The following is a 63,413-nucleotide window of genomic DNA, read 5'->3' as shown; positions in this document are numbered from 1 at the left end:
GACTTTTTTCTGATAGTAAATGATTTTCTTAAGTTTCATTAGGTACACAGCTATTGCCAAATCCTCTAATTGCATGATCCTCTCAAGTCTCATTGAAAACGAAGGCTTGACTTCAACTATTTTAGTTGATGAAATACAAACATCCTGAAGTAGAACTTAGAGTAAATATTTGATTGTTTGAGAAGGCATATTTTAGTCAAATACAAGTGGCATACTGTTAGCAGTACCTAGAAATTATCTCTAAAATTTCTGTTCTGATAATTTTATTGACAGTCTAAATCACAATGGAGTTGAGGTTAGAATTTCTTCAGTTCTTAATGGCTTAGTTTTTAAATTCTACCTTTAAGAGTTTTGGTCAATATTCCATATCTGACTACTGGAATGAAAACTGCATCACTTTATGAACACAGGTGCCTCAACTTGAATTATTCTCTTGAAAGACCAATGTAAGTTCTTTTATCTCTTTTGTTTGGTTTTTAGTCACATTAACTTACCAAACTTCTTATATATGTTTGTCATATGACAATAGAAGTTTCGAAGAATTTAAAATACTCCATTATATATTTCTTTGTGAGCAATGAATAAATAATTGATGATTGAATTGACTTTCCAAATATTACTTAGGGAGAATTTGAAGTAAAGTAATAAGAACTTGTTGCTAGGTGCAGAAAAGGATTTTTGCAACCTACTTTGGTGATGTCACTATGCTGAACTAGACAAGTGGATCTCAGGAAGAACTGGTAGCTGCCAGTTGGTAAAGATTTGGCTATGGGACATCTTGGTAAGGGCAATCTTTGTAAGTATAACTGCCTGCATTGTGTCTCACCAAGTTTTGGTAAAGGGCCAAATGAGGGTGTAGCAGGGGAGTTGGCAAAGATGAATTGTACATTTGCTTCTTATATTGCATAAAAATGTAATCTGGTAACCATCCCTTTTATCTTGCTAGGCTTCTGACCATTAGAACCGAGATGATAAAAACTAATTGGCAAATCAAGCAAATATAGGTAGTAGAAGCAATTACCTTTAAAAATCCCATCTATATAATTGGTCAATATCACCACAGATTTCTCAAAATCAGAGGAAGCAAGTCAGTGAGGTGACATTCACTCTTCAGTGTGCAGCCGTGTTTCACTGCTGAACTACAGTGAATTTCAAAGAATATACATATTTATATCATCTATTTGTGAGAGAAACAGGATCATCTTTTATCACCGTAAACCAGTTTGCTGCTTAAATGGAAAACTTAAAAATACCACACTAAATTTGGGAAAGTAAATATATTTTAATTTTCTGAAATACCATTCATAGTGCTTTATTAACAATGCTTTTCTGGGCATAAATATTATTTCAAATCACTAATGCTGTTGCCCTGGTTATTAATCTTACTTTTTGAGTATAAAGAAAAGAGTAAACAATGCTAAACAAAACAAACAAGCAGCAGGACTAGTAGAAATAAAAAACTGAACTATAAAATGAGGATTTTCTTTTGTTAGTTGAATCCTGTCATAGCCAGCTGCCATGGAACAGAGGAATGGGATTGACTTTGATTCTGCAACAAGGGATGAAAAAAATGACGGGCCATACTCTCCAGGCTTCTCCACATTTATACACCTATATGAAGAGAACAGTTAAAAAGGTTACTTTTTTCTATGTGATTAAATCTATTTGCATATGTGTTTGGTTTTCTAAAACAATCTATAACAAAAATTATGGTAATGTAATCTACTTTTCATCTTTTAATAATAGCTTTGGTCATTAATCCAGTTAGTTTTCATCATTTTGCCTAAACCTGTTTAAGTAGAAAATTAAATTTTTACTAAATTTTTTAAATCTGTATTTGAAAAATCACATGTTTTACAAGAATTGTTCTTTTAGTGCATTATAAGTTTATTAAACAAACAACTCTTCAAAATGCACACTATTTTTATTTTGTATCATTTCTATACTTGCTGAAAGCATATCTATATATAACACTCATTTTCAAATATGAAATAATACATTGTGTGATAATTTAATGAAAAATTCCCTCTTTTCCTATTTCAATTATGCTCCACATAGTCATATTTTGGTTAATGATGGATTGCATATATGATGGTGATCCCATAACGTTATAATGGACATGAAAAATTCCTATCACCCAGTGGCACTGTGGCTGTCATAATATCATAGCACAAAGCACTCTGTGTGGTGATGCTGGTGTAAATAAACACAATACACTGCTAGTCGTATAAAAGCATAGTACATATGATTATTATAATACACAATATTTGATAATGATAATAAACTACTCTGATACTGGTTTATGTATTTACTATATTTTTCTTCATTTGGCACATAATTGTACTTCTTTATTGGATACCATGTGATATTTTAATACATACATACATAGTGCAATGTTTCCATCAGGCTAAGCATATCTATCTCTTCAAACATTAACATTTCTTTGTGTTCAAAATGTTAAAAATCCTTTCTTCTAGCTCTTGTTGAAATATACAGTTCATTATCATTATCTATCATCATTATAGTATGCAACAGAGTTCCAAAAATCCTTTCTGTTATCTCACTATTAAGAATGATTCAAAAAGTTTCTGCAAAAATGGAATTAAGGAGTGGGCATTTAATCTAATAGCAACCCACAAGAGAGTATTGGGTTTGATTCTCATTTCCATCTTTTAACTCCAGCTTCTTGCCAATGTGGACTCTAAGAAAGGGTGATGGCTCAGATAACCGGGTTCCTGCCACCCACATTTGAAAACTGGATTGCATTTTCTGCTCCTGGCTTCAGACTGGCCTAAATATGGCCTTGTGGACATTTGGGGAATGAACCAGCCATTGGTAGCGCTCTCTAAATATATCTATTTCTTTCTCTCTGTGTTTCTCTTTCCCTGTCTCTCTATCTCTCAAATAATACATATGTATATTTAAAAATTTGAATGAAAAGTTAGATTTATTTTGATGGAGAATATTTTGAAATCCATGCATAGTTTTGTCATATATACATTTTTATGAACATTTTGAAGATCTTTCATATGAGTGGATTCAAAATTGTTTTACACTGAAATGAACTTAGCTTTTAATTCCATTTTCCATGAACTTTTTGACGTACCTGCATAGCTTAGTACCTGTGAGTCAACATTTCTCTATCCTTTCCTTCCATCTACTTGCTCTTCCTTCTGGTAACCACAATTCCACTTTCAATTTCTATGAGATCAACTTTTTAAGTTTCCATATATGAGTCAGATAATGTGGTATTTGTCTTTATTTGTCTGACTTACTTCACTTAACATAATGTCCCCCAGTTCCCTCTGTCTGGTTCCAAATGACAAGACTTCAGCTTTCTTTTTTTTTTTTTTTTATTATTGAATAATATCCCATTGTGGATATATGCCTTATTTTCTTTATCCACTCACCAGTTGATGAATAGTTAGGTTGGTTCCAATTTTTGGCTATTGTGACTACAGCTACAATAAATATAGAGTTGTGGATGTGTCTTGAATATATAAAATGTTTCTTTTAAAATATTTGGTTACATTATGTTAGCAGCAACTTCATCCTTCCTATGTTTACTGCTTCTCTTGATTGCATTGGTTACATTTGTGTTTGGTTTAATCTCATGTTTTGTTCTTCATGGCTCTAGGAACCATGATATCATATAGCTTGGATGTGTAGTAGGCTCAACCATCCAGGTCTGTGTAAGTATACTCTATGGTGTTTATATAATAATGAAATAACCTAACGGTAGGGGCCAGCGCCGTGGCTCACTTGGTTAATCCTCCGCCTGCGGTGCCTGCATCCCATATGGGTGCTGGGTTCTAGTCCCAGCTGTTCCTCTTCCAGTCCAGCTCTCTGCTGTGACCCGGGAAGGCAGTGGAGAATGGCCCAAGTGCTTGGGCCCCTGCACCTGCATGGGGGACCGGGAGGAAGCACCTGGCTTCTGGCTTCGGATAGGCGAGGTGCCGGCTGTAGCGGCCATTTCGGGGGTGAACCAATGGAAAAGGAAGACCTTTCTCTCTGTCTCGCTCTCTCTCACACTGTCTTGCTTTACCTGTCAATTAAATAATAAAAAAAGAGAAATCACCTAATGGGTTATATTTCAGAACATATCCCTGCGATTAAGTGACTGTATATTCATTTTTTACATTCATGATAAAAATGGGCATCAGTTAAAGTGGGTTATAGAAAAAGCATTTTTATCTGTCTGTGATGCCTTCAAGATCTGATACTGCAGCAGATTTCAATGCCTCATTACATTACTTGTCTTGGTTGGAAGTGGTCGTCTTCCATCTTTGAATACCTCCCAAACCAACCAGGCTGATTTCTCATTGCTCTATGCTTCAAGCTTCCTTATGGTAAAACAAATCTTGTTGTTCCTATAATATTCCAAGCTCGCCTGCTTCTCAGCGACTTTACTCACATATGCCTCTCTGTCCAAAAAACATTTCCAGTTATCTCTACTTCTCTCTTTCTATCCAATTCTGCACTTTTGATATACACTTTGAGTACCCATCCATACAAAGTATCTTATTATTTCAATTGGTGGGGTCTCTTACAACATTAATCTTCTTCTTCCAAGTGCTGGGCATTTGTCAAATTATGTTAACTGAATTAGTCGCTTTATCAGGACAAGGATAAAAGTTTTTCTCTTCCCTCTTATCACCTTGCAAGGTCTAGCTTATAGGAAACTTCCATCTTCCGTCAATATTTGTGAGTAGAAGCAAATTGTGATGATTTTTGTTCCTTTTCTATGTGGACAAGAAACTCTGAGGTCTGATTCACAAATGAATGAACTTAATGAAATCAAAGCTAAGATGCTTTGGTAAACTACTGAAGACAAGATTGAAAAAGGAAAATGGAATGTGTGAGAGCAAGACAGAGTAGTGCAAAGGATTTGAGATGTGAGGAGAAAAACAATGCTTTCTCTTCATTTTTTCTGAACAATTAAATTGATTTTCCATATTATAAATTCTTCTTAACACATGAAACATTTCCTTCATTCTATTTCATGGAGAACAATGCCCATTACATGTGAAAAAATAATGCATATCTTAATGCACCAATTGAGGAAGAAATTCATAGAACAAGATATGTTTTCAGATAATGTAGGCCAGTAGCTTAAAATCCAAAAATATCACAAGGTATAAAGTGTAAGAAACTCAATCTTCCTGACTGCTGCCATGCCCTTTGAAAATGGCTGATCTCTCAATTTCACACCTGTTCTGCATGTCAACTTTTAAGGGGAGCAAACAGAACAACTAGGAAAAAATAGTCAGCCTTTGCCTAAGTAATATATAAGGCAGTATGTATGCATATACATGCAGTCTTCAAAAATTTCATGGAAGATTTACATTACCTTTTAATTCCATTTGCCATGAAATTCTTGAGAGATACGGAGACAGAGATGGAGGAAGGGAGGGAGGGAGGGTGGGAGGGAAGGAGGGAGGGAGGGAGGGAGGAAGGAAGGAAGGAAAGAAGGAAGGAAGGAAGGATAGGAAGGAGAAAGGGAAGAAGGAAAGAGAGAGAGAGAGAGTGAGAGGAGGTGGATGAGGTGGAGGAGGAGGAGAGAGGGAGGGTGGGAGGGAGGGAGAAAACAAACAAGCTGCTCTCCACTGGTTCACTCCCCAGACGCCTAAGTTGACCAGGCTGGACCCAAACCAAAACCAGAAGCCAAGAATGCAGGGCATGTTTACCATGATATCAGTGAGAGGCACATAGCTTGATCTATGACTGTCACTTACCATGGTCTGCGTTAGCAAGAAGCTGGAGTAAGGAGCCACAGGTTGATAAGGAACACAAGCACCCTGGTAGGGACAACAAGCATCTTCAGCACCAGGTCAAAAGCCTGCTCCTGCATTAAAAAAAATTTTTAAGCCTCCTTGTATGATTCTAGCATCCAGTAAATGGCAGTAATAGTAGTGAATATTGCCTACTAATACTATGTGTAGTGGTGTATGCAATAGGTGAAGGTTTATCTTTTTCATGAAGAGACCCATTTTATCAGATTTTGATATGAAATGAAATTGAGACAGACAAGGATATTTCTGAGCAGAGTCCAAAGGAAATCAGTATATGGCCTAGAAATGTAGTAACATATCATATACCAGCTCAAGACTATCAAGAATTAGTCTCTGGGGCCGGCGCCGTGGCTCACTAGGCTAATCCTCCGCCTAGCGGCGCCGGCACACCGGGTTCTAGTCCCGGTCGGGGCACCGGATTCTGTCCCGGTTGCCCCTCTTCCAGGCCAGCTCTCTGCTGTGGCCAGGGAGTGCAGTGGAGGATGGCCCAGGTGCTTGGGCCCTGCACCCCATGGGAGACCAGGAAAAGCACCTGGCTCCTGGCTCCTGCCATCGGATCAGCGCGGTGCGCCGGCCGCAGCGCGCCGGCCGCGGCGGCCATTGGAGGGTGAACCAACGGCAAAAGGAAGACCTTTCTCTCTGTCTCTCTCTCTCACTGTCCACTCTGCCTGTCAAAAAAAAAAAAAAAAAAAAAAAAAGAATTAGTCTCTGAAGACTGCAACAAAAGCCAGAAACATGTCTATTGTATTATAGAATTCATTAATATCATGAATTGGTTGACTTGGTTCTGAATGGAAACATTTAACATTTTCTGAAGACACACTCTATAAAACATACTATCAAACAGTAGAGAAATGATGCTTAAAATCATTATAACAGGTTAGAAATTCTCTTGGTAAACACTTAAATAAACCATAATCTACTTTTAGCAATTTTATGTAGGAAGCTTTTATGTTAGAATTTATACAACATTTTCTAGCAAGGAGCATTTATGAAAATATCACATTTAATTTATTTTATGCCTACACTAAAATATTATATTTTGTTTTTATATAGCAAGTGACTTCTCAATTAGTTATATCCTTAGAAAGCCCAAATGTCTTTTTTTCGTTATATATATAAATTTTTCCTGTTTCTTAAATGGAACTATTTTGGGTCTTACGTAAAGAAGTGAACAAAGATTAAAGAAAAGATCATTTATGTCTTATGTTAACAGATACAAGTGGAAACATTTTTTAACACATTTGTGCTCCTTATAAGTTGAAAAGGAAAATAAGAAGTAAAGATCAGAGATAAAAAATGTCTCCATTTTCTTTCATGGTCTAATATGTTTGCCAGCCCTAGAGATTACAATTTAAATTCATTGGTTCCTCATATGTGAATTCTGTGTTTTATCTAATCCTGTTCCCAGGCTTCAATTATTATTTAAGTTCAACAGTTCATTTGTTATTATGTGAACAAGCAAGGCATCAAGTTATAATGTGACTTTTTGAGCATAATCTCTCTCTCTACATATATAGTGATAAATACAAGTGAGTGTCATATATATATACATATATATGGTGATAAATATATATAGTGGTAAATACATATATATATAGTGATATAAATATATAGTGATATATACATGAGAGAGTCAATCTTTAATAACAACAAAACCATAGTCAGTTCTTGAGTGTTTGTAATGAATTGGGCATTGTTTTTAGATCTTTGAGTGAATTATATTTATTTCTAACAACTTCATAAGGGAAGCATCATTACTCTATTATTTTATAAACAGAAGCAGATGCACAAAGAGATTAATTTTTCCAAGGTCACACAGCTGATACGTGGCAAGATCTAGTTTCAGACTCTAGCAATCTTTCTCCATATTTGATTCTCCAACTATTGTACTATGTTGCTCCTCAATCCAGATACACTGAGCTATCTTATGAATTGCATAGTTCCATGTCAGCATGCCATGGTGCACTATTCATAATAAAGTGCATTACACATAACACACCATATCTCTTGCACAGATAATCCTCTCTTTATTAATTCTCCTAAAGTGGAAAGTTCCTAAAAATATATTCTATGCATTTTAATTCATTTCTATTCAAATAATTTCAATTCAAAAAACACTCATTGGATTCCTTCCAGGCCAGAGGCAATGTATTAGGCTTACCTAGCCTGAGACTTGCAGAAGAGATAGAAACAGAAATCAATGTTCCAATATCTTGAGACCAATTCAGTAATAGACGTAATATTTAGGAAGACCAACAAAGGACTATTTGGTCCTGTAACTGCTATGCTTCTTACATTTCAGAGATGTGCCATCTTTCTATCATTATCATTCTGTAGACCAAGAAAATAACAACAAAACCCTCCACGTGTTCCACTACAAACTAATTTTATATACAGAGTAAATAGGATGAAGCTATATCTTAATGTGATAAGCATAGTATTTATTTATGTCTCATGTTCTCTTTATGTTCAAAAGTAATTTGATTTGGATGCCAAATTATAAGATCAGTATAAATATCCAAGAAAACAAGGTAGCCAATAGATATCAACCATGTAATACATAAATCAAAGGGGCATCTTTCAATTCAAATGCTATCTGTGGCTTATAACCAAATTCTTATTTTAGGCTTCAACCTAGCCTTGTCCACACAAAACACAGAGGAGCAATGTTTTAATACTACTCTTTCTATGTCTTATTTTTATTCTCTCAAAAAACATTACTGAGGTCTGTTTTATGCATTTGTAAAGCTGTACTTCTCATGGATGTATGGAGCTGGTGGTATTATATAAAGTTGAGCATCATTATTTTTAATTGTTAATCTCAAAGATAATTTGATAATTGTCAAACTGTGTCATTCACAGCTCCTGGGTTAGAAATTAAAAAAAAAAACTCTCAAAGTAGTTTAAGAAAAAAGAAAAAGAACATATAATAAAGAAATAAGACAAGTCTAGAGCTATAAGTGTAAATAGGCATCTTAGTATAAGTTATGAATCAGGACATGAAAAGAAATGGGGTCTCTCCTAGTTTTCATTGGCTTTCATCATTTTTTTTTTCTGTTTTCTACATCCTTATCATTTTTCTGTTCTTGTCTTTTCACTTACTTTTCAAGATATAGATGGTGCCTAAAATAGTATTTCCCAACAGTGGTCTTACAATTTGCTGATACAGGTTCCAAAGCTTACTGGTTAGTTTTCTGAGTCTCAGTCTGGCAAATGGAAGCATTGGCTTTGCTACTTTCTTTCACAAGATGAGAGATAGTACTGGCTGTAAAAGGAGTGTTCCCATGTAATCAAAGTTTTGATGGGAGGAGTATATTTGTTACACATGTTTATATGTGTAATATGCATTTCTTCCTCTAATTTTTCCATCTGTAGATCTACACTGCTTAATTTCTGTAGATCTATATTAGGTCTTGATATCAAGTAGAGCAAGTTCCTCTAATTTGTTCTTCAAAATTCAATAATCTTGGCCCTTTGCTCTTCTACATGACTTGTAGTTTCAGCTTGTCACGTCGCATGATTCTATTAAATTTTTTACTGAATTCGTACATTAATTTCAGGATCATTTCTAAAAAATATGTCTTTTCATCTATGAAGATAGTACATTTCTTGCTTTATTAATTTCTTTTGTTCCTTAAATCATGATTTATAATTTCCTTTGCAAACACATTGCATACTTAATACTAAATTTATTCCTAGGTATATTACAAAATTTTTTTGCTATTATCTATGAATAATTTCTTATTCTATTTTTTGGTAAATTACAAATATTCGTTGTAGTTTTCTTGATATTTATGTGTCATTTAATCAGCTACATTTTTATTAGTCCTCAGTTATTAATTCTATATATTGGTACATATGCCAATAATGTATAAGAACATTATTGATTTTTATTTGTTATTTTATATACCTTGTCAAACTGTTTGCTTTATTTTTAACCCTCTTGTTTCCGCTTTATTTCCTCGTCTTCTTGGGTAAATATATAACATTAATTTTTAATATTTTTTTCTAAAAAGTCCAAATAATGCTATGAAATGCACCTAACATATCTCAAAAATATAGAACATATACATTACCAAATGCCTTTAAATGTTTCACTTCTATCTCCTAATTCTCATTGTAATTTAATATGGGAGTTAACAGAATTTCCAAAGTTTTTACTTTTTTATTGTTGATGTTAAATTTGATTATTTTCATAGATTATTACTTATTGACACTTATTTGAAATATGATGGCAATGACAGTATATTGTCAGTTTGGTTATTATTCATATTGATATACATATTCACTTTTGGTTATAGATTTCTGTATATAATTGTTACATCAAGCTTCTTAAATATATTTTGCAAAACATACTCTAAATAATATTTGGCCCACTTTAACTATCCTTAATTAACATTTAATATTATGGAGGTAACCATTTCTTCTTGCAGTTGTGCCAGCTTTACATTAAATATTTCAAGTCTTTGTTCTTAGTTGCACATAAGCTCTTGGTTGTTACAATTTCTTGGTGATTTTCCCTTCTATTATTGCCCATAATGTCTTATCAGTCTTTTGCCTTAAATTCTAACCATCTGATATTATATTGCTGCCCTAGTTTTCACTTGGTTAGTATTCAGAGGTCATTGTTTCCTCGTTACTTTTCATGGCTCTTGCCAACAATTTATGGCTTTATACATATATTTTTTTTAAAGATTTATTTATTTACTTGAAAGCCAGAGTTACACAGAGAGAGAAGGAGAGGCAGAGAGAGGTCTTCCATCCGCTGGTTCACTCCCCAGATGGCCACAACAGCTGGAGCTGTGCTGATCCGAAGCCAGGAGCCAGGGGTTTCTTCCAGGTCTCCCACGTGGGTGCAGGGGCCCAAGGACCTAGGCCATCTTCTACTGTTTTCCCAAGTCATAGTAGAGAGCAGGATGGGAAGTGGAGCAGTGGGGCTCTAACTGGCACCCATATGTGATGCTGGCACTGCAGGCAGTGGCTTTACCTGCTACGCCACAGCGTTGGTCCCGGCTATAATTTTAAGAATCTAATTGTAATCTGTCTTTTTTTTTTTTTTTTGACATGCAGAGTGGACAGTGAGAGAGAGAGATACAGAGAGAAAGGTCTTCCTTTGCCGTTGGTTCACCCTCCAATGGCCGCCGCAGCTGGAGCGCTGTGGCCAGCGCACCATGCTGATCCGAAGGCAGGAACAGGTGCTTATCCTGGTCTCCCATGTGGGTGCAGGCCCCAAGTACTTGGGCCATCCTCCACTGCACTTTCGGGCCATAGCAGAGAGCTGGCCTGGAAGAGGGGCAACCGGGACAGAATCCGGCGCCCCGACCAGGACTAGAACCAGGTGTGCCTGCGCCACAAGGCGGAGGATTAGCCTATTGAGCCGCGGCGCCGGCCAGTCTCTTTAATAGGTGAGTTTGAGTCATCTAAACTATTTTGAAGAGCTGAAATGTTAGGAATTATTTTACCATATTATTTTGAGTTTTCTACCTGTCATCTTTGCACATTATTTTTCTTTCTTTATTAGTACTTTTGAGAGTGAAAATGTTTTCAAAATTTTCCTTTTCTCTGCTGCTTTAGAAGCTATCTCTCTCTCTCTCTCTCTCTATATATATATATATATATATAATATATATAGTTTTAATTATTTTAGGAATCACTTGATTTTAAAATATCTATTTAATTTTTTTAAAATTTATGTTTCTGATCTATCAAAAAGTAAACTGAAACCATAATATGTTTTAATTCTCTCATAATTTCACCAAATGCAGTTACTGTGTTTAAAATCCATCATTAAATCTGCAGATGTTTCATCCAGTTTGGTTGTTCACTCTTGTTTCTTTTATCTCACACTGTTGTCTGTGTGGGTTCTTCCTTTTCTTCTAGAAGTGCACTCATTGTCATTCTTTCAGTGAGAGTTTTTGCGTGAAAATTTTCTTAATCTTTGTAAATAATACATTCTCTTGTTTTTCTTCTGGTTATGAGATTTGATGTGGATCCTTGCAGTTATTTTTCTTTACTGCTTTGAAGATATTCCATCTTCTGGCATCTGGGGAGGTAGTCTGTGTTTCTTTTTGGTAGCTTTTAAATTTTTTTCTCTTTAACCAGATAAGCATAGTAGAATCAAGATATTCGTTAAAATTTCTCCTTATCCAAATTACATAAAATGCACTTAAAATGATAAAATAATATGAGCAACTACAATAATAAAAATATTGGGAAAGACATTGCAATAACAAATGTTTGGAAGCTCTAACGCTTATGGATTAATGGTAAATTTCTTAAAAGACCAAAGAAGTTTGAATTTTATTCTAGCATTAGAAGAAACTCACAATCAATTCACTTGAACTGCACAATACCAGAAATGTAGAGACGTTAAAGTCACTACTCCCTCTGAAAAATGGCAATACAGTTACAGCTGAAAACACAAGAAATGGTTGAAAAGTTATAAGATGCATTTGAAATCCAGATTCCCTTGCCATTTCTATACAGATAGTTCTGTATCCAAACTCTGGTAGAATCAGAGGTTTATTTTCTGAGTAAATAGGTCATCTAATCTCAAAAGGGGGAAAAAGGCACCACGGACAGGGACACATACAGTGACAGGAGGACTGTAATATGAAGATAGATGACTGAAATAACTTGAATCGGGGTGAATATTTGGCATTTGAAGATGCTTCTTGGACTCCTGCATCCCATATTGGAGTGGGTTCTAATCTAGGCTTCAGCTTCCAGTTCCAGCTTCCCGTTGATAGACACATGGAGATGCAGCAGGTAAGTTTCTGCCACCTACAGGGGAGACCCAGATTAAATTCCTGGTTCTGGTTTTGGTCTGCCCCAGCCCTGGCTGTTGTGGGCATCTTGGAAGCAAACCACAGGATGGGAGATATTTGTTTCTCTCTCTCCCTTTCCTTCAAATAAGTTAAAATTAGACAAAAGAAATGACTCAATTAGACCATCCTACTGAGACACATCCATCAGCAAGTCTTCCTGCAACTTTTTAAAATATCTATATATCTATACTTATATTTATTTATTTTTTAAAAATTTCTTTATTTATTTGAAAGGCAGAGTCATAGAGAAGCAGGGCGGGGTGGAAAGAGAAAGAGAGAGAGAGAGAGAGAAAGAGAGAGAGAGAGAGAGAGAATGAGAGGGAGAGAACCTCCCATATACTGGCTGGTCTACCACCCAAATGCCCTCACCAGTGTTATATTGAGCCTAGACAAATTCAATGCTCCTGACTCCAGCTTTCTGCTAATGTAGACTCTGGGAGGTAGCAGTGCTGGCTCACGTGATGTGGTTCATGTCACCCTTATGAGAGACCTGGATTGAGTTTCTGGCTCCTAGATTAAGTCCCCAGAGAAGCCTGGAAGCATTACAGTCATTTCTCTATGCTTCTCCAATAAATAAAAATTTTAACAACAACATTCTAAATGGACTGAGTTGATATTTCACTGTGATTCTCATTGCATTTGCTTGCTTATTAGTGATGTTGAGCATTTTTAAAGATATTTGTATTTATTGCCGGTGCCGTGGCTCATTAGGCTAATCCTCCGCCTTGTGGCGCAGGCACACCTGGTTCTAGTCCCAGTCGGGGCACCGGATTCTGTCCCGGTTGCCCCTCTTCCAGGCCAGCTCTCTGCTATGGCCAGGGAGTGCAGTGGAGGATGGCCCAAGTGCTTGGGCCCTGCACCCCATGGGAGACCAGGATAAGCACCTGGTTCCTGCCTTTGGATCAGCGTGATGCGCTGGCTGCAGCGCTCCGGCCACGGCGGCCATTGGAAGGTGAACCAACGGCAGAAAGGAAGACCTTTCTCTCTGTCTCTCTCTCTCTCTCACTGTCCACTCTGCATGTCAAAAAAATATATTTGTATTTATTTATTTGAAAGATAAAGTTACAGAAAGTGAAAGAGAGAGACAGGGAAAAAGGTTTCCATCTGCTGATTCACTTTCCAAATGGCTGAAGCAGCCAGAGTTGCACCAAACCAAAGCCAGGAGCCAAGAGCTTTCTCCAGGTCTCTCACGCAAGTGCAGGGACCCAAGTGTCTGAGCCATCTTCCACTGCTTTCCTAGGCCACAGCAGAGAGCTGGATCGGAAGCGGAGCAGCATGGACTAGAGCCTGTGTGCATATGGAATGCCAGCGCCACAGGTGGAGGATTAACCTACTGAGCCACAGTGCCTAGCCTTGTTGAGCATTTTTTCATTTACCTGTAGGCTGTTTGTATGTCTTCCTTCCAGAAATGTCTGTGTGGATCTACTAGATTTTTAATATGATTATTTTTTCCTATTGAGTTGCTTGTGCTCCTTATATATTCTGCTTAGTAACCCACTGTCAACTGGGTAACTTGCATTTATTTTCTTCCATTCTGTCAGTTATCTCTCTTCACTGTGTTAATTATTCTTTTGCTCTACAGAAGCTCTTTAGTTTCATGAAATTCCATTCATCTATTTTTACTTGTTTCCTATACTTTTGGCATCTGATAAAAAAAAATCTTTGCACATTTGCGTATTCCCATGTCCTTAAGTACTTCCTCTCTGTTCTTTTTTCTAGAATTTCTAAGTTTTAGGTCTTACATCTAGGTCTTTTATTGATCTAGAGTTTATTTTGTACATTGTAAAAGATAGGGGTCTAGTTTCATTGTTTTCTATGTGGTTATCCCATGTTTATTGTGGCACTATTCACAACAGTTACAAAAAGGAAAGAGCATAAATGTTCATTCAATGATGAGTAGATAAAGAAAATGTGATCCTTATATACAATGGAATACTATTCAGACATAAAATGGATCAGTGTTGTTAGTTGTAACAAAATAGATGCAACTGGGGATTATTATGTTAAATTTCATAAATCAAGCACAGAAACCAAGTTCTGCATGATCTCACTCAAATGTGGAGTTTAAAAAAGTTGATTTCATAGGAGTTAAGACCATAATGATAGTTATCAGAAGCAGAAGGGAAGGATGTGGGTAGGAGGGCTGTTTAATGGATACTAAGTTACAGTTAGATAGGAAATCTGAGGTTTGTTTACACAGTAGGATGGCTAGAAATAATCATAATATACTATATGTTTTTCTAATAAATTAGAAGAAAGGACTGTAAATATTTTCACACTAAGAAAGGTTAAATGTTTGAGGACACAAATATATTTATACTGATCTAACATTGCTCATTGTTTACACATATTGAAATATTGCATAATGTCTCATATATATGTATAATTTTGATGTCAGAAAAAAATGAAAGACTACACAGTGAACAAAATGATTAAGTAATAATAATAGTTAGAATGGAAAATTAGAAAGTGTTGAAAAAGGAAATTGAGCTTTTCAGAAAGTAAACTGAAATGGCAAAAATTAAAATAAGTAAATAATAGGAATTATATAAACATCAATTTAAAAGGTCTAATGTCTGAGTACTTTAACAAAGATATACACACACGAAATTAAATGAAGTGGATATAAGTGAGGAAGATGCTCCATGATTGAAGGACTGAGTTTCTAGATTTCACAGATCCATGACAATTCCGTGAAAGGGTGAAAACTGACACACAAAACACCCCAACATTCCAAAATTACAGAATTCTAGAAACAAGGAGAATCTCCATAAAGTCCTCAGAGAGAAAAAAAAAATGTGTATATATACCCAATGTGTTCGTTTCTGATTTAAGCTCTTGGGATATGGAATGTATATTTCTCCCAAAATCTTAGACAATTCTTAGCTACAGTTTTTTAAGACGCTAACTCATTATTATTTTCTATCTTCTGGAATCCCTGTCAAGCTTTTGTTGATGTGTTTCAGCATCTCCCCCATATGTCTAAATTGTTCTCTTTACTGCATTCGTAATCAGTTTCTTCAATTACCTTTCCTATTCACTAATTCTTTCTTATCTAGAGTAGACATTTTTCAAATTTCCATGATCATGATTTTTATTAGTTCTTTTCATATCTAATCACTTTTTTCTTAAACATAACTCCTTGTCACTTAAACATGTTATTGTTTATTAATTTATCTTAAATATATTTAAAATATTTATTGTAATGTTTCATAAAAATGATTTAATGTAGAGAGAAGTCATGTTTCAATTTTGATTTAGTTACATTTACTTCTTTGCTATTTCATTTTTTCATATGTTTTAGAATTTCTTTTGTAACTTATTTGTCTTCTTCTATGATTTTGTTTCTCCCTGTTTCGACCTTGCCTTATGATAGTATTCATCTGACTTCTTTATTCTCACATCCAGAACTAGACTACATTACATAATTTGGGGTTTCTGTACCATGGGACTAAGAGAAATGTTGCAGATTTTGTGAACTGTAAAGTTAGTTGGTTGTTCGTGTACTTTTCTTACTAGAGAGCTTCTTTCTGCATTCAATCTAGTCTTATTGTTAAAGCTGTATTCTAGATTTTAATCAGTGTTTTTATCTTGAGAAGGGAAGCCCCACTCCAATTCTTGGCTTTAAATCATATCTTGAGTCACATTATAAAATGTTGTTTTAGTTATCATAGCACTGTACATGTTATGCCCTTAGAAATGACAGAGCTGAGAGTTAGTAGGGGAGAAAAAAAATCAGCCCTGCAATATTGGCTAAAATGAGTGTTACAGTAACAGGGGAGATGCCACATGTATTAGCCATCTTTGTTTCAATGTTATGTATTTAAGATTATCCAATAGCCACTTTAGTCAAAAGAAAGATTTAGTTTATAGCGTCCAATTGATCAATGCCAAAATTTTTTTAAAAATTATCTATTTATTTGAAAGGCAGAGGAAGAGAGAGAGAGAGAGGTCTTACATCCACTAGTTCACTCCCCAGATGTCTGCAACAGCTGGAGCTGCGCTGATCTGAAGCCAGGAACCAGGAGATTCTTCTGGGTCTCCCACATGGGTGCATGGGCCCAAGGATCTGGGCCATCCTTTGCTGCTTTCCCAGGCCATTAGCAGAGAGCTGGATCAGAAGTGAAGCAGCCGGATTTGAACCAGTGCCCATATGGGATGCCGGACTGCAGGTGGTGGCTTTATCTGCTACGCCACAGTGCCAGCCCAATGCCAAATTTAACAAGAGAAAGTGATATTGATTAAGTATGTTGCCTTTTATTCTTTTTGATGGGCAATAGGGGTATCTTAAAATTAATAATAATTTAGAATTTAGATCAAAGATGCTGTGTTAAATTGCCACCTTAAATATTTATGATGTATTGGAAAGATGTACTACCACATATTGTATTATAAAATCCAAAATATGTAGGCCTCTTATTTCAAATAAGAGGAAAAAAAAAACATGCGTGGAGCAAGATTACAGCTAAGTTAGGAGCTTCAGAGATCCCATGGACCCAACATCTGCAGAATATACACTCTTCTCACCAGTATGTGGAACATTCTCATAATATATCATATGGTGGGTCACAAAACAGCCTTCATACACTTTTAAAAATCAAAATCATGTGGAGTGTCTTTTCTGAGCCCAATGTGATAGAAGTAGGTATCAAATAAGAACAATTGTTGAAACCATATAAGCACATTGAAATCAAATAATTTACTCCTGAACAATCAGTGGATCAAGGAAGAGATGAAAGAAGTTGAACATTTATTAAACAAATGAAATGGAAAGGCAACACACAAAAACCCATGGAATACAAGAATAGCAATACTAAGAGGGGAGATTACAACAATCAATGCCTACATCAAAATAGCAAGTCTCAAACAGCCCATTCCTGCACCTCAGGGAACCTAAAACACAAGAACAGACCAAACTCCAAATTAGTAGAAGAGAAATAAAAACAAATTAAACTGACTGAAAAATGTAAAAGGTCTATGGAATTAAGAGCTGTTTTTTGACAGTTAAGAAATATGGATAAATCCTTAGCCAAACTAAGGGGGAAAAGAAGGAAGGCTCACATAAATAAAATAAAAATATTACAACCAATACCATCCAAATACGAAGAATTGTTAGAGATCATTATGAACATTTATACATCAACACACTTCATTACCTAGAAGAAATGGAAAATGTCTGGACACATACACCATAGAAAGATTGAATCATAAAGAAATAAAACACCTGAACAGACCAATAACAAATAATGAGACTGAATCTGTAATAATTCTCTTGTAAAAGGAAAGTCCAAAACTAGATGACCTCACTACTGAATTCTACCAATATTTTAAGAGAAATTAATACCAACTCCTTTTAAATTATTCCAAAAATTCAAAGAGAAGGTAATTCTTCCAAACTCATTCTTTGTGGCCAGCATTACTCTGATTTCAAAACCAGGCAAGGACATAACAAATAAAGAAAGCTACAGGATAATATCTTTGATGATCAAAGAGGCAAAAATTTCAACAAATGCTAGGAAACAAAATCCAACAAAAGATTTTTCACCATGATCAAGTGGGATTCATCTCAGGGTTGCAAGGGTAGCTCAGGACTTACAGAACAATAAATATGATATAACACATGAGCATGGTGAAGGACAAAAACCATCTGACCAACTCAATAGAAGCAAAACAGGCATTTGGTGAAAGTGAAGAGCCCTTCATGAGAAAACCTCTGAACAAGTTAGGTATAGAAGGAATATACTTCAAAATAACAATGGGATACAAAAGAAGCCAATGTCAACATCATACTGAATGGGAAAAAGCTGAAGACTTTCTAGGATGTGGAACAAGACAAGGATGCTCACTTTCACCACTTTTAGTCAGTATATCCCTAACCAGAGGAATTAAGTAAAAGAAAGAAACAATGGGTTTCCAAACTGAAAAGGAGGAAGTGAACTTGTCATTGTTTGAAAATGGTATGATCTTATAGATAGACAATCCCCAAGACCTTACCAAAAAAAAAAAAAAAAATTAGCACTAAAAAATGAATTTGGCGAAGTTATGTACTACAAATTAACATTCAAAAGCCAGTATTATTGTTATACATGAATAGTAAACTTTTTAGAAGAGAAATCAAAAAAGCAATCCATTTCCAAAAAACTACCTATGAATAAATTTGACCAATGATTTAAAAGATCATTAAAATGAAAACTAAAATATTGATGAAATAATAATGAAGGGTGCACAATGTTTGAGGAGTTATTTACCATAAGAACATTATATAATGTACACATAAAATCACATGCTACCTCATAAATATGTTTATTTTTATGTATCAATTAAAAATAAAAGAAAAGGAAATGATTCATTATTTAAGTTTCCTATACATTTAAAAAAACACTTCTTTCATTGTAATCCAAGGAGTCCCTGGGACTTGCACCTACATGTGCAAATAATTTATTAAATAAAAGTTCCTTTGCTACGAAATCCAAGTACATGCATTTGAAGTAGTTGATATTATTGTTGTTTTTCATATACCTCATACTGTACAAGGAAAATGGATGGCACCCTATACAATTTCATTGAGAAATTTAAAAGGAAACTCAGTTTTTAGATTTCTGGGATTTTTCTTTCTAAAATTAATTAACAAACTAATCCTTTTATTTATGAAAAGCACACACACAAATACACACATGAGTAGAGAGAAATTTCCCATTCACTGGTTATTTCCCCATGCCCTACAAAAGCTGGGGCTGAGTTAGTTTGAAAACAGGAGCCTAGAGCTCAATCCAGCACTCCCATTTGGGTGCCAGGGACCCAAGGACCCTTCTCGGATGCATCAGGAGGAACCTGGATCAGAAGCTGAGTCAGCAATTGAACCCAGGCACTCTAATGTGAGATGTAGCCATCTCATGTATTATTTTAGCTGATATGCCAAATATCTGTTCCATGGACTTTTTATTTTTCCATTTATGTTTTCTTGAAAGACAATTTTTATACTGCATCCTCATCTCTTTGCATCCTCATTTTTGACACTGTAAGTATCTTACAGTTACCTAGAGATGGTCTCAGACACTTTAAATTAAAAAAAAAAGTACTATACTTACCTGGCAGGGGAGACTGAAATGAACACTGTGAGAAACAGTGACTTGATCGGCCCTTGCCCTGACTGTTGATGAACAACTTAATATGTTATCCCTCTTAGTATTTTTTTGTTTGTTTGTTCTACTTAATACTTTTGGTTGAATACTGTAATAAATACACAGTTATTCTTAAGTGTTGAAACTTAACTGAAAAGTGATCCCTGTTAAATATAAGAGTGGGAATAAGAGAGGGAAGAGATGTGCAGTTTGGGACATACTCAAGCTGACTTGCCCTAAACGGTAGAGTTAGAAACATACCAGGGGATTCCAATTCAATCCCATCAAGGTGGCATGTACAAATGCCATCTCACTAGTCCAAGTGATCAATTTCAGTTCACAGTTGATCATAATGATAGGACTAAGAGCCAAAGGTATCACATAAACAAGACTAGTGTCTGCAAATACTAGCTGATAGAATAAAAAAGGGAGAGAACGCTCCAACATGGGAAGCAAGATACACAGCAGACTCATAGAATGGCAGATGTCCTAAACAGCACTCTGGCCTCAGAATCAGCCCTTAAGGCATGCGGATCTGGCTGAAAAGCCCATGAGAGTATTTCAGGCATGGAAAGCCACAACACTCTGGCAGAAAAAAAAAAAAAAAAAAAAAAAAAAAAAAACTAAATGAAAGATCTCTGGGAGTGAGATCCAGTGGAAAGAACAGGTCATCAGAGAAGGAGGTACCTTTCTCTGAAGGGAGGAAAGAACTTCCACTCTGACTATGACCTTGTCTAAATATGATCAGAGTCGGTGAACTCAAAAGGCTTCCATAGCCTTGGCAACTCATGACAAGAGCCTAGGGTGTTTACTGATGCCATAAACAAGAGTGTCAAATTGTTAAGTCAACAACAGGAGTCACTGTGCACTTACTCCTCATGTAGGATCTCTGTCCTTAATGTGCTGTGCATTGTGATTTAATGCTATAACTAGTACTCAAACAGTATTTTTCACTTTGTGTTTCTATGTGGGTGTAAACTGTTGAAATCTTTACTTAATATATACTAAACTGATCTTCTGTATATAAAGAGAATTGAAAATGAATCTTTATGTGAATAGGAGAGGGAGCGGGAAAGGGGAGGGTTGCAGGTGGGAGGGAAGTTATGGGGGGGGGGAAGCCATTGTAATCCATAAGCTGTACTTTGGAAATTTATATTCATTAAATAAAAGTTTAAAAAAAGTACTTAAGGGCTAGTGTTATGGCATAGCAGGTTAATACTCTGCCTATGATGCTGGTATCCTATTTGGGTGCCAGTTTGAGGCCAGACTGCTCCATTTAAGATCAAGCGCCCTGCTAATGTGCCTGGGAAAGCAGTGGAAGATAGCTCAAATGCTTGGGCTCTGGCAACCATGTGGGAGACTCAGATGAAGCTCCAAGTTCCTGGCCTCAGCCTGGCTCAGCCCCAGTTGTTGTGGCCATTTGAGAGGAGTGAACCAGTAGATAGCAGATGTTTCTCTCTCTCTGTAACTCTTCCTTTAAAAAAAAATTTCACAAAATCTTGGGACTAAATCAAAGCAGATTAGTGCTTGCTATTATATCACTAAATTATTAAATCACTCAAATATAAACTAATGTTTACTATTATATAGAATATTCTGACTAGAGAAAAGGGATGGAAAATTACTTCAGTGTTTTTTTTTTTTTTTAAATGAGATAACAATTACTATTTAAATTACTATCATGTTTCAGTTTCAAAAGGCATGACCCCCCCAAAATAAATATAAAAATGAAACAAACGAAAAACGACATGACCCAAACTCAGCAACATGATTATTCCTCATTGCTACCTCTCCCCAGGTTATTTGTGTCACTGTGCAGAGCCACATCCTGGAATCCTGCTCACCTAACAAGCTATCAAGTCCTGTCAATTGTTGTAAAACCCTTTTGATCTTATTCAGGCAAAATGCCTGGTGTATGTTTACTTTTCATTATAGGAAAATAAATCTTTTGGATTACCTCTTAAAAAGCATGCTTTAATATAACCTAGAAAATTGAGTATGGTTCCTCAGATACCAAAACAATTCCTACATGGGAAAAGACTGAATTAAATTGGGATTTTAGCAGCACATTAGGTAAACACTTCATCTTTCATATGTTAACACTACCTGAGGACCCTCAGAGATTTTTTTCTTCCAATTTATAAATTTGAATTTACTATAGGTATGAACACGTATAGAGTTTTTGTTTTGTATAGTCCTATTTGGGACATTCAAAATATTCTGATTTACTAGAATATTTTTTACATGTTTAGGCAAGTCAGTGAGAAAATCAAATCCAAAACATAAAAACTTAGATGATCTCTTGTGGGATCTTATGGAAAAAACCTTCATAATACTATAGTGACCGCATACTTCATGGCTTATGGTAGCTAACTATATCCTGTAGCTAACGTAAGTTAATATTAGCTGCATTGAAAGGTTAAATGTGTACATTCACTGTGAAATAATAATCCTGTTGGCATTAGAAATTAATTCACACAGGGCCAGTGCTATGACGCAGCAGGTTAAAGCCTGGCCTGCAGCAGGTTAAAGCGCTGGCATCCCATATGGGTGCTGGTTCTAGTCCCAGCTGCTACTCTTCCAATTCAGCTCCCTGCTATGGCCTGGGAAAGCAATGGAAGATGCCCCAAATCCTTGGGCCCCTGCACCCACATAGGAGACCTGGAAGAAGCTCCTGGCTCAAGGCTTCAGCTCCGGCCTGCAGCCATCTGGGGAGTGAACCAGCAGATGGGAGACCTCTCTCTCTGTCTCTACCTCTCTCAATGAAACTCTATCTTTAGAATAAATAAAATAAATCTTAAAAAAAAAGAAATGATTTCACAGAGGAGTTGACTTATAGGAAAGTCCTTAAAGCTAGAATAGGAGGTGGGAAAGTAAGATGTGACTCACCAAAGAGGACTGAATTAATTAACTCAACAAACACTTAGAACAAAATAGTAAACAGAGCTAACTTTTACCCTGCTCTGCCCTGTGCTGGGCAATACTCAAGGAATTTAACACGAATGATTTACATTAATCTGTTTAAAAAGGTATGAGTTAGATACTACTAATACTTTGATTTAATTGATGGAGTCCTGTGAGTCTTGGTTATTAAGTGGTAGAATCAGGATTCAGTCCAAAGCAGGGACTACAAAGTCCATACTGCTAAAAACAAGGGCCATGGGGCCAATAGTTTGACTTCGAATCCAGACTTCATATACAATACTTAGGTCAGTGCCTGACACAGTCAATGTTTAGTAGACATTAACTATTAAAATTATGTTGATTATTATTAATGATACACTAATATTCCATAGTCACTTCTCAATGGTTATATGCAAGCTTTTCAAAGTATTGCTGATATCACAAACATGGTAGGTAGGAAGTCTCAGTCCTCAATGAAGTTTTCATTCTTATAGAAGAATTAGATGTACATTCTAGAGGTGCAATGGGTTAAGCATGGAGAGATGAACTCCAATTGGGGGATACGAATCCCAGGCCCCATGTTGCAGCACAGTGGGTTAAGTCACCACCTGGGATGCTGGGATCCCATATCAGTGCTGGTTCAAGTCCAGGCTGCTCCTGTTATGATCCAGCTCTCTGATGATGCACCTGGGAAAGCAGCAGAAGACGGCCCAAGTACTGGACTTCTGCCATCCTTGTACTAGATCGGGATGGAGTTCCATGGCTCCTGGCTTTGCATGGCTCAGTTCAGGCTGTTGTGACCATTTTGGGAGTGAACTAGCAGATGGGAGATCTGTCTCTCCCTCTCTCTGTAACTCTGCTTTACAAATAAACAAATACAGGGTCTGCACTGTGGCATAGCGGGTAAAGTTGCTGCCTGCACTGCAGGCAGCCCATATGGGTGCTGGTTCTAGTCCTGGCTGCTCCACTTCTGATCCAGCTCTCTGCTATGGCCTGGGAAAGCAGTAGAAGATGGCCCAAGTCCTTGGGCCCCTGCACCCACGTGGGAGACCTGGAAGAAGCTCCTGAATCCTGGCTGCGGATCAGCGCAGCTCTAGCCGTTGCAGCCATCTGGGGAATGAACCAGCAGATGGGAGATCTCTCTCTTTCTGCCTCTCTGTGACTCTGCCTTTCAAATAAATAAATCTTTAAAAAAAAAAACAATAAATACAACTTTTGAAAGAAATAAAAATAAAAGAGAACAATGAAGACCCTGGGGGTGTTTTTTGAGTAGAACATAGGAGAAGATATCTTGCAGTTGTAGAGATAAAGGGTATTGCATTATGGGATGACAAAACATTCAGCCTCATAGTTAGGAGAATAGCTTGGCTTGTGTTTAGTCTGCATAGGTATTGGTGGAAGGCAGTGGGAGGAAAGGCAAGGAAGCAGTCTAAAATCCAGATCTCAAGGAGCCTCACAGAGGCCTTTAAAAAAAGTCAGTGACAGATTAAAGGCTTCTTTGGAAGATCAGTTTGATCACAGAGCATGGGACAGAGGAAGGGGGAAAGCAGGAGGGTCACTAGAGGCACGAAGATCTGCCAGTCTTGCTGCCATCATTTGGTTCCACCTTCACAATTAAACAGCATACTATGTGTGCCTGGACACAAGGCTTGATGTTTTGATCGTGTTTCTTCCAAAAAAGAAAAATGAACCGATGGATATATGATCATCAGCTTATAGAAATCATGAACTCTAAGTTAAGTGAAAGGCCATATTTGTTTTTGTGGATAAATAAATCAGCATATAACATATCTCAATCAATATTTACCTATTTGATTAACTAAGAACAATATGAAGTTCTATGCTTTGATTAAAGTCCTGTTTCAGTGGGTTGAAAAGTTTTCCAGATCCAACTTTTAGAAAAAATTTGACATAATGATCATAATTTATTTTATTGTTACAAGTAAGTGAAAATGATACTGATTTTTCTTGTGTGTATTTTTATATATTACTTCCAAAGCCAGAACACATACCACCAAAAACACTGAAAGAGGGTATAAATTTTTTCTCAAAATAATTATTCAAATCCAAAATACAAGACAAATTTTATAAAGATTATCTTTCAAATTAAGAAGGGCCTAAATATACTTTTCAGATTAAAAGGAAAGCTGATCCCAGGTCAAAGGACTTCTATTTGAAAACTTCTTGGGGCTTTCTCATCACATCTCCACACTGCTCTTTGGACTACAGTAAAACATATTTCTTCATAATGGAGCATGAATGTCCCCTAGATGCTACAGCAAACAAAGCTCTGTAGATATGAGAAGACAGTAGGAGTAAATTTTAAATTGAATTATGGTTTTCCTGTCGAGAGTTTCTTTAAAAGCCACTTTTCAGTTGTAGTTGACATTCACCATTTTAGTACACATACATTGATTTTTTTTAAGATTTATTTTATTTGAAAGACAGAGTAACAGAGAGAGGTAGAGACAGAGAGAGAGGTCTTCCATCCACTAGTTCATTCCCCAGATGGCTGCAATGGCTGGAGCTGCACAGATCTGAAGCCAGGAGCCAGGATCTTCTTCCGGGTCTCCCACTTGGGTGCAGGGGCCCAAGGACTTGGGCCATCTTCTGCTGTTTTCCCAGGCCATAGCAGAGAGCTGGATCAGAAGAGTAGCAGCTGGGACTGGAACTAGCACCCATATGGGATGCCAGCGCTTCAGGCCAGGGCTTTAACCCACTACGCCACAGCGCCGGCCCCCACATACATTGATTTTTTTTTTTTTTTCAGAATTAATTCAGGTGCATTGAAACTTCAAGATAGTGTTTGCTTTCATTGTTAAATAGAAACAGGTTATAAAGAAACTCCCAGAAGATTAAAAATTAGCTCTGAGAAATCTCTTTTACATTTTTCGAAAACTTAATATAAGTCCAGCCCTAATATTTATATTGTTGCACAATGATCTCATGGACTTGGGATGGTCTCACTGCCTATTCAGGCTTTTATTGGAAAATTGTCAATTCTGAAAAATAATTTCTCTGAGTTGATTTCCTTATCAATTTAAATTTTAGTTGAAAATTATCAAACGTACACTCTTCTTTTGATCATGCTTGTTTTATTTCCCCAGAAAAAACAAACACAGCAGCAATAAATTCTTGATGCTGTTCTCTGACTAACACAAGGCAGAATCATTTGCAGATGTACCACCCTCCTGAATCAAGAGTGCATGGAGACAGTCTATCTGAAATGTGACTTCCTGACTGATAACACTTCTGTCCTAGAAAAGGAAGTGGATTTGGACTTCGTCCAAGTTTTATATCACTTCTATATTTTAACACTTGCTATAAGAGAGAAGAATCAGAGTTAACAAAAAGTCAAATTGGGCCACTTTCACCAATTAGAATGCTTATTTAAAAATTGATATTTGCTATATAGGTAAATATCAAACATACAAAAATTAGTTATATGAAAACAAAAATTGAATTTGTATTGGATTATAAAATACTAAGATGTATTGTCCCCATATTGTCTAAGTAATTTACAGAAATGGTCTCTTACAACTTCTGTTATATTAACAACCTGAATGAAATAAAGGCTACTGCTTAGAACTGACTAGCCTATCTAATAAAATGTGTAGAGTTAGTTTCATTAGGTAGGTTTACATAATGCATTTTTATTGTGACAATCATATTGCTTATGACATTCAAGAATACATCTGCTTAAAAATTTTTAATGAATTACTCATTTTTTTTCTTGGTTCATTGTCATCTGACTGAACTCCACAGTTAGATCCAATAAGAAGTTAAAAATGAAGTTTCTGTCAACTATTTTCCACTAGCAAACATAGTGACTCACCTTCCAAATAAAAGCATATCAACATGAAAGTTTCCCAAGGGTATATTCTAGGTCATAATCTTTATGTTAATGAATTCCTTACTGAATAGTAAATCTCAGGAATATATTACCTTATTCTTATAATACATTACCTGCCAGCAGGTAATTACCCATCAAAACCTAAACAGAGAGGAAGATTGCCCTGTGACACCAGTGACCCCTGCAGGTAAAAGATAAAGAAAAAAATACATTCCAATTAGACAAAAGATGCATATTAGAGTGAAGCTAAATAATAACAAGGCATTAACATTTATCAGTAAATCCTGAAGAGATTTGTTATTATTACTACTAATTACCATTACAAATTTTGTAATCTGAAGAATAAGTCAAAGCATATGTTTTGGGATTTTACTAGATATTATTGAACACATTTACATTTTGCATATCAGCTTTGCCTTCTAGAGTATGCCATGCAGATGGAGTTTTTAAAAAGCCTTGTTGGAGTTGTTTGATTAAGGAGTTAGAAGAGATAGTAAAGGGCCATCTGGTTTATCAGCACGCCTAAATTATACCACAGGGTGAAGGGAATGCTTAGGAAAGGTTATTAAATGGATACATATACTTCAGTCCTCAATAGCATGTGTTGAATGATCATTTATTAATGTGCATGGAGCGTTTACTTCATCTCTTAGGTCCTGAATAGGTTTTAAAAATAACCAAGTACTATGGGACTGAAAAAAAACCCACAATGTATCACATTAATGATTTAAACAAATGAGGTTCTGATGCTCTGATGGTAGTCCAACAATTTCACACATGTAGGTGAATCATTTTTGATGCTTACATCAACCCCAAAATTTTCCATTTATGCAAGTTATTATTAACTTTTGTAGATATACATTTATTCCTGAATCCTTACTTTTTTTAAGATAGGAAAGCTATCTCTTAAAGATTTATACTTAGAGTTTACTGTTAAATTTATCTGCATAGTTTATATTCCCAATACTCTCATGTAAAATGTCAACACAAGCAAGAGAATGATGATTTTTTATTATTTTACAATCTAATGATGGAAAAGTTCAGCATACAAATATTGTCATTAAAAGTTGTCAGTTAAGTATAAAATTCCTAAAATCTTAATGTTGCCTTGAAAATAACATAACAACAAATGCAAACAAAACAAATGCATAATGTCCAATATCGTGGTATTTCTTTGATTTCTGTCATCCAGTGCTAACTGGACTATAAAAACAAATAGTATTAAAATGGACCAAGGCTTCACTGTGGAATAATGTATTACATGTGTTTTTTTTTTATCAGAAACATAAAATTAATACTTAATATGTACCAGGCAATGATGCAGATGCTGTGTGTATCAACAAAACTGATAACAAGGAAATAAAATAATTAGGAGTGTTAAATTATCTTAGGGAAAGAAAAACAGAGCAGGAGCTTAAAGAATAACAAGGATGGGGAATCTACTTTTAAAGGTGTGATCAAGCAAGGCCTCTCTCTTGGTTAGCTTGGGCGCTATGACAAATACCATAGACTGGGTGGCTTATAAAATAAGTATTTATTTGTCACAGTTCTCCAGGCTGGAAGTCCATGTTCAAAATGCCAGCATGGTCATATTCTTGGTGAAGATTTTATTCCTGGTTTACATAAAGCTGCCTTTTATTCTACATCCTCATGTTTTTAGAGAAGGAAAGGTAGGATAGAGGGCCAAAGCCAGTTCTCTGGTCTGTTCTTATGGGCAGGGGAGAGGGAGGGAACTCCACCCACAGGAAGACAGGGACGTTTAGTCCACAACAGCGTCCATGAAGCGGTGTTCTGGAGCAGATGTACAAATAGCCAGAAGGAGCAAGTCATGGAAGAGCTGAGAATGCAATGCAAGGAGAGTGTGACAAGGGAAAGGTTGGCTCCTGGCCTGTAAGCACGGCAGGGTGGCAGAGTGGTGCCGTGGCTTGTGGTGGGCAGCAGGACAGGTGGACTGACTTCAGACCAGGCAGCACCTCACGGCCCATGAGAGGGTGTTTGAATCTCGTTTATCATGCAATGGGCTTCAGGAGGAAACCAACTGGTCCTTCCCTGGCTTCTACACAGTAATTGATCACAGATGGAGTGGATTAGGATGAGGAGCTAAGAGAGGAGGACATTGTATTAGATACAAGCTCAATCATACCAGTAGAACAAAGTTAATTATTTCTGCAAGCTTTTATAAATGGAACAAATCTAAGACTGTTTAACAAATGGCCACATTAATGCTAGGATAAAAGGTTTGCATGGATTGAACTGAATCATATCAAATATTGATTATACCAGGTAACAGAATACATTGTCATATTAAAATAGATGCAAAGTCCTGAGTCTATGCTCTGCAAATAAGTGAGATGGTAATAAACTTATATCCCTTTTAACTAGGCAGAAATTTTTAAAATCAGTCTTCAAAAGGAGTAGTGGAGACACAAATTTCACAAATGGTAAATTAAGGGTGATTTTTAAACGCCTGTATAATAGCCAGAAGCCCTGTATAAACAGTAATTAGTCAATATTCACATATTTCCAAAAGTCTCAGTCAAGTCAATGAGGAAAAATTGGCCAAGACAATTATTTGGCTTAAGGGAGAATGCAAAAGGTGGGTTTTCTGCATTTAACGCTTTTTTTCTTTCCTTTTTAAATTTTTTTGATAGGCAGAGTGGACAGTGAGAGAGAGAGAGAGAGAGAGAGAGACAGAGAAAGGTCTTCCTTTGCCGTTGGTTCACCCTCCAATGGCCGCCGTGGCCAGCACACTGTGGCCGGTGCACCACGCTGATCCGATGGCAGGAGCCAGGTGCTTCTCCTGGTCTCCCATGGGGTGCAGGGCCCAAGCACCTGGGCCATCCTCTACTGCACTCCCTGGCCACAGCAGAGAGATGGCCTGGAAGAGGGGCAACCAGGACAGAATCCGGCGCCCCGACCGGGACTAGAACCCGGTGTGCCGGCGCTGCAAGGCAGAGGATTAGCCTAGTGAGCCGCGGCGCCGGCACATTTAACACTTTTTAAAAAAAGATTTATTTATTTATTTTGAAAGAGTTACAGAGAGAGAGGGACAGAGACAGAGAGAGAGAGAGAGAGAGGGAGGGAGAAACAGAGACAGAGAGAGAGAGAGAGAGAGAGAGATCTTACATCCTCTGGTTCACTCCCCAGATGGCTGCAACAGCCAGCGCTGGGCCAGGCTGAAGCCAGGAGCAAGGAGATTCTTCCGGGTCTCCCATGTGGGTGACAAGTGCCCAGACACTTGGGCCATCTTCTACTTTTTCCAGGCCATTAGCAGGAAACTGGATCAGAAGTAGAGCAGCTGCACCTCGAAAGGGGGCCCATAGAGGATACTCCTATTGCTTGCAGCAGCTTAACCCACTGTGCCACAACTGGCCCTGCCTTTAACACTATCAGTTGTAGGCCTCGTGTAACTGTAATTATTTGTTCACTTCTGTGTAAACCGGATGGAATAGTGCTCAACATCACAGAATTTTTCAGTGATGGGTGAAAAGTTTTTTGTCCCAGGCCTGGCACATAGTAGGCATCTTGTTTATAACCTGAATTGCTGGACTATTTAAGATAATTTGAATCATAGGTACAATTAAAGGTTTGAGAAAGCTATGCTTATTCATTCATGGCTAGTTGGTAAAACAGACTAACTAGTGTTGGGTAAGTTTTGGAAATTCTGTGAAGTTGAGATTTGGTAAGCTCTGTTATTTAAACATAGTACAACTTAAAGAGTACAAAAAAGTGAGAATGTGGTAACCTGATGGAGAAGAGAGTCACTTGAATCCCAACATAACTTCTTTAAAGCACTCTTGCTGGGATACACTTCTCACCCTCTTACATGTAAGCATATACTTCAGAACATATCAGTTCTAACATACCAGGACAAACATCTATAAATTCCATAGGTGAACTGTGTTCTTCAAAAAGATATGCAGAATTTCTCACTCTGGTTCCTCAGAATGTGAATTCATTTGGAAATAGATTAGTTGCAGAAGTAATTCATTAAGATGAGGTCATAGTGCCACAGTAAAATGAACCCTTAATACAATATAACTGGCGTCCTTTTGAAAAGAGGAGAGCATAAAGACAAGGACCTCTGGGAAAAGACAGACATGTGACAACAGACAGACCGCCCTGCTGTGTGTGCGCAAAACAAGAAATGCCAAGAACCTCTGGCAAATGCCAGCAACTACAGGTGGCAAAGATGGAGCCTCCCCTCCAGGTCTCAGAAGGGGGATGATTCTGCTGAAATCTCAACTTCACTGTTCTAGCTCACAGAACGCTAAGACAACACATTTCTGCTGTGGTAAGCCACTCAGTTTGTGGTTCTTTGTTACTATAGCTTTGGAAACTAACACAAGAGGATTAGCTACACAGAGATCTAGTTGTCTGCAGTTTCTAATCCACATGTTTTCACACTCCATCCAAACAAGACAAGATAGAAACCACATGGAATGAAGACAAGAATATCAGTAGCCTGTCATCCTTAACCTTAATTTTGATCTGGTCAACAGCAGGCCTTAACAAAAACAAAACAGAAAAGCAAACGAAGACCCCCCCTCCTACTTTTAATTGCTTCTTCAGAGTCTGAAGTGACAAATGCTTATGACTGCCAGACCTCCAGAGCCCGCACAGTTGTGTAGAAAGAAGGTCTGTTCCATTGACTTCATGCATCTTTAACAAAGGTGCCATCAGTGTTCCAACACCAGAAATCTCTCTTATTGGTCATGATTTATGAGACTCCAAGAAACACAACCTATTTTTTCAGACCCAGGTACATGAAATTGAGCTTACAGTGCTGCAAGTTATGAAACCTTGTTTTAACACTGTAAACTGCACACAGCTTTGTGAGTATATCCATATGCATGATATTAAAATAGCTTATGTATGCCTAAAATGCTAGATGATAAAAATAGCATCCAGCTAAAAACTGGATTTTTTAGATGATACACTTCCCTTCTGTGACCATTATAGTCTCCTGTGTCCTGTCCTCCCTCCACAGTCTTATTTTCCATCAGTCTTAATCCATTTTCACAAACAAATTAAGGCAGAGAGCCAGATGAGGTGTGCAATTTTACTCTCTCTCTTTCACTTCCCTACGCCTCTGTCAGAATCAATAAATACTCTTTCAAAGGAGGGAAGCTAAGCAACTCATTAATCCTCCTGCTCACTGCTTCCAAAATATGGGTGGCTTGTTAGGTGCCATGTGAAATCCATTGTGCCAAGTGCAGCTCTCAAGTGCTTAAAGGCATAGGGATATAGAGCATGGGGTGAGGGGCTTGACCCGTGATAACCACGCTGGGGAGTGGGTGTTCTGTGATCCATTCACCCCCACATTTTCCAAATATCTTTTCTTCCTACAGAATATATGTTGTCTTGGTTTCCAGAGACTCATCCCAGCCTGTGTCTCTTCATTGTTTAAATCTGTCCTTGAAGATAAACAATACCCTGAAAATTTCCAGTTTCACGCAGCACTTTTCAAAGTACACAAAAACAAAGTTCTTCAAACTTCAAGAGGGAATAGTGACTGTTTAGAGTGAACTCTGAAGGGGGATGCTACAGCAATTCAGATGAGGAGCGTGGATGCCAACACTGTAGAAATTCACATGCAGTGTCAGGGGCTAAGAGTACCAGCCAGAGAATAGATCTACATGCCTGAATTTCTTGCTCACCTTGACCTTAAAGTGAGAAGCACAATGTCTTGGATTTACTCCTCTAATTCTTTTGTTGCCTCAATTTTGGAGGATTTTGTTGTTATTTCTCATGGATTTTCTAATTTTAAGAAAAGTGATGTGAAAAAATAACATCAACCTGAACTTGGTAACCTCTATATTATTTTATTTTATTTTTTAGCTTGACTAGGCTAAAAGCCATTATAGCTTCTGTTTATTATTTCAAAACACCATTAATACTTGCTATGTGATTCATTTCCATGTAAATTTTTCTTTTAGAGAGATTTGATTTAGAGCAGTATATGCATTAGGGAAAAAATTGCATAATTATTTACTCAAAAAACAAGAGAGAGGAGGGTTGAAGAGAACATACCCCATGAGACTTAAGACTGACAGATTAGCAGCAGAAAACCTTTTGTCTGGAAAGTAAGAAAATGATCCTGAGAACTAAGCACAATATACCTCTCAACTCATCAAAACTAAAGAAGCTTTAGATGTGCAAAATGTCCAATTCCCTTTTCTCATACACAACTATCTTGAAAATCTGACTTGGAAAATAACCAAATTGAAAAGAGAACTTGTATTAATCAGTGAATGTGATGTTTTTGTAGTTAAAAAAATCAAACCATTTAATTTTTCAGAAGACTTTACTGCTTCATAATTTCAAACATTTATTCTAATATATTAATTTATTGATGAAATATAACAAAATGATTATCATAAAGTATAGGGGAACAGAATTTTAGAGATAAGGAAAATATAGCTCCATTTTGTTTTCTAAGTTTTTAAAAATTATTTTATTATTTGTTTATTTATTTGAAAGGCACAGTTACAGAGACAGAGAGATCTTCCATCTGCTGGTTCACTCACCAAACAGCTGCAATGGCCAGGGTAATGGCCAGGACAAAGCCAGGCACCAGGACTTTCATCTGGGTCTCCTGCATGGGTGCCAAGGGCCCAAGCACTTGAGCCTTCTTCCACCGCTCTCCCAGGCTATTAGCAGGGAGCTTGATCAGAAATGGAGCATCAGGGACATGAACTGGTGCTCATATGAGATCTCAGAGATGCGGGCAGTGACTTAACCTGCTGTTCTACAACACCAGCCCTTGTTTTATTTACTTAGTTACTAGGAAGGTAGAGTGATGGAGACAGAAGGAAAGACAAAAAGAAAGGAGGGGAAGAGAAGGAGAGAGGGAGAGTGAGGGGGAAGGGAGAGAGTGAGACAGAAAGGAAGAGAGGGAGGGAGAAGGGGAGAAAGAGGGAGAGACTTTTCTATCTGCTGGTTCCCTTACAAAATGCCAGCAAGGATTAGGGCTGAGTTGGGCTGAAGCCAAAATGTGTCTCTTAACTTTAATGGAGAAGACCAGCAATAGGGTAGAAGAGAAGGATGATTCTGGTGAATGATAGAGCATTCAGGGCAGCACTATAGCATCCGAATTGTGTAAGAAGCTTATGTGGCTTCTGCATGAATATCAAGTGGAGAAGTGTGTCTGCTAAGGGCACCCAACAGAGCAGAGATTCTAACAGTGTGATTGATAGTCCAGGCAGCTGTTCTACCACAGCAAGATAAGAGTCACTGCCTAAATTTCAAGAGGTAGGGAATCTGCTTAACATGAGGTAAGGTGCCTGTAATTAGAGACAAAGCCACAGACACACCCCTAGCTAACAATGAGAAATTTCCACGTAGGTTAGTGGTTTCTCCCGTGTTTAAAACGAACTGTTTTCCAGGGCTTCAGAGGTCTGGCAGCATCTGGAGCTTGATAACTTCTTAAACCCCATCTCTCTCGTATTACCACTTTCCTCTCAGCTCCCTGCATTCAGCCACTTTGTCCCTGCCTTAGCCCTTTGCACTTGATGTTCCCTCCGACAGGAATGCCCAGCCCTAGATCACCTGGTGTCTTCCTCGTGTCATTCACAGTCCAGCTCAGATGTCATCTCCACGGAAAGGTCTCCCAGTTGAAAACAGACACTCCCTGTGTCCACCGGCCCCTCTTCCCAAGCTCTCTGTCATTTCACTCTGTAAGTCTTCCCAGCAGTCATCACTTTCTGAAATTATCTTGTTTGTTTATGTCTTGTTGCCTGACTTTTCCCCAACACTATAAATGCCTAAGAGTAGCAACTTTGACTTGTGTACTTTGTGTCCTCAATTCCTAAACCTATGCCTGGCTTATAGTTGGTGTCCAAGAAACACATTTTGTTATTTTAAGAATATTTATTTATTTTCATCTACTTGAAAGGAATGGCAAGAAAGAGAAACGTAGTGGGAGAGATCTTCCGTCTACTGGTTCATTACCCAGATGCCCACAAAAGCCAGAGCAGGTCCAGGCTGAAATCAGGGCATCCTGGAACTACATGAAGGTCTTCTGCATGGGTAGCAGGGACCCAGGCACCTGAGTCATTACCTGCTGTCCCCCGGGGGCATTAGAAAGAAGCTGGATCAGAAGGAAGGGATCCAGGAGTCACAGCAGCACTTTGATATGAGATGCTGTTAGAGTCTGAAAAAGCCCACCGCCCGAGGAACGACTCCAAGAGACTTTTCTCTCATGCAACCAGCAAAGGGTTAAAGATTTATTGATTATCCAGCATGCTGGGGCTGTCTGATCATACATGAACAGAGCAGCCCCGAATAACCAAAGGTTAGGGTTTATAAAGGCAAAAACCGCAAAACCGGGAAGGGGGGAATACATGGTTGCTATGCACGGTTGCTATACACAGTTGCTAAAATCAAAAGAGAGTACATAAAATCAAAAGAGAGTATATGGTTACTGGGGTCAACATAACCTAAAACCTAAGTGAAATTAATATTTATCATAATCTTGACAATACCAGTTACAATATTACAATTAGCAATTAGGACTTGACATTAATGCAAGACACAGACAAATCACATCTTTATTATTAGCCCAGGTAACCCAGGTGCAACCTTTCTACTTTTAAGCTTGAGCAATCATGCTAGGGGGTTTTTGTGCTCTGCCAAGGGTGATGTAGTGCACTGCTATTGTCCGACTATTTGAGATCATGGTTGCAAACCAGAGTCTCACGGTGGGGGGGTGCTTTCCCAGAATGGAGTCTCAAGTGCTCCAAAATGGAGTCTCTACTGTCAAGGTGCTACTTCACTCTGTCTTATTTTTACAGCTGTACCAGGAAGGTTTAAACCTGTAAGCTTAAGCTTAACTTTTTACACCTGCACATATACAATTTTAACTCTTCAATGCAAGAATCCCAAACGTCAGCTTAATGTCCTGAACCACAACACCCAACCCAATAAGTGTATTTTGAATAAGGAACTGAATAATGAGCTGATGAGATGCTGGAGTAGGGATTAAAACAGAATCTCAGCCTGCTGGTCAGATATAGTGGGAGGAGTAAGGGTAGGGGAAAGCTATGATGTGGTAGGCAGCATGTCCAAAAGTGGAAAAAAAAAAACAACAAGTTTTTCAGTGGGAGATGTGGAAAAATTAGTTTTACAGAGTCTCAGTGTCCTTGGCTGTGAAATGGAGTTATTGTATATGGCCAGTTTAATGAGTCAACCAAGTGAAATGACAACTAAATAATTGTGTGCATAAAAATTAAGGGACAGAGAAGATGGTCAATAAGTTGGAGCCATTGTTTTCATCAGCATTGGACCAAATGAATTTTTGAATTGTTTGCCTGCTGACATTGTGAATGAGAAAGCTTAAGAACTCCCTGTTGAATAATCTTCTCTTCCTAACTGTATATATTTTTTACAATTTATTGTAGGTTTATGGTGTTAGCAGGGACTTTATTTTGCATATTAAGCAAAATATTCATATAGGCTTGATTTTCAGATAAAACTAAATAATAAATTGGACCACGAAGTATGAATACTCAGTGACGAGAGTAGTGCACATGAGTAGAAGAGACACAGAGATTGGTCATAAAATATGATTAACCTGGTTGGAATAAAAGGCCTTAGTATCCCACAAGTGGTGAACTCATTAGTGGGTTAAAGGGGTTCCACATGAGTGAAGAAGTCGGGTGTAATGGTTGCTCATTACATACTCTATTTACTCCTAGGATTCTTCAGTGAAGCTTGTTTTTTCAATTAAGTTTAAGCAAGAAGAGAAAAAAAAAGCTTGATATAAGAATATACCTACTATATTTAAAAACATTATTATGGGAACTTGGCCTGTATTATTCAAAAGAAACTTAACTCAGTGATTGAGTTTGGTATGCCTTCCATGAATGACCAAGCTGCTTAATGTTGCTTTACAATGGAGGCTTTTATGAAGCAGAACCTTTTGATAGGCTATTTCTCTGAAAATCATGCTGGCCTGTTTCCGCTTTCCTTTTTAATATTACTATTACTGCTTTTGTAGCCCCAATTTTTCCTCCACATCTGTGACTTTGGATAGTGTCATTAACCATATTGAGCTTCAGTTTTTACATTTGATATGGTAAGAAGGACACTAATGTCGCCTATCTTGTAACTCAAACTAAGAGAGTACTTGGGATTCTGGAAGCACCCTAAAGTACCACACATTTGCAATGTGCTGTAACCCAGTGCTCAGTGCAGTGTCTTTGGATCATGGACGCTCACTAAATAATAGCCAAAGGAACAGAAGCTTTGTATAACTGGCCAAGTTTTTTATACAGAGAAGGGGAGGGGGTTGTAATGTGACTTCTCTGTCATATATATCTCTATCTTTTACAAAAATGCTTTTTTATATTGTCTTGGATGCAAATATAGTTTTAAGATGCATTGTGTTGGTGAACATAGGTGGTGGAAATGTACTGCTTGATGGCAGAGGCTGTGTTCATAGTGACAATTGTAGGGCTCAGTCAATCGACTCAAACCAGACTCTTCCTGGGATGGGTTTCTCAGCCCCTGAGGTGTAACCGGCTCCTCCAAGGAGCCAGCACCATCTCCAAAGCTCACACCAGAAAAAACAAACAAACAAACAAACACACCACAACTGGCACAATAAACTAGAAACTGGAAAAGGAAGAGAATGGCTACCAGGCTGATATGTCACAGAAGAGGCAGAGGAACCAGTTTTTTCCTCCCAGTCAATGAATGAGGGGTGGGGCAGGGTGTCTGCAAGGCGCCATGAGCTGTGGTCCTGGGCAGGACTCTTGACACCTTTATGACCACAGGATGCAAACTATGCAAACAGATGACTTCAGTGTCTCCCAACCTTTTACAACCTCAATTCCTCTTTAAGAAAGCAAGAATTCTCCAATTTAGCCACACTCAGTGGCTGAGTGAGAAATGGAGGTAAATTTCACTACATAATTGGAAAGGAATTTCACAATGATAAAATTCCATGAAGTAGATACATATGCAGGCTAGTGCAAATGCACATATACACACACACAAGTCAACATTGAACAGGTGAAGTTCCCCTTTCTTTGTCTAAGGTTAACTTTTACAAGCCAGGCGAATACATTATCCCCTATGCATAAATGGCATGTAATAAAGATAGGAAAACTTAAATGCTTATCCTATCTTTCTCTCCTTTAAAATGTTTGAATAATTAGACAAACTTTATCAATTTTGATGGAGTTTTTGTACATACTGGTGAATGTTTTAAACATTTCACCATTTGAAATTGTGTACCTTTTAAGGCAGCTTCTTCTTCTTCTTTTTTTTTTTTTTTTTTTTTTTTTTTTTGACAGGCAGAGTTAGACAGAAAGAGAGAGAGAGACTGAGAGAAAGGTCTTCCTTTTGCCGTTGGTTCACCCCCCAAGTGGCCCCTACGGCCAGTGTGTTGCTGCAGCTGGCGCGCTGTGCCGATCTGAAACCAGGAGCCAGGTGCTTCCTCCTGGTCTCCCATGCGGGTGCAGGGGCCCAAAGACCTGAACCATCCTCCACTGCACTCCCAACCACAGCAGAGAGTTGGACTGGAAGAGGAGCAACCGGGACAGAATCCGGTGCCCCAACTGGGACTAGAACCCGGTGTGCCAGCGCCGCAGGTGGAGGATTAGCCTAGTGAGCCGCAGCGCCGGCCAAGGCAGTTTCTAATGAGAGTCACTTAGTACATTTCAACATATTTTATTATAATATGTTATAATATCTAAAACTTTTTTTTTTTTGACAGGCAGAGTGGACAGTGAGAGAGAGAGACAGAGAGAAAGGTCTTCCTTTTTGCCGTTGGTTCACCCTCCAATGGCCGGCCGGCGCATTGCGCTGATCTGAAGCCAGGAACCAGGTGCTTCTCCTGGTCTCCCATGGGGTGGAGGGCCCAAGCACTTGGGCCATCCTCCACTGCACTCCGGGGCCACAGCAGAGAGCTGGACTAGAAGAGGGGCAACCGGGACAGAATCTGGCACCCCGACCAGGACTAGAACCCAGCGGAGGATTAGCCTATTGAGCCGCGGCCCTGGCCTAAAACTTTTAATATTTGAATAAAATTTTGGGCATGGCGTGTTACCAGAATGATATCAACTCAAATTTCAATTTCAATTTTTGGACTCCAATAAAATAATTAGAGGAATAATCTTTGATAGTTTATGGCACAAAGACATAAGTGATAGACTATGATAACAAGATTTATGGTCAAAATTCAATCAATTAGATTGCTAGAAGCTGCTTCTCTGATTAATTCAGGCCAAAATATTTAGCTATTCCTTGAGAACAAAATTTCAGTCTGAAACATCTACTTCCCTTACATGCCCTTAAGCTTGCCAAATTGCTCCATTCATCAGTCCTTGAAGTTTTCAAAGATGTTTTGAGTGTATGACAGGCATACATCAGGTTGAGGACATTAGAAATAGTTCAGAAAAATCCTTTAGGTGGAAGATGTTACATCTCATAAGTAGTGCCAATGAAAAGAATGTATCTCCTCAATAAAAACAAAAGGACTTTGAAGATTAATTTTCAAAATAATTAACCAAATTTAAAATATTTTCTTTGTATTGTGCTGCAAGTGTAACAACATTGATTTAAAAAAAATATTTATTATTTATTTGAAAGAGTTACAGAGAAGGAGAGGCAAAGGAAGAGAGAGAAAGAGCTTCCATCCACTCATTCACTGCCCAGATGACCACAATGACCAGGGCTGGGCCAGGCCAAGCCAAGCCAGGAGGCAGGAGCTTCATCCAGGTCTCCTGTGTGGATGCAGGAGCCCAAGAACTTGGGCCGTCATTTGCTGCTTTCTCAGATGGCTTATCAGGGAGCTGGATCTCAAGTGGAGCAGCTGGGACTCAAATCAGTGTTCATATGGGATGTGGGGTGTTGCAGATGGCAAGTTTATCTGTTTTTTTTTTTTTTTTTCAGGCAGAGTGGACAGTGAGAGAGAGAGAGAGAGAGAGAGAAAGGTCTTCCTTTTGCCATTGGTTCACTCTCCAATGGCCGCCGCGGCCGGCGTACCACGCTGATCCGAAGGCAGGAGCCAGGTGCTTCTCCTGGTCTCCCATGGGATGCAGGGCCCAAGCACATGGGCCATCCTCCACTGCATTCCTGGGCCACAGCAGAGAGATGGCCTGGAAGAGGGGCAACCAGGACAGAATGCGGGGCCCCGACCGGGACTAGAACCCGGTGTGCTGGCGCCACTAGGCGGAGGATTAGCCTATTGAGCTGAGGTGCCAGCCATTTTTTTTTTTTTTACAGGCAGAGTGGACAGTGAGAGAGAGAGACAGAGAGAAAGGAAGTTTATCTGTTATGCCACAGCGCCAGACCACAGCATTGATATTTTAAGTGGCTTCATTTTATATATCTCTTTAGTAATAACAATAGTTGCATAGATTGAGATTTAAGGACACTGTCTCTGAACCCAGACTCTGTGATCTATTTATTTATCTATTCATTCATTCGTTCAAAAGGCAGAATGACAAAGAGAGAGACAGGAGAGATGTATCTTCCATCCCCTGTTTCAATCCCCAAATGCCCACAACAGCCAGGACTAGTCAAGACCAAAGCCAGGAGCCAAAAATTCCATCTGAATCTCCCATGTGGGTGGGTGGCATCATTTGCTATTTTCCCACTTGTAGTAGCAGGACTAGAAACAGAGCAGCTGAGACTTGAATGGATACTCTAATATGGCACTTCCATGTTGTAAGTGGCAGCTTAACCTGATGTGCCATAGTGCTGGGAGGATCCAATGGGAATTTGATCCTACATCTAATATGTACAAACTGTATTCCTTTTATTGAAACTACTCAACATCCCTAGGCTTCAGTTTGCTCATCTGAAAAATGAGGCTTATAAGACTACCTACCTGCCAAGTTGCAATATTTAACTACAAAGCACTTAGGGGAGTACCTAACAGAGTGTGTAAGTCATACAAGTGTTAATTATACTAGCAGGGATATTTTTTCAGTGAACCATGGTAATTGTAATTATAATGTGATACATGATAATTGTGTAGACTTTTAAAAAAAGATTTATTTATTTATTTAAAAGAGTTACAGAGAGCAAGAGAGAGACAGAAATACAAAGGCAGAGATCCTCCATCCACTGGTTCACTCTCCAAAAGGCTGCAGTAGCCAGGGTTAAGCCAGGCTGAAACCAGGAACTAGGAGCTTCATCTGGGACTCCCATGTGGGTGGTAAGGGCCCAAACTTGTGGGCCATCTTCAGCTGTTTTACCCAGGCAGTTACCAGGGAGTTCAATCAGAAGTGGATTAGCCAGGACACAAACTGCTGCCCATATGGGATGCTGTCATCATAGGCAGTGGCTTTACCTGCTATGCCACAATGCCAGCCCCTGTTGTATGGATTATATGTGCAGAAATGTATAGACATAAAAGCATATAGATGCAAAATGGTACAATGTCATGATATGCTAGTAAAATGAAAGTATGGCTTAGGTGTGGAATATGTGGCATAAGTAAGAATTCCTTCTTTCTCTTCCCACCAAAAAAGGAAAAATAAATCAATTCAACCAAAAAATTTCAAAAAGCTATTTACTCTTTCATAATGGATAGATATTGAGGTAAAGTTTATCTTAATCAACGTTGAGATGGGAATTTGGTTGAGCAGTTAAGACACCGTTTGATATGCATGCATCCCATATCAGAATGCCAAGATTTAAGGCCCACCTTTGTTTCTAATCCAGCTTTGTACTAATGCATGCTTGGGGAGGCAGCAGATGATGGTTCAAGTACTTGGGTCTTTGACACTCATGTAGGAGACCTGGATAGAATTCTAAGCTGGTGGCTTCAACTGTTGCAGCCATTTAGGGAGTGAACCAGCAGGTGTGGGATCTCTTTTTGTCTATCTCTCTGCCTTTCAAAGAAATAAAATAAAAAATAAAAGCAATTTTAGAAAATCAAAGCTGTACTCCTTAAACAGTATTGAAGGGAGAAGTTTAGTTCATAGATAATTCTTAGTCATAGACTAATATTTTTAAAAATTTAACTCTGTATAATTAATCTATAACTACAACAGTAGGGTCTATTTATAGATCTTAAAATAAAATTCTACAAGTATGTAATCTAATTTAGTGGATGGGAGCACTCTTACTGTTTGAAAAAAAACTATAGCAAAATGCAGCACCCTCACTTATGAAAGTAAAATAACACATCTTCCATGATTTGAGTCATGTAATATTTTATTTTAATGGAACAAAGTAAGCAGGTTGGCTACTTTCTGGACCCTGCTACAAGTAGAAATATTTCTTGATTCAGGCTTTAGCTCCACAAAAATAAAAGCAAACAGCCCTGGCAGCTCATGCTTTCGGCAGTAGAGCAACTCTATATGGAAGAACGTAGATATACATAAAAGCAAAAGCTTGCAAGGAAACCATCCAGAATCTTTCTCAATAAAGAATCCCCTTTCTGTTTTTTTATTGTGAAAACCGTATTTTACCAAGTGTTGTATCTGTTTTAGGAAGAAAGACTGTCGTTAGTGATCTTAGTTTTTTTTTTTAATTTATTTTATTTATTTAACAAGCAGAGTTACAGAGAGAGGTAGAGACAGAGAGAGAAGTCTTCCATCCGCTGGTTCATTCCCCTAGATGGCCACAATGGCCAGAGCTACGCCGATCCAAAGCCAGGAGCCAGGTGCTTCCTCCTGATCTTCAGTGCGTGTGCAGGGGTTCAAGGACTTGGGCCATCCTCCACTGCTATCCCAGGCCATAGCAGAGAGCTGGATCAGAAGAGGAGCAGCCAAGAATAGAACCGGCACCCATATGGGATGCTGGTGCTTGAGGCCAGGGCTTTAACCCACTGCACCACAGCACCTGCCCTGAACTTATTTTTGGATTATTTATTTATTTATGCAATGGTCTGGGAGACACACAGAGCTGGACAAAGAGAGCACTGCCATTCACTGATTCACTATCCAAATACCTGCAATAGCTGGGGCTGGACCAGCATGAATTCAGAAGCCAGAAACTCAGTCCAGGTCTCTCATATGTATGGCAGTGACCCTAGTACTTGATCCATTTCTTTCTGCCTGCGACCACCCTTCTCCCCTCACCCCCCTGCAGCCAGGGTCTGCATTACCAGGAACCTGGAGTCAGGAACCAGAGCTGAAAAATCCCGCAAACTCTAAAATGGGGCACAGGCATCTTAACCAGTTCCTTAATCGCAAGGCTAAATGCTTTTTTCTGTAAACTTTTATTTACTTTTTATTATGTAGAACTTAGGAAATATTGTTTACTGTATTTGCATACTTATGGTTTTTCAAAGTAAGTAATTGATGGTCTTTATTGTTATACTGAGATGCAAGTTTTCCCACTATATAATATTTCTTTGGGAGAATATATCATAGCTTAATTGTCATTCTCCTGTGGGTGGACACTTGGTTGTTTTTAATACATTCTTGTATGAACACACTGAAAAAATTGAATGAATAAATACAAGGTGCATAAGACTAGATGATATCACTTTAATAAAACTCAAGATCAATAAAACTTTGTCATATCTGAGGATATTTTAAAGAAAGATATTTTTGATAAATATATTTTAAAGAAACTATTCTTAGGGGAAAAATGGCTAAACAAGATTCATAAATGGAGATAAGTATGATGACTCAATAATATTTGTAATATCCTGTTTATAATTATTTTATCTTCAGAAATGTTCCTTTTAAAACTATTTCATAAATTACACAGTATATTGTGTCTAATGTTAAATATTTTCAAAATTAGGAAAGATATTGTGACATTTGTTCTTCAAATCAAAACTGTGACTCAGATTAAGTAGAAATAATCGCCCTTGTTTCAGAGATGAGAGAAATGAGATTTAAGTAATTTATACCAGTCCTAATGTTTGGGTATGGGCTGGAAACTTCATTTCATTCATCAATTGTTTAATTAATTTGATAAAAATTTCCATTGTTTCTCCCCCTCCTTGGGTGAGGCACTGTTATGTACCTGGTGATTTGGCTACTTGAGTCATTGAGAATCATGCTCAGTGCTTCCCTCTCACTACAACCAGTTGGTTACCAGCTCCTATTAACATTCTCTTCTAAAGAGGCCAAAGTCAATTCCCTTCTCATTCTCTGTGTTGGTATGACTACAACTGGGAACATCCTGCCTGTGGGCTGAATATGGCGGCTGAAATCATTTGGTTTGGCCCTGCCAAAGCAACTACAATCAAGACTTGGAAGTCAATAAATCCATAGCAGGCTGATTTTTAAGTTGTTAATTTTGTATGGCCCATGAATGGTGTTTTAAGTATCCAAATGATCGTTGGCAAAAAAAATATTCTCCACTACTGCATGGATCAATCCATCTTCATTTTACCCTCAGACTGTGAAAACTACGTTCTCACCTTTTGCCCAATTACCACAGTATAACACTAATCAAATCCATTGTCAAAGTGAAAAGCAGAGTTCACCTGCTACCATGTGGGTTTCACTTCAATTTCCAACACTTTTTAATGGCTCCACATTTCCTTCAGGTTGAGGCTGATGGTTCTTGTAGGCTGACACCTCTGGATTCACTTCTTATTGTTCTAACTACTCACACTAAGTCCATCGAGATGTGCTGGTTACAAGGACACAGGTCCTTTTAAACACAATCATGAAACCTGGGGACCGTTCCTTTTGGGGAGTTAAATTGGATCAGGAACTTAGTGGTAAACCCAGATTCTACATTAAAAACAATTTATAAATCAATAACTATATAAGATTTTAGAACAATTGTGGTTTGCCAGTTGAGATAATGTCACTTTTTATAGAATTGAATGAAATTCATCCATTCAGCAAATTTTTATTAGGTGGCTGCTACAAGCTAGTACTTACTTTAGGTAAAAAATACCTTGGTGAGCAAAACAGGTAAGTCTCTACTTTTGTGGAGCCTATATTCTATTTTAATTGTGTTTTACTATGAATAGTTATTGGCTGATTTGATTCTAAAATTTTCTCTTTTTATATTTCAGAACCAGAAAAAAGTTTTGTTTTCCATTGTCTTTTTTAGGTTTCCAAACACTTTAAGTAAACTTTGAAATCTCATCGGCCCTTGGCATTCATCCTCTAGGGCTGTCCAGTGGGTAAAATAGCCTGCCATGGCTCTATGGTCCTTCCTGTCCCTGAACTCTGTATATATTTCTCCCTTGCCTGCCACACTTTACTATCCTTTCCGCTAAAACCAGCTGAACTGATTTCACTGATCGATTCTTATGTGTGCTTCCAGATGAGATTCAGACTCCTCTATCTTCAAAAATTTTTGTCAATCTAACTGACCTGTCCCACTCTTGTCCTCAGTAAATCCAGTGAAAGCGTATCACATTGCTTCCTGGCTCACACTCCCATTGGTGTCCTTTCATACTCACAATAAAATCCAAAGTCTTCACCATGTTTTCTACAAGATTTTTATACACTCTGGGAACTGGCTTACTCTCTTATTCCATTTCGTGCCAGTTTCCTTGTCTCTTCCTCTGGTCCAGTCACACTGGTTTTCTTGCTGTTTTAGTGGATGATAAAAACAAACAAACAAACACAACAACCAACTCCTGCCTCCAGTCCTTTGCGTTTGCTGTTGTCTGAGTTGGCAATGCTCTTCTTCACATATTGGTGTTACATCCTTCCTTCATTCTAATATCTGCTCAAAAGTTGCCTCTTTGTGAAGCCTTCTCCAACCCTCTAACTAAAACAGCAATTTCTGCTAATATCTGCTTTCCAAGCTTTGCTTCCTTCACTGCACTTGCCATTTCCTTACTGATATTATACATTTTATCACTTGTTTCCTACTCCACTCACAACAAGCTAAATGCAATGAAATCTTAACTGTTTTTGTTTACTGCTAACCCTGTTACCTATAAGAGTGTTTGACCCATCATAGGGGCTCAATAAATATATTATGAATGATTGAAATATGAATGACACTTGGCACGATAAAGTATTTTCTGCTGGCATTACAGTAAGGGAGATACGCATCACTCTTTTCCTTCTCATGCAGCATGAATGACAATATCTACTTCTTTGCTATATAAACCCCCACACCACATTCTGTCAAAGGGTAAAGGACAGAAGCCATATCTCATTCATTTCACTATGTAGGACTTATTGGGACTAATGTAGACCAATTTAGTCATTGATAAAATGCATTAAACTGTCTTCGCTGTGCAAAGTGCTGATTAGGTGTTCATAATTTAAAACTTTTACTATTCTAAATTTTTCTTGGAACCTGAGTGAGAGCTATTTTGTAACCCTCTCGTAGCTAATGCTGTATATTACAAAGGGGTACACTGTACATGCATGTGATTCTAATACTTATTTTGACTAGACTTCTATGTTGCATGTTGTGGAGATTATATGCATATTTATATTTCTATAATATATTTACATATAATGTTAATACATAGATGTAAATGTCCCTACCAAGTCATTACCCACATTTGTAGACACATTTGAAATACATGATTTACAGAAATTCCATGAACTTAAAATAAAAACAAAAATAAATTCTAGGTTTTTTTAATCATCTAAATCATGAGTATTGTCTTGTTTTGCTCATACTGCATTGAAGGGAAAGAAAAGCAAAAACCTTATCAGGAAATAATTCTCAAAAATGGTGTCATCTGCTGCCAGGCACACTTTAATGTATTAATGTGTATTGTGCTTCCTCTCTTCAAACATGTCTATTTAGTAAGCATACATTATCATAAAAATTATTTCTAAATTTCTAGATACCTACTTCTTAGCTAATCCCTCGCTTGTCTTTGTCTTGTGGAATGAGACTATTTTCTCTCTTCCTTTTTTTTTAAAGATGGAGCTCAAGTTTTTTGTTTTTGTTTTTAAGATTTATTTATTTTTTTTTGAAAGGCAGAGTTACACAGATAGTGAGGAGACAAAAAGAGAGATATCTTCTTCCTTCCACTGGTTCACTTCAGAAATGGCCGCAATGACCAGGGCCAGGCCAAACCCAGGAGCCAGGAGTTTCTTCCTGGTTTCCCATGTGGGTGCAGGGGCCCAATCACGTGGATCATCCTCTGCTGCTTTTCCAGGCTCATTAGTAGGGAGCTGGATTGGAAATGAAACAGCAAAGACATAAACTGGCACCTATATGGGATGCAGGCACCGCAGGCTGAGGTTTAACCTCCCGAGCCACAGTACCAGCCACTTTTTCTCTTCTTTAGAAAGTGGTGTCCAAAGCAACTTTAACATTTCCCTCACCGCAACTAACTTTATTTTATTTTATTTTATTTTTTTGACAGGCAGAGTGGACAGTGAGAGAGACAGAGAGACAGAGAGAAAGGTCTTCCTTTTTGCCGTTGGTTCATCCTCCAATGGCCGCTGCTGCCAGAGTGCTGTGGCCGGCGCATTGCACTGACCGGAAGCCAGGAGCCAGGTGCTTTTCCTGGTCTCCCTTGCGGGTGCAGGGCCCAAGGACCTGGGCCATCCTCCACTGCACTCCCGGGCCACAGCAGAGAGCTGGCCTGGAAGAGGGGCAACCGGGACAGAATCCAGCACCCCGACCAGGACTAGAACCCAGTGTGCCGGAGCCGCAAGGTGGAGGATTAGCCTATTGAGCATCGGCGCCGGCCCACAACTAACTTTAGACAGGTGTTTTACCCTCACTATAAGCCACTGACTCCTTTTTCTTAAAGCATTATTTTGTTGTATTTTTTTTTTTTTTGTCAATTAGTGTTACATGTTTTAAAGAAACCTTTTATTTAATGAGTAGAAATTTCATAAATACAACTTTAGGAATTTGGTGATTCTTCCCACCATACTAGCCCTCCCACCCCCACTCTAGCCCCCCTTCCTCCTTCCCCTCCCATTCCCATTCTCCATTAAGATTCATTTTCGGTTAACTTTATACACAGAAGACCGACTCTATACTAAATAAAGACTTCAACAATTTGCACACACACACACACACAATATAAAAAAAATGGAGAACAAGTTTTACAGTTAATTCTCATAATACAACTCACTGAGGACAGAGGTCCTACATGGGGAGTAGGTGCACAGTGACTCCTGTTGTTAATTTAACAATTAACAATCTCATATATGACATCAGTGATCACTGGAGCTCTTGACGTGAGCTGCCAAGGCTATGGAAGCCATTTGAGTCCACAATCTCTGCCCGTATTTAGACAAGGCCATAAGCAAAGTAGAAGTTCTCTCCTCCCATCAGAGAAAATACATCCTTCTTTGATGGCCCTTTCTTTCCACTGGGGTCTCACTCATAGAGATCCTTCATGTAGGACTTTTTAAATTTTTTTTAGTCACAGTGTCTTGGCTTTCCATGTCTGAAATGCTCTCCTGGGTTTTTCAGCCAGACCAGAATAATTAAGGACTGATTCTGAGGTCAGGGTGCCATTTAGAGCAATTGTCATTCTATGAGTCTGTTGTATGTCATTGTAAATGTTTTCTCTGTCTTTATAAGATGTAAATCTTTTCCCCAGTCTGTTGCTAATGTTACAACTCAGAAAAATCTCTCTCAAGGACCTGGGAATCTTCTCTTTGAAATGTAATCAAGGAAGATAGTGCCCTTATCTCCTAGGAGGGTAGGAAGCTATCTTACATAATTGCCAATTAGCAAACACAGAAAGCCCAATCTCATTGACCAGGCTCCCCACTAGTTCATTCTAGTGCTTAAACACCCACAAGGCTTCTGTTTCACCTGAGTTGAAATGTCCTGACGTCTACTGCAGTGGTCTTCAGTAAAATCCTCTTATGTTTAACTTCATATGATCAATTCTTTGACAGTTTTTTTTAAATATATCTTTGGTTTCTCTTTGGCTCTGCTGCTCCACCATGCAGTGGGTACCATTGTGCTATTTCATCTACTAAAGCATTTATCAAACTTGAGTCACATATAAGCCCTTTTTGTAAAAAGAGAAGAAAACAAATTTCTTGAAGCCCTCCAAATCTATGGAACTATCTACGGAACTGCTTCCCCCCATTTCCTTCCCTTCCTCCCCTTTCTTCATTGGTTTTTGCAGACATATTCTAATACACTCTATAACAACAAGCTTATTCATAATATTCAACAAGCAAAAAGTAGGAAGACCACGAGTTCCACAGGAGTATAAACAAGGGCTAAAAACAACAGTTACATCCCAAAGAATAGTACTTCTAAGAGCCAAATGAATGGACAGACTCACAGAACTGCAAGGTGTTCCTCTAAAAAACCTTACCTTTCATGTAATTTAGAATTTCTTTTAGTTATTTTCCCTACTTCTTGCTGTATGCTTAAAATCTTACAATTTTGTCCTCTAAGAGTGTGAACTTGGTCATTGATGCAAACAGTTAGACAGCCTCTATCTCAAATAACCATGGTGTGACAGTCTTGGATCACTGCATGCTGCTGAAACCAATGGATTGCCCAAATAACACTGAATAAGAGACTCCTGGATTTAAGGTGGGGACATTTACTTAATAAAAAATTATGGTTTTGCTTATGGCATTTTTTTAAAAAGCTGTTTTTCAAATAAGTGTCATATGCTATCATTTTTATCAATACTAGGGTTTTTTTTTTTGCTTCTCTGTGAACAATATAAAAAAATAACTGTTTGAAAGTTTACCTTTAAGAGAAATTGCATAATATACAGCTTATGAGAATACAAAGAAGAAATGAACAAAAGCAAATTTCTTATAAACCTGACTCCACTCAGATACATGTCACACAAAATAAATTACTCAAATAAGGTTCTAAAATAACCAGTGGAAGTGGCTATGTAATATTTGCAAGCCAGTGCTTAATATTTTATAGTTTAAAAAGTCATTTACAGAAATCTAGGCATTAAAAAACCCACATATGCAGAAATATATTCAGCTCTTGGGGCTTTTTGTGAAAGAAGTAGCAGCAGCTGTAAGGGGGTGCAGGTGGGGTGGGAGGAGAACCTGACTACAGGAAAGCAAAAGCAGCCAAAAAATAGACTGTGTTCAGGATTGTAAAAGCCAAGAATGCACAATTGAAGGAATGCCCAAAATGCCAACTCTTGAAAGATTTGTGGATTTTCAAATTGTTGATGTTAACCCCAAGTCCCTTTGGGTGAAATAGTTGCTAAAAATTTTCCCCCATCTCTGCAGTTTGGTCATAGTTTCCTGGTATATCCATATAATATATGGTACATAAATGTGAATTAACTAAAACACAAGAGTCTTCTGTGCCAAACTTCATTGAAAAGTACACATGTAAGTTTTTCTACTCTGAAGAGAAAGGTAAAATCAGGTTCCTTTCAGGCAGCAATGGCTCTAAAGGGGATGAGTCACAGCACTCAGGGTGGTAAACCTATTTATTTTTATTACACAACACTTTTAACTGGGGCCATTTTTAAAAGGCCAAATGACAGACGGGGCCAAGATTAGATGCATCCTCAGTAGACAGCTGGTGTGCTCCTGCCAGTTGAGGATTTACAGGAGTGAAGCTGCTAAGAAACAACCAACAACTGGGGGAAGGGAGAAGGAAGCAGAGGCAAATAACCTCCCTGAAGAAAGTTTAAAAAGAAAAAAACAGGTCACGGTAATTTCCCTCAGGACTGAAATGTGTGACATGAGTTTTTGCATTAAGTCAGAAATTTCAGAGTAGGAGGAACTAGGAAAGAACCCAAACCAAGGAGAATAAAGTCGCTATTGTATTTGGGAAGGCTCAAATAAAAAGCCACTGAGTTCTTTTCCAAACCAACTAGTTAAATGGTGTGCTATTTCTCAAAAAGAACTTGCTTCTAGGAAAAAGGAATTAGGCTTATTTTCCCATTCAATCATAGTCAGAAATTTAATAACTAATCAATTAAGGTGCATATGGTGGAAAGAAACCTCTGCACAGTGGCCAAAATTCACTCCAAGACTTATTATATGACAGTATGTTATATTGGATATATGACATCACTAGTGTAACCTCATTGTTCACTATCTTCAAAAATTATGATGCTGTTTCCAGCTTCTTCTAAAAATGACGGTCCTAGCTATAGTTAGCCTGCCCAAGGATGTCATACACCTGCATTTAAACTTTGCACTAATCTAGTATGTAAGTAGGATTTAGGTTTTGGGAAATCTGATTGCTACTTTTTCCAGGAGCAGTATAAAAACTTGTTTAAGCCCGTAATAGAGTAAAAGTTATCCAGAAATAAATCGTATACTTCTCTTAGAAACACGACTTCCAAAAAAGTCAATGTTTTCAGAGCAGGCGTCTGACATCGTGGTTACGATGCCACTTTGGGCACTTCAGTATCATATCAGTGTGCCTCAGTTCAAGTGCAAGCTCCATCCTCTATTCCAGCTTCCTGCTGATTTCTCGCCCTGGGAGGCAGCAGGTGATGACTGAAGTAACTGAGTCCCTGTCACCCATATAGCAGACTGGGATTGAGTTTCCAGGCTTTGGTTTGACCCAGCTCCAGCTGATACAGGCATTCGGATAAACACATTATTTTTTTTAAAAAAAAAAGAGAAAATTTGAGGAAAAAATATCTTCATGTACTAAATCAATATAGAAATGTATTGTTATAGAACACCCCCAAAAGTGGTTGGAGGAATTGTTATAGGCCCCCTATATCACTTGATGTGTAGCAAGCCTACCGCAGACATCAGGAGGGTAGAAGCAAATAAGAAATCATTGCAAAGGGCAGAGCAAGGAGCCAGGGAGCTATCTCTTAGTCCTCAGGCTACTTGAATGGTGGGGACAAAGGATTCTTATAGGTTGAAAATGGGGTTGAGAAGTGCATTTTAAGTACATACCCAAGTCCCTGATTGGTCTATAGTCCTCAGAGCCCTCTTTAGATTGGCTGGTGATTTCATGTTCTTTTGAGAATTTTGATCATGTAAATTGGGCTTCAGTCAGTCTAGAGGCTACGTGCAAGTAGTAATTACTTTTTGCTCAGATCCCGGGGTTCCTGGAAAAGAAAACCCTCAAGACACAACCAAACATCTAGAATGTTATCCACAGGAGAGAAAAATGACCTCACGGAATCTTGTGTACAGGGACTGCTGCACTCAGTCCAGTGAGTTAATTTTAGTAAGAGGTTGGTTTGCAATCATACAAGTGGGGAAAGGAAACTTTCAGGTAAGGGAGAGAGGCGGGGGTACTGCGGCAGACTAGGACATGATGCTATTGAGCACCTTGCAGCCCAGGCACTCTATATAAGCTCAGTTTTAGAACACACAGCATCTTCTTGATGCCATCTATGGGAGCTGCAGGAAAGTCGGGGTTACATTTTCTAGACATGAACCTTTGGAGAGAAATTGAACACTGTCAGAAATCCTCAAGGATACTGGGGTAAAACTGATACCTCAGTACTGTCAAGAATTAATACATTGTCTGAAACTTAACAAATGACTTTGAATTAATAAGACTGCCTTTAAATATGAGAGCTATGAATAATTCTATAAAATTTGCTATAGAAAACAAATTAGCTATAAAGTCATATGAAAACTTTCTAGTAGATTGAAATTTGCATAGTTAAGGTCTCAATATAGACTTGGGGAATGACTTACAGAATAAAATGGTGAAAAAATATAAAGTTTTTTTTTCTGAATTAAAGCATAAAAGATGAGGACTTTCATATGCTGTATTATTATGTTAGGATTCTCTAACTCAGAACCATTTAGTAACATTTTGATGCTATATATTTGTCTTATATAGCTTATATATTTTATGTTAATGTATACTTTCTTACATATTTTTCTTAGCAAACAAAATCAATTTGTATAAATTAAAAATATTTTAATAAAAGCCATACAATTCAATCCTTAAAATTAATTTTCTGGAATATAAATGGTGTGACACAATGAATATATGAAAATTCGAATTGCTTGAGGGTATACTTGTACATATGCTTACCAAAGCAAGGAGCACAGAGGAAGTGATTTAAATTATGGGGACAAGCTGGCGCCGCGGCTCAATAGGCTAATCCTCCGCCTGTGGCGCCGGCACACCGGGTTCTAGTCCCGGTCGGGGTGCCGGATTCTGTCCCGGTTGCCCCTTTCCAGCCCAGCTCTCTGCTGTGGCCCGGGAGTGCAGTGGAGGATGGCCCAAGTGCTTGGGCCCTGCACCCCATGGGAGACCAGGAGAAGCACCTGGCTCCTGCCTTTGGATCAGCGCAATGCACAGGCCGCAGTGTGCCGGCCGCAGTGGCCATTTGTGGGGTGAACCAACGGCAAAGGAAGACCTTTCTCTCTGTCTCTCTCTCTCACTGTCCACTCTGCCTGTCAAAAAAAATAAATTATGGGGACAATTTCCTTAAAAGGACCAATTTCAAGGCCACCATGTATGTGAAAAGAGGGTTCTCAGGGCATGCCCCCAATTAGAATATATATATATATATATATATATATATATATATAGACGGCTGGAATAAAAGCATTGGTAGAACACGGATAACAGTGCACAGATTAAGAAAGTAGAAGCATGAAGAAGACAAGAGGAAAGGACCTTGGAGAGTGTCTGTGTGATGGGAATGGCTAAGAGACACAAAAGAACAAGGGTGCCTGATCTCCAGCTAGAAATTGCTTGTTGTACAGTTCTAGGAAAGTAAACCTTGTCTTTGTCCATATACTTTAGGGATTGGGTTCAGACATTAGCTATTTTTTTTTTTTGCAATTAAAAATATTTTGGTGTGTACTACACATATGCATAGATATATTTTAAGCATACACTGCTTTGACACTCTTAAAAGCTTTTTACTATGGAAAAATTTTAAATAAGACAAAATCAGAGCTTACTCTAGTTAAATTATCACCTAACTTAATAACCAAGTCTTCATCAGATTTGTTTTTATAAACACCATCTCTTTGCCTGCTGCTTGCCTGTCTTCAATTATTTTGAAGCAAATGCTAACATCTTATCAATATACCTGTAAATATTTCAGTGTCTCACTTTTAAAATAAGAACACAATATTTTTACAAAAATTTGTCAATAATTTCTTTTCAAAATCATCTAGTTAGTGTCCACATTTTCCTGATTATCTTATAAATGGGTTTAACTGTTATTCAAGTTATGATACAAATGAAGTTCATTTTTCTCAGTTGATTGATGTCCTTCTTAAATTTCGTATGTTACTAAGATCTCCATAATATTTCTCATCTTTTTCTTCTGAAAATTTATTTGTTTATGAAAGTGGATGAATTTCCTTTTACATTTTGATTTTGTATCACTAATATAAGAACATGTTTATTTTTGTCAATCTACTTGCTACAAATTTTATGTCAGTAGATTTCAGTTTATCACACTATTGTTGACACTGAGCATCCTTTCATGTATTCAAGCACCATATCATATCTTATTTTCCTGTAAACTCAATTTTCATACCTCTTATACATTTTCTATTGTGTTATTTATGAATTTCCTCTCCATTTTAGAAGCCCTTTTAATCCTATATCTATGGCAGAAATTGCAAATATTTTTCAGCCTAGTTTGTCACTTGTCTTTTTAATTTGCTGTGGTGGCAGTGTGTGTGCATATGTCTGTTTGTGTACTTACATACCAAATAAAATTTATTTTAATGTAGTTATATTTATCAGTCTTTTCCCATTTTGGTTCTAGAATTTGAGTCAGTTAGAAATATTTCCACCAGTCTCAGGTTATAGGAGAATTCACCCAGGTTTGCTTATAGCATTTTCTTGAGTAAGTAATTACATTGGCAGATTAACATGAAATTAAATAGAAGCAGCATGAGCAAGAGGTGACACACACAGAAGAAACATAAAACTCAGGAAAGCTGGAATTTAAGAAGAAACATTCAAGTCCACATGGAACCCCTATATCTGTGGGGACACCTGCATCTTATTGGAGGATCTTGGCAAAGAGCACTTCCAGAGTGCTGGAGGTATGAAGCTCCATACCACCCAACATGTTGACAAGGGGTTACATATGGTCATGCACAATATGCATATCCACAACACTTTTCCACAGACTAATATTACCACCACAGAGGTGCATTTTGTTAGGACATCAGTTTTACCTCTAACCTGAATATGAATATATTCAAAAGGAAGAGGCATTTGATAAAGTGAAGCCTTTTTGCAAAAAAAAAAAAAAAAAAGCATTCTCTCTGTAACTTTATATGTAAATTTGACAATTCTTAGATCAGTATCAAACAAGGTAATTCAGTGGTATTAATCCTATGACTACAACTTTTCTTTTGTTCCAATCTAATTGATTACTACTAGATATAGTTATGAAACTACTATCCCTGAGTGGTCCTAAATGTATTCATTAATAATATAGTTAAAATTCTTTCTAGAACTTTCCCTATATTGACAGCCACATAGATAACTACACACTATATAGGCACATCTATAGTCATGATATTCATTATGAAGAGAATACAAAATTACCTGAGCTGCAAATTTTTATTTAAAATAATATAATTTCTTATCAATGCACATGATATATAATTGTACATCACATTCCAGTGTTTCAAAGCAGAACTTACTAGAAAATTTACCTTGAAAAATACATGGTGGTATGTATTATTTCAGTTAATTCTGTATAATGACTTATCCCCCACTTTGGTCTATTGACATTTACACTCCTAAAACCAGAAGCTTTCAACGGACTCCAACTATGACTGGTCAATGCCCGCTGTGTTGGAGATGAAAGCCCACGGCTCAAATATCTCTATTCTTAGGACAGCCATGTTGATTTTTCTCTCTGAGTTTTGGTTTCTTCTTTTGTTGAATGAAGCTGGTAAGACGACACTGTCTCTCTCCCTTGAAAGATCTTTGTGATATGAAATGAGCCAGCTTGTGTAAAGTTCCTATCACTTCTTGAACCATAACTGATGTTCAGTAAATAACAATTTCCTTCCCCCAACAGATCTACAGTGTAGACACACAGTTTCATGATACACAGTGAATCATGTAGTTGCCTGGAGGATCTGGGGAGGAATGGCTTTTCCTTGGGTAAGGTCAGTCAGTACATGTCAAATACTGCCCTAGGAACCTGAGCTTCATCTTGTAACCTTTTCCACTTAAAAAAAAAAAAAACTCTTTAGATTGCCAGAGTGAACTGAGATATTTATTGGCACTTAGGAAGCATGAGTTATCAAGTTAATTTAAGAACTCAAGTATTTTGGAGCACATCTATCAGCTGGATTAGAAACACCTCTAGTAACCAACAAAACGTCTCATATCATTACCTGGCTCTAAACTTAAGATGCAGCTAGGAGACATGGGGAAAGTTAACAAGGTACCAATAAATATGACAGTGAAAACTGCTCTTCTGAACGATGCAAACATTGATGTTTCTTTGAAGCCTTCAGGAAGCTCTAGTTGATCCTGCGTTATGAAGTCTGCCTATCAGGAGACACAGGACAAATGCTCATCATTCACTGTGCTCCAAAGACATTCATGATTGGATTTGGGTTAATCTGGAGATTTCCTGGCAATATATTCATTACTAGAGGCCAAGGACTGGTTAATGTGTACAAAGTCACAGCCAGATGAGACGAATAAGTTCAGGGATTTTGTTACACAGAGGATACTAGAGGTAATATTATCATGTCACGTAATTCAAAATAGAGGATTTTGAATGTTCTTATTGCAAAGAAATGATAAATATTTCAGACAATAAATAACAAGTATCCTGAGTTCATTAACACACAATGTATAAATGTACCAAAACCATATCCCATAAAGATATCAACTTAAAAACATATTTTGATACAATATATTAAGAAGGAAGACAGGCTTATGTAACTCCAGGTAATATTTACTTGAAGACTGTTATTAGCACATATTTTAAAATGATCGAGCTAATTACAAATTAATCCTTTCTCATTAAATTAGATTTCGAAGGACCTTTACTTAAAATCCTCTTCTTAACAGTTAAACAGTGGTTTTCATTTTAGCTGTTTCATTGATGACCACGGAATTAACCCCTCAAATTAGTATGGATCAGTGTGGATTTACATTATAAACTACAAAAGTTGGTCCACCGCATGACAGACATGGCAAAAGAAATTAGCACTTCAAAACACTGCCAATTTAGTGACCTACTTTTAGAGAAGATTAACCTATAATGAAGATGTGAAACTAAATTAAATTCCAGTTAAATACAAATATTTTTCTTCACATCCTGAGTCACCTGATTCAGACCCTGCAGGGTACAGTGTTACCTTGCTTAGTGAACTGCATAATTATTTATAGATTTTTCCAACATTAAACCTGCCCCTTATCTAACTCTACGCAGATAGTCTAGTTAGTGACTTTTACAGAGATACCCTATGCACATGGTCCCACATGGTAGGCCACAGCCGAGATATTCTTCTTTCCATTCCTTGTTGATGGATTGAACATATCACGAAAATGACTGCATGCCACATTGGTTTTACACTTCCTAATCTTATGTCTCTACAGGGGACTTTAATTCCATATTACATGCATAAAACAAAGATATAAATATTACTTCTAATTGAGAATGGAGGTTCAAGGACCCATTTTGAAACTTTGTACTTATTGATGGAATTCTAAAACTAGGTTATAAAAATACATTTCTTAATGAATTACTTATGATAAATACATAGCAAGCTTGCAGTAAGCTAAAATATCTCTTATTGATGCTTCCATTTAAAGTTGTAAGAAGATACACTGGGGCCAGCACCATGGCGCAGCGGGCTAACACCCTGGCCTGAAGCACCGGCATCCCGTATGGGCACCGGTTCTAGTCCCGGCTGCTCCTATTCTGATCAAGCTCTCTGCTATGGTCTGAGAAAGCAGCAGAAGATGGCCCAAGTGCTTGGGCCCCTGAACTCATGTGGGTGACCTGGAAGAAACTCCTGGCTCCTGGCTTCAGATCGGTGCAGCTCCGGCTGTTGCAGCCATCTGGGGGTGAACCATCGGATGGAAGACCTTTCTCTCGGCTGGTGCCGCAGCTCACTAGGCTAATCCTCTGCCTTGTGGCGCCGGCACCCCGGGTTCTAGTCCCGGTCGGGGCGCCGGATTCTGTCCCAGTTGCCCCTCTTCCAGGCCAGCTCTCTGCTGTGGCCCGGGAGTGCAGTGGAGGATGGCCCAGGTGCTTGGGCCTTGCACCCCATGGGAGACCAGGATAAGTACCTGGCTCCTGGTGTGCCGGTCGCAGCGCGCCAGCCGCTGCGGCCATTGGAGGGTGAACCAACGGCAAAAGGAAGACCTTTCTCTCTGTCTCTCTCTTACTGTCCACTCTGCCTGTCAAAAAAAAAAAAAAAAAAAAGACCTTTCTCTCTCTCTCTGCCTCTCCTCTCTCTGTGCAACTCTGACTTTCAAATAAATAAATAAATAAATCTTTTTAAAAAAAGAAGACAAACTAATAATAGAACAGAAATTTTATTTCTTATAATAAATATATATTATAATATATAATTTCTTATATAATAAAATCATTTCAGTGGAATTTAATGAAATTTTTAAGATCTTGAAAATAACACTTTGTGTATGCATATGTTTGTGCATTTATTTATTTATTTTTTATTTAGTAAATATAAATTTCCAAAGTACAGTTTATGGATTACATTGACTTTCCCTCCCCATAATTTTCCTTCCACTCGCACCCCTCCCATCTCCCACTCCCTCTCCCATTCCATTCACATCAAGATTCATTTTCAATTCTCTTTATATACAGAAGATCGATTCAGTATATATTAAGTAAAGATTTCATCAGTTTGCACCCACACAGAAACACAAAGTGTAAAAATACTGTTTCAGTACTAGTTATAGCATTACTTCACATTGGACAACACATTAACAACAGATCTCACGTGAGAAGTAAGTACACAGTGACTCCTGTTGTTGACTTAACAATTTGACACTCTTGTTTATGGCGTCAGTAATTTCTGACTATATCATGTGTGCTTTTGACTTTAGTCCAGTTAGATGTGTTCCCCTTGCTTAGGACAAGAGAAAGAGAAAAGCTTTATAGAAATATATTGGCCAGAACATTTAACTACTGAATGTAGAGGTTAACAGACAGAGAACTAGACAATCATGGTATCAGCAAAGGAACAGCCTTCTGGAGCTAACAGATCTGATAATGTCCGGGATATGTTGCCTATTCCCTTTGAAGGCCATAACATAACCCTTAAAATAGCCTTAAAGAAATTCTTTATGATAACTAAATGCATAGAAGACTGGGGGACACATGCCAGAATGCCAATGTCTTAATTTGCAATTAGAACTAGGGCAATCATATGTCTTTGAATACTTTATTAATTTGATTAGCATATCCTGTCTCTATAGTTAAACTATGTGCAGAAGTAAATTATAATCAGGAAGATGCTAGTGGAGAGTAAACCGTGAACAAAAAAATTAAATGTTTAAATAGGCAATGGCCTCATTCTAAAGTGGCTGTGCATCTCCCCCACCCCCTCCTGTGCTGAGTAAGAGGTTTGGCAGTGGGAGCAGAAGTCAGTGAAGTCCATCAGCTCTCATCAGCTTCACCCACCTTCATTGCAAGGACAGACTCATCTTCTGCTTCAAAACACCTCTTGACTGAAGACTGCGTCTTTCTCTACCCTCCAGAGTGCTTGGATGGGTGCTGCTAACAGAGCCTATCTGACTCTCTCTTTTTTTACTTCTATTTGAATCAATTGTCTTTCTGATAGGCATAGTCCTTTTAAGGTGTGTGTTGTGTCTGCATGTACATGCATGTATGTCCACACGTGGGGTACAGTTAAGCCCAAGTGTAGTGTCTATGAGCCACCCTGTCTCTCTCTAGTGACAGCTCATCTGTTCCCTGATCATTCCTTCTAATTTTTACAACTTCGCTTCCTATGCACTACCTAATTTTCCTGATGTTCTAGGTCTTTGAGGAGGATCTCTATGTAGGCTCATACTCAAGAAGTGTGATTATAGTAAAGTAAATCTTAAGAAAGAAGGAAGTTGGGACTGGCACTGTGGCATAGCGGGCAAAGCCCATATGGGCACTAGTTCGAGTCTCGGCTTGCTCCACATCCATTCCAGCTCTCTGCTGCAGCCTGGGAAAGCAGTGGAAGATGCTCCTGGCTCCTGGCTTCAGATTGGCACAGCTCCAGCCATTGCAGTCATCTGGGGAGTAAACCAGCAGATGGAAGATCTCTCTCTCTTTCTCTGCCTCTGCCTCTCTGTAACTCTGCCTTTCAAATAAAATAAATATATCTTAAAAAAAAGAAAGAAGTGGTATTATTTACTTTGCATTGAAAAAACCAGACAAATGGTCTTGGTTTAACAATTCTATGTTTTTAAAAAACAGATTTATTTTTTTATTTGAAAGGCAGAGTTACAGTGAGAGGGAGATACAGAGAGACATTTCTTCTATCTGATGGTTCACTCCCTATATGGCTGCAGTAGCAGGGGCTAGGCCAGGCCAAAGCCAGGAGCCAGGAGCTTCATCTAGGTCTCCCTTGTAGGTACAGGAGCCGAAGCACTTGGGCCATCTTCTGCTGCCTTTCTAGGCACATTTGCAGGAAGCTGGTCAAAAGTGGAGCAGCCAGGATTTGAACCAGTGCACAGCTGGGATTATGGCACTGCAGGTGGCGGTTTTACCCAATATGCCACAGCACAAGCCCTGCATAACAATTCTTACAACAAATCAAACTGCCCTGCTGTTCAAGTCATGAAGGATTTTTAGTCAAACTAAACAAATTTCCATAGGATGGTGCAACGATTTAGTATAATTTGAATTATCTGTGGTTGTAATTATCCGTCAAATCATTGTAGCATCAGAACATGACCAATACAAAACATGTATTAATTATATGAGTTGACAATGACATCAGAGAAAGTAAATTTGAAATCTGTTGCCATGTTTAGCCTTTGTATTATTTCCATTTAGTCTTGTCTTGGATAATATTACATTAGCATTCTAATGTTATTATGAAAGCAAACAAAAATGTGTCTGTTTCCTTACTGCCCAAAAGAACCAACAAAACAAATAGTCCCATCTGATTTTTCAACAGCTATACTCCTAGGCTTTATTTAAAAGCATCTACTGGATAATACTGAATATTATTGTGTGAGTGAGGGTGGAGGCAAAGTACTTCGAATTGTCTCAGGATATTTGTTTTAAGAGGAGTAATTCTGCTTTCTAAACTCTATTAAAAGTCAATTTAGTTTCTAAAAATGGCACTCTAATTTAAAAAGTTCTCAAGACATTAGTCAACCCTTTTGCTAATATCTCATTCCTTACGGACTCTCAGTGCTTTAGTGGCTATCGTTTTGAAACCACAATGTTGGTCGATGAAGGTACTTTGTGGCATCACCGGTAGTATAGTGAACAGTGTCCTAGACTCAGAGCAGACAGATCTGGATTATAATCCTGATTTTATGATTTCAAACAAGTTATTTAACCTTTGGCTATGGGCCACTGCTATCGGATGAACTGGGTGCTGCCCTCCACCCCAATTCAAATGCCGCAGTAATAAATCCCAGTAACTCAGAATGGACCTTATCTGGAGACAGTTTTCACAGAGGTCACCAAGCGAAAGGAGGTGATTTGGGTGGCCTTGCTCCAACTCAACTAACTGCTCTATGAGAAAAACAGACATACAGAGAAAACATCCTGTGAACATCCAGATGTAATCTACGGGTGAAGGAGAGAGGCCCAGATAAGATCTTTCCCTCACAGTCCACTATGGAACTAATCCTGCCAACAACTGAGTTAGATCCTTAGCTTCTCGAACGCTGAGCCAATAAGCTTGTGTTGTTTAAGCCACCCAGTTTGTGGTTCTTTGCTATAGCAGCGCTAGCAAACTAATTTGTTTTCTTATACTGAAAGGGGATATGCAATCTTTCTGAATCAACCCTTCTTGTTTGCACTATTGACATTATTCTTTCATCTATCTTCTATGCTGTTGCAATTATATTTCTGGGCAACAGATGTGATCTTGTCAATATTCTGCTTAAAGCTCTTGATTTTAGGGTAAGATTTATATCCTCTCACATTCTCAGGTGACCTTTCTACTCTCCAATAGCATTTTTTTTTTTTTTGGACAGGCAGAATTAGACAGTGAGAGAGAGAGACAGTGAGAAAGGTCTTCCTTTTCCGTTGGAAAAGGCCCCCCAAATGGCCGCTGCAGCCGGAGCGCTGTGCTGATCTGAAGCCAGGAGCCAGGTGCTTCCTCCTCCTCTCCCACGCGGGTGCAGGGCCCATGCACTTGGGCCAGCGGGATTGGAAGAGGAGCAACCGGGACAGAATCTGGCTCCCCGACAGGGCCTAGAACCCGGGGTGCCGCAGGCAGAGGATTAACCAAATGAGCCTCAGCCACCAATAGCATTGTTATCCTTGCTCCCATTCCCTGAATAGCCAGTCTTGCTCTTTCCTTAAGTTTGGGAGAAAAAGTTCAAGAGAAAGAGAATTGAGAGACTATGACCATGGACAGTGTTGAAAAAGATTAAAAAGAGAGAAGATGAGAAATGGAAAGAAGAGACAAAGTGGTTAAGATATCTCAATTCACTTAGTTTTTGTGTAAATATTTGTTGATTAATGTTTTAGTTCAAACAAACTTGAAGATTTATAAATTTAATTATTGGTTTGTTCAATATTGCCAAAATTTTTCCAGACTTTGAATGGAATGGATGACTGCTTTGTAAAACATATTTTTAAAGTTACAACTGCATATTTTTATATGTGGAGGCAGATACTTCTGAAGCCTTTCTGTATGGCAGGCAAGTCTTGTAGTTTTTCCAGTGTTGATGAAGTACACTGTCTCCACCTCAGTTGGTGTCATGCGTCACAGATATAGTCCTCTATCTCATGGACTGTTGGCTAAGAGTTCAAGAACGGTGTCTTGATAATTTCTTTCAATTCACCATATACAGTGCATAACCTAATACTTGGTAGATGGCTAAACAAGAATGAAGTGTGTTGAATCTCTTTCAGCTTTCTACATCTTGTTCCTTCTCCTGAAATCTGCTTTGCCTCTTCCCCAGAAATATTTTGATTAAAGTGTGAAACAATATAAAGCTATCAACTTGTACCTTTTTGAAAACAGTATAGATTTTAAAAAGCATTTAAAGTTATAATATGGCACTGTCACATGCCAGCTAGACATTATAGAATTGTTTGGAAGGATCAAATAGTATCATTAAGCGTAAAAAAGTCCTTGTTTTTGCTCATCTGTGGCAATGTCCACAGGAGAAGCAGCCCAATTGCAAGTCAACCTCTGCCTTTGGGGTTTATATTTGAAACTATTGCTTTTTTCTCTTTTGATAGAAGCTCCCAAGTTTTGCTTTTGTCTACCTCTTGTGGATGACCTTTCTCACCACCACCAACCATGGTCCCTCAAAGCGAATTTTGTTGGAATCATTGAAAACACACCTTTCCAACATCTCCAGCCATTCTCCTGTGATCCACTACAATAAAGTCATAAATGTGAATTTAATACATGAGTATGAAAACCAGAGTTTCACAACCTTTTAACTCCTTCATTTTATTACTTTGTGACAATACATTTGGGCTTTAGGAGATCCAATTAGTATGTAATTATATTAAATTGTAAAGATTATCAGCAGCGAAAGAATGTAGGGCATGGGCAAAGGATAGAGTTAGAGAACTTAAAAAAATGAAAACAAAAGAGCAAGGCACATAGATGCTGCAGGTCCCATATATGTTATTCCTGACTACTCAAATGAAAATTAAATCATGGGGGAAGGGGCTTTGCTGAAGCAAAACCCTTCCAAAGTTTAGTTTAATTGGTAGCTTTTAAAACATTGTAAAATGTTTTAAGATTGCCATTCCAAATTCTATGAAATAGAGTCATTTTAGTGCCTCTAGGCCTTATTATTTTACATTTTAAGATTTTCTTTCCTGAACTAAGTGTGGAAGATTAAGGTAACATAATTTGGCTCCTGGGTCAGCCTTGGCATTCTTCACCATGCCCAGGTGTATATGATTACATTTTCCATTATGTGAACCATGGGGACATATGGTATTTTCATCAAAAAGCGATGAAAGAAAACATCTTTAAGAGAGCTGAAAATATTGCCGAACTTAGGAAACAAG

The 63,413-nt window shown here is 38.0% G+C and overlaps 1 long non-coding RNA gene across 1 annotated transcript; it reads left to right on the top strand.

The window, feature by feature from the left end:
• Positions 1–3,635: 3,635 nt before the first annotated feature.
• Positions 3,636–26,364, top strand: LOC149127554 (uncharacterized). The gene is made up of 2 exons (XR_016231006.1): positions 3,636–3,692; positions 25,755–26,364. It is a non-coding gene; the product is annotated as an uncharacterized LOC149127554 (long non-coding RNA).
• The last annotated feature ends 37,049 nt before the right edge of the window (positions 26,365–63,413 follow it).

This window comes from Oryctolagus cuniculus, chromosome 3 (genome assembly GCF_051225735.1).
Source record: "Oryctolagus cuniculus isolate XC-2025 breed Fujian yellow rabbit chromosome 3, ASM5122573v1, whole genome shotgun sequence".
Lineage (NCBI taxonomy): Eukaryota > Metazoa > Chordata > Mammalia > Lagomorpha > Leporidae > Oryctolagus > Oryctolagus cuniculus.
Note: the sequence above shows the minus strand (reverse complement) of the source record. Positions and strands in the feature narration are given on the sequence as shown.